Here is a 72,089-nt window from a genome sequence, read left to right as displayed (position 1 = left end):
TCTGCCAGTCTCTGATCAATTGCTCCAGAGGTGACTGCAGCTGATAGTATCCCCAGAAGTTTCTTCTTGAAGTGAATAGTCGGGTCACCGGAGAGCTTACAATAAACCGCACTATCGGCAAGTTGGCGTGCAATTTCATCTTTATACTGGATCAAGTCCTGAATAACAATAGCCCCGCCCTTATCCGCGGGGCGGATGACTATGTCATTATACTTGGATAAATCCTGTAATGCACGAAATTCCTCATTACCCAAATTGCTGTGTTGATGCCGACGACGATCTTGGGAAATGCCAGTGTCCAGCATATTACAAAAGGCTTTAAAGGATGGATTATAGGATACCGGATCAAAGGTCGAGCGAGGAATAATTTTTCTGAGTTGATGTGGGATGGAGTCAGATATCTGGGGTTGTGGGTTATTGTGAAAATATTCTTTGAGCTTTAACTGTCTTTGCAGTTTAAACTTTTCTGTTTCCCATTTAAGACTCTGCAAACCACCTGATGGTACGTACGATAAACCTCTGTTCAGGACCTTAATCTCAGCATCAGTCAAAGGATGAGAGGATAGGTTAATTATCGTGGTCGTCTGTTGCGGTTCAAGGGAGGTCGTCCCACTTTGCCGCGACCTCTGCCTCGACCTTTGGCCGCCACGGCGGGTATGCCTCCTGTGGCGTTTTCTGGCTGGGAACTGGTCACAACCCCTAAAGGGAGCTGACCTTGGGTGTTTGATGGGCCGGGGGCGGCATCAGAGTCACTGGACGTGATGGCCTTGTACGATGAGCCAACGTCCTGGGTGGGTCTCCACCTCCTTCGGTTTGATCCCTTACCACGGTTGTAAGTGGTTTCAGCCCTGCCTCCCTGCACCCACATATATACCCGATTCTGTTCATAATCATTTATGACTTTCTGTAATTTTTGTTTTTTAAACGCAATCAAGTCACGTTTATACAGAGAAATATTTTTTGTCAGTTTTTCCAGCCAGCCATTGTCAACATCTTTTTCAAATGACTCCTTGTGTAATAACTCAAAGTCATTAATCTTACTGCGCACAACACCGAGCTCACGACCTGATTCCTCAACAACCAAAAGCATCAGGTCCATGCTGCATTTGTTGAGGACCGCTATCCATCTGCGACAGAATGCCGCATTATGCCTTCCAATCGTGGGGATATTATTAATCCTATATATATAGCAGTTTAGGATATAGATCTAATGAGGGCACTCACCACATTTGCATAATGAGATAATTTTAATTAAAGTACATTACCTTTCCATAGTGTAGTCAGTCTACGTTTCGGCCACTAGATGGCTTTTCTCAAGACAGGACATCTATCAGCGTCTTCACAGCTCAAGCATCCCCCTGTTAATTGGTATGTTTAGGACCAAGTATGTAACAGAGGGCAATGAAGCTTTGCACCATCATGTAGCGCCAGAACTTTGGTTTTGAGTTTATTAATTGTGAATCTAGATATTAATTCAAATTCTGACAGTAGTTTTAAGAAACTGGGTAATGTGTCCTGTGGGTTAGTGAAATACAAGAGAAGACCATCTGCATAAGCAGAGACCTTCAAATCGGTTGAGCCAAGCCGTATGCCCTGCCATTCTGGTTGAGCGTGAAACAATCTAATGAGTGGGTCAATGGCTACGTCAAATAGTAACGGCAGAGGGCAGCCCTGTGTGGTACCACGATCTAGGTTAAAACTAGGAGTGTTTAACCCATTAATGGTTACGAAGGATGAGGGTAGGCATACAATCTACAAAAGAATGTGATCCTATTTAAGTTTTTAAGTACACCAGCATATTGCCTGTATAACTTATCTCAGTTTGGTTCTGTGAGCTGATTCTGGTTCAAGAAATCTGGAGAAAGAAAGACATGGGTTCCCCAATATTTCATTGAACCAGCACCAGGCTATTGAGGCAGACCTTGTTCTGTAAATATAGGGGGGAAATGCATAGGGGTCACCTGTATTTCCAACAACAATCACCGGGCTCTTACCAGTGGAGAGTAATGGCACAATCAGTAGTTTTCAAGATTAACCTAGGTACAACCGTACTTGGACAAATGGACTGAGTGGCACCAGGGATAAGTTAAGTATGTGTGAGGGTGTTTATTAAAAATTATACAGTGTGTACTGTCTTTATTTTTATATTTATTTTACAGTGGACTATATGTACCAGCATGCTGGTAGTTGTGATTCTCCAATTTTTCCAATTTACCAATCCCACTGTTTTAGAGCCTCTCGGTCATGTTATACCTCTAGTGCTGCACATTTTCCAGGACCACTTTTACTTCCCAATCCCCCTGAGGTCATGTATGCAAATTATCTGTAAAGCACTGCTGAATATGTACTGTATGCGCTAAATATTTACAGTACCTAACAGTTAATAAAATATAGATGTCTTATCGAACTACAGTACTGCATATATAGTTACATTTGGGTGGGGTGTGTTCAAACTGAAATATAAATTGCAGTGTAAGAATAAAGCAGCCAATATTTACTCTGCACAGAAACAAAATAACTCACCCAAATGTAACTCTCTCTGCACATGTTATATCAGCCCCACCTGCAGTGCACATGGTTTTGTCCATTAGAGAGAGAATTTGCTTTTGCGAGTGAACCAGGATCAGGCCCATAGTATTCAGGAGGTAATGATAATTTGTAGGGGGCCTCATGTGTTACTTCTTGGACCCTTTAGGCTCATGAGGCAGCTTTGTGGCGTGGGACCACGCAGAGGATCTGCACCTTTAGCAAAATCTCATATGCCTCCACTATAAATAATGTACAGTACCACTGCCGGCCTCCAGCCCTGCATGACAATTTCTATACTGTTGTGTGTGACAGAGACATAATATTCATAAAAATAGCGCTTTTCACAACTGCAATATTAGAAGGTGTCCTAGCAAAGTAGGTGTGGGCAGGGCTGGCAACAGAACTCTTGGGGCCCCATATACTTATATCTCTAGGTGCCCCCTATCTCCTCAAATGCTACAACCCCCTACGGCCTGCACTCTATCACACTGACGCCCTCCCTCACCCTGCGGCCTGCGCTCTGTTACAATGACATGCGCCTTTACCCTGTGGCCTAGACTCTACCCCACTGATGCACACCCTCACCCTGCAGTCTATCACACTGACGCTCTCCCATACCATGCGACTTGCACTATAGTAACATGATGCGGTCCCAACCCCGTGGCCTGCCCTCTATCACACTGACGCATTCCTTCATCCCACAGCCTGCGCTCTATCACACTAATGTCCTCCCTCACCCTACAACCCACAGCACTGCCCCTTACTCATAATGACCCTCACCATGACAGAGTTACCCACCTCCCAATGGTACACACTTACCCACCCTCCCCTGAGATGCAATTACCCCCTTCCTATTGTACACAGTTAAATCCCCTTCCATGTAACCCACAGATTCCTCCCTCCACAGCCATGAGACAGTTCAATTTTACACGGAGACTCACACAGTCCTGATGGCCTGAACCTCTGCTGTACATTGCTGCTCAGCACTCCAGGGGAAGTTCGGGTAGTCAGCTCAGTTTCGTCGGGGGCAGTATACATAGCATCTTCCAGCACCTTCTGTCTATGTCAGCGCCGCAGCTCCCCCTGCCTCCTCCAGCCAGCCAGTGGTCACAGCGCTGGCTCTGTGTAAGTGGCGGCAGGGAACTGCTGTCCGGTGGCTGGGAGGAGACTTTCCCCAGCCACTGTATCCCAGCATCCAGCTCCCGCTGTGGACCTCCTCTCCTCTTGGCCGCAATTGCGGAGGAACACGCACCTCCGGTACTCCAAGGCAAGCTCTGCGGCCAATCAGTAAGTGTTTACGGGGGCAGACTAAATCTGTACCTGGTCCCCGGGGGCCCCTCTGACCCTCGAGGCCCGTCACAGGTGTCCCCCTTGACCCCCCCCTGTGGCCAGGCCTGGGTGTGGGTCTGTATGGTATCTCACTAATGCTGGCCTGAGAACACCTTTACTCTTATTGATGCATTGAGGAACAGCCCCACATCCCAATGTATTTTATTTCATTAACTCAGCAAAAATAAGTATTCAATTATTATTATGATTACTATCGTAATTAGTTCTATATAAAGCCAGAACATGTTACACAATGCTATGTGCTATATGTATTAAGGGCACAGTGTTTCCAAAATACTACATACACAATATTAGTAGAAATATAAATCTATATGTATATCTATATATATATATATATATATATATATATATATATATATATAGATAGATATAGATATATATACATCTAATTACACCTTTTGTGTAAAATTCTTTATTTTATTACAGTAAATAAAAACTATTTATACATCCCCAGTGAAGGAATATCTTCCATAAGAACCTGCATTATGCTATAGCAGGGAGGATTCCTCCTGTACAGATTATATGGGAGGCTGGCAGTATAGAACGCTGGTGGGAGGATCTATTGTCACTACCATTGTACAGCAGCTGAACCTGTTTATCCATTACATCTGCTGCAGAGACTGCGGGCTGACACAATAATGTCCCTGGCAGGAGCCATAGGGGAACAAAGACAGGCCAGACACTCGTAAATATCTCCATCCTTTTGTATTCAGCACTAGGACATGGGTTGGTGGTCGCTAAGCTACAGGATCTAATGTAAGGTAAGGATACTGTACATCACTGTAGTCTGTCTTCCAGAATGGCAGGAATTGTGCTTCTCTACATAAGGGCTATTCCTGTAGTTTGCTGCATATGCTAAAAAGATTTGAAATACCCCCTTATATCCCCATAATAACCCTGGCTTTCCACTAAATGAATCAAAGCTGGTGCTGCAGAAAGATACATTTGGTGGTCATGTCTGAATACAACAAAACACCTAAATGTAGCAATAAGGTACTCTATCCTTTCCATTGGATTCTTTGTACAACTGTTTTCTAAATAAGACAATATATATTCCATATTTTTGCATTGTAATATACAATGAACAGGATCTGAGGGTCTATCCCAATCTCTCCGATATATTTTATTTATTAACCGTTTCTTATACTGTATAGCGCACACATATTCCGCAGCACTTTACAGAGAATATTTGAACATTCACATCAGCCCCTGCCCCAGTGGAGCTTACAATCTATATTCCCTACCACTGTAAATGGAAATATGAATATGCTTCCTAAATAAATGGGTTTAGTAGCCATAATAAATTAGTTGCTTCTGTACCATTATCAAAGCATAAGAAATACCTATTCCCCCCACTAGATTGCAGTCAAATATAAAGTTAAGCAATTGTGCTTTAAATTCATTGTGTTTGTTATAGCTGACAGTTTTCTTGACAATACTGCTCTATTTTGTTCTTAATATACAAAGGAATGACGGAATGCAGATATAGATGTGTGTGCGAGTGTATATACAGTATGTATGATATGTATATATCAGCATTCTCTTACTGTACACTATATACACTTATAAACGAATAAGCATCAGCTTTCAGCAGAGATTTGCTGTACGGCTGGGGAGCCCTCTGCATTAGGCCATTTATAAGCAGCGTGGTCGCAAATACATGTTGTTGTGATATACACTGTGTACGCTACAGTGACCTGGGGAGACATTTTAATCCCCAGCACAGATTCCACCAGCCTCATCCGGCAGGATGTGATGCGCACCAATTGCAGGAGCAGATGAATGATTTGTCTTTTGTCGTAAGAGGCCTTATAGTACGCATTGAAACTCTGGATACAATGGGGGCATATATAATAAACAAGCAATGTGCAGCGGTTTATTTGGCAACTACTGAAAGACATACTGTAAACTCTTTCATGAAATTATAACTACATATATTGGCTTATTCTTTCTGGCTTTTTATGTGTTTATGGCGGTGAGTTTTATTATAATTTCTACTGGATACAATACACCTCAGGGATGATATGTTCCTGGGACATTGGTGTGTGCTTTATTTAAGTTTACCTAAGGTTTAGCCTATGTGTGTATGATTGGTATAGCATGCGTTAGCATGTGATACCGTTGACATCAAAGACTACAATACAGTTTGTTACAGCATGTTCTAACAGTAGTCATAGACAAAGACAAAACATGCCCAGAACTTCAGAGACTTTTAAATCCAAATACAGATATAGCAGCTTAGTCTGAGGTGTAACTGCTCGTTACAGAGGTGGGCAGGGAGGCGTCTGCCCCACAGGTGATTCCCATATTGGGACAAGTCAATGGTCTACCTGCAGAGCTGGCCTTAGGTATAGGCAGTATAGGCAAGTAGCTAGGGGCATCTGGAAGCCTAGTGGCATCTGGACAGGCTGGACATCTCGGCTCTGCTGCGCCACGGCTACAGATTGTGCGCCACGGCTACAGATTTTAGTCCAGGCTGACAATGGCCGCCCTCTGACGGGATGTACAGGCTTTCTGACACTACTGCACTGTAGCCTGACATATTATACAGACAGCAGGGGAGCAGCAGCAGGATGCCCGTACAACTCAATGCCAATCATGCAACTCTTGTAGCTTCCTCAGTGTGATGCTGGCATGACATAAGGTCACAACAGCATAATTCACAGCAGGAGGAGCACGCCACAGAGGAGAGAAGCATAGGGAAGACAGCAAAAGTAAGTAAAGTATGAGAGCTTGTGTGCGCTATATAAGAAACTGTTAATAAATAAATAAATTATAAATAAAGAGAAAAAAATGGTACAGGTTGAGTATCCCTTATTAAAAATGCTCGGGACCAGAAGAATTTTGGATAATGGATTATTCCATATTTTGAAATCGTTTTATATTTGAATGAGATATCTTGAAGTATCTTGCGTTTGTGTTGTATAAGCACATGAAACACATGAAATACACACAAATATATTTTATTTGTGCATGAAACAAGGTTTCAAAACATGAAACAAAGTTTTTGTACAATCTCAGACACTGAATTTGAATGCCAAGCAATCTTGTCCTTGCACATATTTAGTGCCAGTTACATGTTATTTCCCCAGTAGTGCCAATTACAGATGTAGCCACTAGGTTTTTAGCAAAAAATAAAAGTACATTTTGGAGACTATTGTTTTCGGAATAATCTGGATAACGGCCATTTGGATAAGGGATACTCAACTTGTAATTGAATTTTGGCATTAATTCAAGAAGGAGAGGTTTGATTGCTGGAGACACACAAAGGGAATAGATTTGATTGTTGGAGACACACAAGGGGGAGATATTTGATTGCTAGAGATACACAAGGTGGAGATTTTTTATTTCTGGAGACACACAAGGGGAGAGATTTGATGACTTGAGACACAAGGGGGAGAGATTTGATGACTTGAGACACACAAGGGGAAGAGACTTGATGGCTGGAGACACACAATAAGGAGAGGTCTGATGGCTGGAGAGATACAAGGTGGAGAGATTTAATGGTTGGAGACAAAAGGGAGAGAGACAATTGCTGAAGACACTGAAACCCCCTGTTTCCCCAGTTACCCACTGTCATAAGGCCATGCCACCTTAGAGAGCAGGTTGGGGGCATCAACCAGAATTTTGTCTAGACTATACATTGTCCACTTGCATTCTGTTTTTCCCCCAAAAAAGTACCTTGGAAACCACTGGGCTAAGCAACAGCAACATTCCCATTCCTCGGAAGGTACACTCTGTAGGAGATGCATTAATGTGCCTGAACACCTCTCTATCTATCTATGCTTGCATCTTTCAATATCTGTATCCTCCTCCTGTGTATACTTCTAACCATTATCCCATCTTTGCCTCTCCCTTTCTGTCTTTCTGTTTCCTTTGTGTCCATGTACCTCCATACAGTGGCGCTGAGGGGGGGGAGCAGGTACTCTTTACTCAGGCCTGCTGTAGGGGGGACCCGTGAGGGTCCCAGTTGCAGACAGTGGTCAGGCAGAGAGAGAGGACTGTGTGCTGCTGCTTCAGCAGCTTCTCACCCCTAGCACAGCACACACAGCTGTGTACTGGGCTAAGGAGAGAGGCAGCAGTCCTCTTTCCTATGTGCAGTGGGGAAGTGATGGCAACTGCCATCGCCCGCCAACCATCAAAAGTAACATAGGCATCCCCCTCCCCCAATGCATAGAGCCTCACATAGGGCGGGATGTACTAAAGGGAAAATGCGGTAAAACAGGGGTTTTACCGCATTTTCCTAAATACCATTACCCGTCCGCCCCGTCTCCACCGGGCAGGGTATCGCCACCGCTGGGTGGCGATACCCTATAGAAGTCTATGGACTTCTATTGCCGCCTGCTGCCCGCCGTCTGCGTGACCGCCCCTTCCTCCATCGATCTCCTTCTCCCCCAGCAGGTGTCACAGCCGGGAGGACATCCGGCTGCAGGGGGGAGGAGGAGACGCCGGGGACACTGACAGCCGCCGGGATATGAGTGAGACCCCTGCACACCACATTACGGGTATCGCGGGGGTCTCCGTCACCACACCATGTTAGTACATATGCGGTAGCATCGCGGCGGCTGGGAGGCGATGTATATTAATACATCACGCCAATAGAGATTGCTGTTTGTGTGGAGGGGGGCCTGGTCACACCTCACTCATTGGCCACACCCCTTCCCATTACCAGGGCCCGCCAGAGCAGTCTGTGCCCCAGCTTCCTTATTGCAGATCCCATATGTAGCTACCAACATCCTAATAAAAAAAGCATTTATAATACATTTCTACTTGTACTGTAACTGGAAAAATTAACAATAAAAAATATCAATAAGCATTATGTATTACAGCAATATTGTTTTATTGCTAATCATGTTCTATATGCCAGAAATGTGTGATGGTTCTACAGGCTGACATTTACCAGTCAGTTTATACCTATTCAGCCTGTCTCAAGTTCTCCATTTTGTGACTCTTTTGTGACTCTGGGGAAGATTAATTAAGCCCAGTGAAGTGATAAATTGGCTTGCACTTTATCACTGGCCCATCAGCTCCAACTGTCAAGTTACAGTCTGGGTTTGAAAAATGACAGTTATGAGCTGATTGACTTCTGCATTTATCACTTCACCAGGCTTAATACATCTTCCCCTCTGTTCAAACAGCAATGACGACTCAGCATACTGTTTACAGATAGTAAATCCCCATTGGATTGGGTCAGCGCTGCCATCATTTTGTCCACTGCAGTTTGGGGGGTTGCCGTGTGCAAAATGAGCTGGCCAGACCCTTCCAGAGGCCAGAGCCTGGGACAGCTGTATCCACAGCACCCCCCTATTGGCTGCCCTGCATTGGGTACATGCTGACAGAGAACATCAACTAAGTCATCAGCTATCAGCAGGCAACCTGTGGAAACCTGGCTAAATTGGTAACCTGTATGGAATTATAGATAAAATAAATTATTATAATTCTCTCCTTAAATTAACCCAAATATTGAAGTCATTTTAATTATAATAAGTAAAAAAAGGGACAATGCAAAAAAGAGGCAGTAATTAAGAGCAGAATATCTGTATGACACTATGTGGAATTTTATACATAAATCCCTGCTTTTCCCATGGGTAATAGTTGACCCCTGCAGACACATGTGATTTTTTCAATATCGCAGTGCCATCAGCATGGGAATTTAACAGAAACTACTGCAGATACCATGGGGGGACATTTACCAAAATGGATTTGTAGAAAAAAGGTGTATTCGTAGGGAGAAATACACCTTTTTTTTACGAATTTGTATTTTCGGGATTTACAATCCCAAAAATACAACAATTCGTAGTCCTAAAGATGGAACATTCGTATTTGTATTTACAAATACGAATGTCTACACCATCGATAGGATACGACAGAAATCACCTTTCAAAAAAATTGGTGGTTTCTGATTTACTAAGCAGCCGTACTGATAATACGGCTGCTTAGTGGTGTAAAACACCCACGCAAATACGACAGGAAAATAGAACATAAGTCAGATCCGTGCAGGCTTCAGTGTAAAAAAATAGAAAAATTAAATAAATTTAAAAAAAAACGGCGTGGGGTCCCCCCCACAGCCGAAACCAGCACCAGGCTGACAGAGCCTGGAGCCGGTAATTAAAAATCAGGGAACCCGACAAATAGGGGTTCCCTGATTTTTAACAACCAGCCCCAGGCTCCTGCTCTGGGGCTGGTTCCCAAAATACGGGGGACAAAATGACTAGGGGTCCCCCGTATTTTAAGAACCAGCCCCAGGCAAAACCAGCCAGCAGGGTAATGCCACAGCCGGGGGGAGACTTTTTATGCAAGTCCCCCCGGCCAAAGCATTAACCCTACCGACCAGTCAGCCTGGCCAGGGGCCCTGGGGGAGTGGGGACCCCCCCAATAAAGGGGTCCCCCCCCTCCAGGACTTACCTGACCAGGCTGAAGCCTGGTGCTGTCCTCGATGCCCCTGGGCGGTGGGCATCGAGCTGATAGCGGTGTAAAAAATAGAACAAACGATTGTTTTTTACTGTGGCACTACAAGTGCCAGCAAGCCTCCCCAGCAAGCTGGGACTTGGAGAACCACAAGTCCCAGCGTGCTGGGCATTAAAGGGCCCGCTGGGTCTTGTAGTGCCACAGTAAAAAAAATAGTTAAAAAAAACACACTGACACCCATTTTAAATAAAAGTTTAATACACACATTACACACATACTGATACTTACCTATCTTGATCCCGTTGGTAGGTCGCTGGCTCCGGTGTCGGCGGCTCCGTGTCGGACCTTTCCTGATTGGCCGCTAGGCGGCTAGGCGGCTCCTGATTGGCCAGAATTCATTCTGAGCCCAGACGCCGAAGAGGAAGGTTCTCTCCGGCTCTGAAAGCCGGGGAGCGTCGCGGAAAAAGCCGACAGCTGCTGGAAGTCGTCAGCAGCTGTCAGAAGACCTGGATGTCGACAGATGAAGAAAGAAGACCATCCATGCAGGACCTGGGTGAGTAGGATTTCCTTCCACAGGTCCAACATGGATTATCCTCGGACAGGACGCCGTCCCCGGAGCCGCCGAAACGGAGCCGCCGACACGGAGCCGCCGACACCGGAGCCAGCGACCTACCAACGGGATCAAGATAGGTAAGTATCAGTATGTGTGTAATGTGTGTATTAAACTTTTATTTAAAATGGGTGTCAGTGTGTTTTATTTAACTATTTTTTTTACTGTGGCACTACAAGACCCAGCGGGCCCTTTAATGCCCAGCAGGCTGGGACTTGTGGTTCTCCAAGTCCCAGCTTGCTGGGGAGGCTTGCTGGCACTTGTAGTGCCACAGTAAAAAACAATCGTTTGTTCTATTTTTTACACCGCTATCAGCTCGATGCCCACCGCCCAGGGGCATCGAGGACAGCACCAGGCTTCAGCCTGGTCAGGTAAGTCCTGGAGGGGGGGGACCCCTTTATTGGGGGGGTCCCCACTCCCCCAGGGCCCCTGGCCAGGCTGACTGGTCGGTAGGGTTAATGCTTTGGCCGGGGGGACTTGCATAAAAAGTCTCCCCCCGGCTGTGGCATTACCCTGCTGGCTGGTTTTGCCTGGGGCTGGTTCTTAAAATACGGGGGACCCCTAGTCATTTTGTCCCCCGTATTTTGGGAACCAGCCCCAGAGCAGGAGCCTGGGGCTGGTTGTCAAAAATCAGGGAACCCCTATTTGTCGGGTTCCCTGATTTTTAATTACCGGCTCCAGGCTCTGTCAGCCTGGTGCTGGTTTCGGCTGTGGGGGGGACCCCACGCCGGTTTTTTTTTTTTATTTAATTTTTTTTTACACCTTGCAGCCTGCACGGATCTGACTGATCCGTGCAGACTGCCTACAAATAATTCGTATTAGCAGCCGTATATACGGCTGCTAATACGAATTCCTACGACATCGGAGGGTTACAAAGCAGTCGTATATGACTGCTTTGTAAATCCCCCTCCGGAACACGACTTTGCATACGACTGAAACAGTCGTATGCAGTCGTAGGGAAAATACTAATACGAAAAACTAGGTTTTTCATATTAGTAAATTTCCCCCTTATTGTCACATCAACCAATTAGAGTATATTAAAACCCCAGGCTGCAGACTGTATGCAGGATTCCTTCAGTTTTGCTAATTGGAGTGAAAAGGTACATATATAGGACCTTATTCAGGTCCATTCGCTCCCCCTTTGAATTTGCACGGGGGAGCGATGGTTTGCATCTGTGCATACGCATTTAGTTCACCATCCCACTCACACACACCAGTGCGGACGGCGGTGGATAAACGCGCCTATGGGAATTCCCAGCTTTTCATGGGTGTTCCCATAGAAATGGCGCAGCTGCCGGGGGTGGGCAGCGGACATCACTGGATGTTAGCTGACCGGACTGCCCTTACCTCGCATAATGCGCATGCATAGCTAAGACAACTGAGAGTGTCTTACTTTTGCAAGTACGCTCCACATCAGTCGATGATCTGCGACCATCGAATGAAGTGATCCTCGAGCCCCAGGCTGCGATTGGATATTTATGCAAAACATCCATTCGCAGTCGGGCAAATTAGGCGTGCGAGGGGGGGGAGGGCTGCATTGCAGGCAGCATTTAATTCACATGCAGCACTGCGTGTGAATCACAATAACCTCCAAAGCCCAGGCTGATCACCATGTGTGACTATTCGTTGGTGTGATTGGTTTGTTACGACTATGTGCACATAGTTGCAACTGCAATCCATAGGAAATAAATGATGAGATCTCAGGGGTCACTTTTAGTACCTGGACATGCATTATCAGAGTTCAGGAAGTAAGGCGTCATAAGAAACGTAGTTTTGCTTTTCCACAAAGATTGGTTTGCAGAATGTCTTTACACTGCAAAAACAGTATGATTTTGCAGTGTAAATGATTGCCGCGTTAAAAAAACTGGAGATTTCTTACCAAATCTCTCACTTTCTGTTTCTCTCAACCTATTACATTTCACCCTTAGATTCTTAAACAGTGCAATAGTTGATAGATATATAAGTTGATAGATATATACTCAGTGGCGTACCAAAAAAAAATCCCCACCGGGAAAATTCCCCCCCCCCCCCCTACCCCAGTTAAAAAACAAGACCCCCACCCCGGGGAGCTGGCAGGGGGTCCATGCGTCGCGGGGGTACCTGCGGTCATAGAGAGGTCCCTGTGGCACTGAGTATTACGTTGGTGGGGTCCCTGCAGTGACCTGGAAATAATGCGCTATCCGACGGGTGGCGGAGCGGGAAGTGCTTCTGACTTAGAAAACACTGTCCGCACGCTGATTGGCTGAGATTCAATCAGCGTGCGGCCAGTGTCTTCAAAGTCAGAAACGCTTCCCATGCCGCCGCCCGGCGGTTAGTGCATTATTTCCAGGTCACTGCTGGGACCCTACCAACGTAATAATCAGCGCCGCAGGTACCTCTCTATGACAGCAGGTACCCCCACGCTGCACGGACCCCCCTGCCCGCTCTCCGCTACACCCACAAGGAGGGGGGAACTGGGGGAGTAACAATAGCGCCCTCAGACCCCCCGGCGCTTCCCCGCCGTCACGGGGGCTGCGGCGCTATAGTTACGCCACTGTATATATTGTACTGTATGAAGTGTAAATGATTGCCGCGTTAAAAAAACCTGGAGATTTCTTACCAAATCTCTCACTTTCTGTTTATCTCAACCTATTACATTTCACCCTTAGATTCTTAAACAGTGCAATAGTTGATAGATATATAAGTTGATAGATATATACTCAGTGGCGTACCAAAAAAAAAATCCCCACCGGGAAAATCCCCCCCCCCCACCCCAGTTAAAAAACAAGACCCCCACCCCGGGGAGCTGGCAGGGGGTCCATGCGTCGCGGGGGGGTCCATGCGTCGCGGGGGTACCTGTGGTCATAGAGAGGTCCCTGTAGCACTGAGTATTACGTTGGTGGGGTCCCTGCAGTGACCTGGAAATAATGCGGTATCCGACGGGTGGCGGCGCGGGAAGTGCTTCTGACTTAGAAAACACTGGCTGCACGCTGATTGGCTGAGATTCAATCAGCATGCGGCCAGTGTTTTCAAAGTCAGAAACGCTTCCCATGCCGCCGCCCGGCGGTTAGTGCATTATTTCCAGGTCACTGCTGGGAACCTACCAACGTAATAATCAGCGCCGCAGGTACCTCTCTATGACAGCAGGTACCCCCATGCCGCACGGACCCCCCTGCCCGCTCCCCGCTACACCCACAAGGAGGGGGGAGCTGGGGGAGTAACAATAGCGCCCGCAGACCCCCCCCGGCGCTTCCCCGCCGTCACGGGGGCTGCGGCGCTATAGTTACGCCACTGTATATATTGTACTGTATGAAGATGCTAAATCAAACAAACTGCATCTTATAAAGGAAATACTGTCATTTGAAAAAATATCCATACAAAAATACATGTGAACAGATATGCCTGACCCCCCTGAATCCTGATGCTGCGGGGAAATTAATTATACAGTATGTAGCTTTAGGCTCAGTAGTTATCTTTCACTGCAGTAGAGATCGCGAGCTCGGGGTTGCCTGAGGCCATCTTTAGAATACATTTTATAATGCATTTTTTTAGCGTACTGGACGTTCAGAACATAACAAGCTCTGCAGCCATTCATAGAATTACCTTGTGCAGCAATTAGCTGTATTCTATTTGAAATACAGTATGTTTAGACAATAATAAATGTATATATTGTGCCTATCTACACTATGTGGTGTTGGTAACATACACATTATACAGATGCGTTTCCTCACACAGGGGGTAACCGACCAATGGGTTTTTTCACCAGCCACTAACTGTGTCAACTGGCATTGCTTTTTGAGGGAGCGTAGAAACTGCTAACTCTTTTGTTTGTCCCTAGCACTAGTGCTTCTGTATAGAATTTGGGGCCCTGCAGAAACATTGCTAGTGGCTGCTGTGACACATTTCTCCAAACCACTTTCTTTGGTGTAGACTGCAGTGTAGAATGCAGATCATTGTCTCAGAATAGGCATAACGCACAGCCAGTGGAAATACTGTAGTAGAGGGTAATTAATACAAATATGTAGGAATTCAAGAGGAATAGGCTTCTTTATGATGATTAGTGTTATTGCTCAAATATAGCTGATAAAAGGAGCTGTTATACACATTTAAAAGGCATTATAAATCAGCCTGGACTTTATATACTCCATTTTAAATTGTACTTAGTAGTGGTGGTAGGGTGGTGTGTCTACTGCCTACATACTGCTAGGCTAAGCTGTGTCTGATGCCGTAACAGAGGCAATGCTGAAATCACTCCACAAGTATCCTGGGTCAGGGCAGTCTTAACAGCAGTGTGGGCCCCTGGGCAAAGCAATGCACTGGGGCCCTTACCCATTCTCCCCTCCTAGGGGTGGGGGGTGCTATCAGCAGCAGCTTTGATGTCCCACGGGTGGCAGGGGGTGCTCTATCTTCCATTCAACATGTGGGACCTGGAGCAGTAACTTCTGCTAAATACTCCTTTATTGCACAGGTGCTGGAAGGGAGAACACTAACGGGTGGAAGGGGGCACTGAGCTGAATGAAGAGTCCCTTGTAAATGACTTCCAGGGAGGTAGGGGGTATTTTATACACAGAGGAGGGTTGGATAATGGAGTGGGCTTAATATTCGTAATTTTTCGGGTGGAAGGGCAGCTTCTTTGACTGCGGATATCGCCATTATCTGGAAATAGATTTCTTAGCCTTCAATAGTATAAAAACCTAGAGTCCCAACTTTCAGGAGGTGCTGGGAACAATCCATTGACAAAAATATAAAACTGTACACCAGATGTTTGGAGCTGGAGCAGAGACCAGCTGCTGGAAGGCTGATATCTCTGGTTCTGGGCATGATAGAGAGAAGTCGCTAGTGTTGTCAGACAGGGGAGAGTCCCAGCTTTTGGATTATACTCTCTCTAAGTCAGAGAGAACCTGAGAAATATGACTGGGAATTACAATTAACAGGTCAGATGTGGACTGCTGCTTTGAAGTTGGATATCTCCAGTTCCCCAGGGCCGATTTTCAAATTTCTGGTGTCCCTGGAAAAAGGGGATTCTCAGCTATCAGCATTGGGCCCTTATACACCTGGGGCCCCTGGGCAAGGGCCCATTAAGCCCATACGAAAAGACGGCATTGTCCTGGGTAGTTTAACGCGTTTCACCACCTTAATCAATCAGTGGCTTCTTCAAAGCCACTGATTGATTAAGGTGGCAAAATGCATTAAACTACCCAGAAAACATTTGTGGACTGATTTAGGCATTGCCTCTGTTACAGCAATACACCACTACAGGAAGCTGGCAAGTTCTAAACAATGAAGTACATACCATCCTCCTACAGGCTGCAAGAAAAATCAGTAGGTATTGAGACAACAGGAGTATTACATCATTGTGATGTCCTCCCATAGGACCATTAGCAGCCATGACGTAACCAATACAGTAGGTTCTGTTCTGGATTATTAAAACTAGGATTGATTATTGTCCATTGATCGTGTACGAATTCATGGCTTAATACAAATTACTGCAAGGACAATTTACTAATAAGCTATTCTACATATGGTCTGGTTACTTACTATTCATTTTCAGCTAGATAAATGCTTTATTATCAGAGATACTGCATGGTATTGTATAGTGTGATCAATATGTATAATGGTATTTATTCATTGATTTTATGGTCTTGATCTAATATTTGATTTTAATGGTATTCATCAGTTATGTGTATATTAATATATAACTGGAGTTGCAGCAGTTTCCATATTAAATTGTTGTGATCTGGAGCCTGCGCTTATTCGTTCTCTTCATTGATTTTTAAATGAAACTGTGATCCTTGTGGGTGGCTACAATAAATTTAATTTACTGATGAGAATAATTATTTCAATGGGCATATTTTTATGAACTATACAAATGTATAAAAATGTTAAGGAAATAAAGCAATATTAATGCATTATTTCCACTATGATTAAACAATTCATACGTTTTAAGGAAAACTTATGCTAAACTGGAGCATAGGAGAACTGATTTTTTCTTTTCCTTTTTTTTCTAATCAGTGTCATTTCTCCTTTTCCTCTCATTTTTCTTTAACTGTACTTGCAAAGGCGGAACCTATAATTATGATATAATATAATATTCAGAGCTCTCCAGTGGGAGATATACTATGTATGCTGAATTCAAGAGGTCTTGTCCTAATTATATCCTAGGGATTACAGACAAGCCTGTCAGTGTAATGTGCCAGATGCCGCATCCGCGTCCTCCTGCTCGTTAGTAGCAATGCACGTGGCATTTTCATCTCTGCCCAGTATTGTTTATCCTCACAAATCCCAGCCACCCGCTTTTCTTGTTTGCAGATTTAGGGTAGAATTCAATCCCAGACCCAACTATTGGGACGTTCCCGACAGTCGGACTCACTGTTATCTTCCTTTTCTCAATGACTCTGGTCAGCGCAATTGCTGATATATGCAGTACATATTTGGTTAGATAATGCTAATAGCAATTTATATAGAGAATGAAAAGATATGACACCGTGTACTGTAAGTTGTGTATATCAGGAAGAGATGAAATTAAACTATCTTGATTACTGGGGACTATGAGCGGACAAATCTTTGTTTCTGACACATAAGAAAATTAGTACGTTATACAGTAATTTCTTAGAGAAACAAAAGTTTATGTTATAATTCCATTGCACATTAATTGTATTCATTATTCTTGTAGGATATATATATATATATATATATATATATATATAATATATATAATGCTAATCGTTTCTTTTTAAATGCAGATTTCCACGGATCTAATGAAAGAAAGCATTTGCAGTGACCTGATTCCTTAGCACAGAAAATAACCATGAGTTTCTCGTCATTACTATCGAGAGGAGCAGTGGATATCTTGGAGGAGTTACAAATATTGACAGCAAAAACCATGGAGAAAGTGGAAGTTAACAAACAATATGAGGTCATTAGGGAGCTGGGAAAAGGGACATATGGGAGAGTGGATCTGGTGATCCATAAAACAAGAGGTAAGGCTAAGAAAATCTGTAGTCAGATTATCAGAGTTTATCCGGAGATAACATGCTGATCTTAGGAGAGGCAATGACGTGTCCACTCATACAGTATGTTGAGGTTAGGAAGAACAGGGCTCCACGTGACAGGGCAGCTTACTACAGTATACTGCATTTAAATACAGCTCTGCAATAACTAGACAGATTAACATTGAAATAAAACATACGATATAGGTGATATAGGGGTGAATGCAACCCTAGTCACGGCAGTAATGGTCACCACCCTTGCCTTATTTTATTATGTTAATTGATTGGCCTTATAAGCCCAATTTAATAGAATAATAACATTTAATAGAATAATAAAAATTCTACTATGTCATTTTTTATTATTTTTAAATATGTATAATTCTACATAGGACAGTTTACAGAGACAGTGAGGGGTATTCAATGCCGCAGCGAGCGGCCGGCGAGGGGGTTAAACAGCGAGGATTGCTGAAAACCAGCGATCCTCGCTGTTTAACCCCCGCGCCGGCCGCTCGCTCTATTCAACGTTGTGGGGAAATCCTCGCCGTCACAGGACGGCGAGAATTCCCCAAAACAGCGAGACCCGCGGCTGCTGCAGAAAACTCACAGTTTTTAGCCGCGGGTCTCGCTGATTCTGGAGCCGCATCCGCCAATTCCCCCTCGCTCAAAAAACGGAGCGAGGGGGAATTGGCGGATGCGGAGGCTGCGTTGAATGCTGTCAGGGTGAGTGGTGACAGCGAGTAGGAAGCCCTGCTCGCTGTCACCACTCGCAAACAGCATTGAATACCTGCCAATATGTGCATGTTCTACACTTTTACACTCTGTTCTAGATGACATATGGTACAGTACAGTGGAAATATCTTGCAGTACATTTGGTATTTACTGTACCCAAACAAGTGCCTATCGCCAGGCATCTTCCTCAATAATTTAGTCAATTATCATGAATGGTCTATATTTATCAAGAGACCCAGACCAAGCATTCTCAAATGGTTAGCTAAGCCTGTGTTGGCTGGCCACACCCCCTCCAGAGGCTGACCACACATGACATAGGCCCTTTTTGCCCCAGTTTGACACTGCTGCCCAGGCATGTTAAAGAAGCCTCTGATTCATATTTGGTCTGGGTAGCTGGTTCATTTCTGAAATTCCAATTCAATTCAATTGCGACTGGAGTGGGAGTATAATTGGTGCCTGTGTGGCCACTGTAAATAGTGTGTTATATTTCAATTCCTTCTTTTTAAATTATTTTTTCCTTTAAAAAACCTGAGCCCATTAAAAGTTATAATTTTTCATGTCTCTTAAGGTTTTTATCAGTCAATACATTTTGATTAAAGTTGTAGAAGATAAGTGGTAATATAATAATGCATATGGAATATTGGATTATTACAGATTTGGTTTGAAATAGATAATTGCCGGAATTGGTGCTGCGAGTACAATCTAATATATGTTTTTCCTTGTTTAAGGCACAAAGATGGCCCTTAAATTTTTAAAAAAGAAAACAACAAAGCAGAAGAGCTTTCTACAGGAATACTGTATTTCACGCTATCTGTCAGCCTGCCCGTATATTATTGGCATGCATGACATAGCTTTTGAAACTGAGGAATACTATGTCTTTGCACAAGAATATGCTGTGGCCGGAGATCTTTTTGATATTATTCCACCACAGGTATGTATGTAATGATAACACCTCAAATCATAATGCTGGATATTGACTTTTAATATAGTTTAAATAGTATTTAGTAAAATATTGAACAAAAAAAATATTTTCTAAAATATTGGGTCCTCAATTCCTCCATGCTTTACCAGTGTTTTTCATTTTAAATGTGGTTAGTAACAATACCTCACGCTGTTGTCCACCCCATTGTGCATTGTGTACTCTGGTCTGATGTATCGTAACATTGCATAGCCCCATAAATTGGTACCCAAATCATCCTAGTATGCTTTAAGGCCCCCATACATAGAGCCGACTTGTCCTAAGGACAAGTCGGACCCAATTCTCCTCCGAGCCGCCCGGCAGCTCCCTGGGAGGCTCACATACGATGAGGACTTTGATGTGCCATTTTTTACATCAGCGGCCGCAGAGGGAGGCCACTGATTGGCTGAAAGTGCTCTATCTCAGCCAATCATTAGCCGGGCAGTCATTTGACATGTTATTTTAAAGATGTAATAGCCGCGGCTGCCCGCCTGCTACAGCGCTGGACACGGACAGTGGAGAGTGAGACTGATGGTCACCGCCGCCCGCCCCAGCACTGATCTGGTAACGCGCTGCTGCCCAACTGCTTCCTCCCCAGCAGCCCGCCCCCACTGCTCCTCACCGCCCGACTGATCTGACATCGTATGTCGGGCCGGGTCCGATACGCACAGGACCGCGTATATTCTAGACGTGTTTGTGTGGGTTTACTCCGGGTACTCCGGTTTCCTCCCACAATCCAAAAATATACTGGTAGGTCATTTGGCTTCCAACAAAATTAACTCTAGAATATCTGTGTGTGCATGTACATGTGGTAGAGAATATAGATTGTAAGCTCCACTGGGGCAGGGACTGATGTAAATTTTCAACTATACTTGGTAAAGGGCTGTGGAATATGTGTGCGCTATATAAGAAGCTGTTAATAAATAAATAAAGCTTACCGCGGGCAGATTTACAATATTAATATCTTCCTATAAATGAATTATAAAAATAATATTTTTATAATAAATGTTAGACTAATAATAAAACAGCAAGCATGAAATCTGGAGCAGAGTACGTATAATCTAGACAGCAAAATAAAAGCAAACATGAGCAAGCCATTGCTTTTGTAGCTTCACCAGTTTAATTTGCTTTTCCTTCTTGTTTCTGTGAATTCATCACCTATATTTGTACTATTTTTTCATATAATTATAGGTTGGTCTTACTGAGCATACAACCAAACGCTGCATCTACCAAGTGGCATTAGCTTTGGATTACCTCCATAACCGAAAGCTTGTACATCGCGATATCAAACCTGAAAATATCCTCATTTTTGACAAAGAGTGCCGAAAAATTAAACTGTCTGATTTTGGCATGACCAGGATTGCCGGAACGACAGAAAAACGTGTAAGTGGTACAATCCCCTACACAGCTCCAGAACTTTGCGAGACTTCAAAGCACAGCGGATTTTTGGTTGAATACACTATTGATGTGTGGGCATTTGGAGTACTACTTTTCTGTATGATGACTGGAAATTTCCCTTGGGAAAAGGCGCTACATTTAGACTCCTTCTATTATGAATTTTTGCAATGGCAAAAATACAAGAATGCCAATGTGCCATCTCAATGGCGTAGATTCACACCACATGCCCTTAAAATGTTTAGCAAATTGCTTTCCATTGAGCCAGAGAAAAGATGTGCAATTAAGGATATTCTGTGGTATTTCGGTAAATCTTGGCTGGTCTCCAAGGATGAATCTCATACTTCTGATGCAAAAACCAGTAATGATGTCTACATCCACATTAAACAGCAAGGTCTTCCTTTTATCAATGGCAATGATTTAGATAGCAATAAAAGTGATACCAGTCCTAGTTTATCTTTTTCCTCATGCAGCAGCTACGAGGACAATCCTAAAGAAAGCAACGCAAACACAATGTTAGTGTCTACACCGATTGAAATATGTGTATGAAAATTGTATTGCAAAACTTTATTTAAACAGATTAATATATCTTCTCTTGGAGTAATGTTGTGACCCAGTACTTGTCACCAGGTGCGCCAATCATGCTTCCCATGTCTTACTGTACTCACACCCACTTACACAATTAGGGGTCAATTTACAAAAGCTTATCAAAATGAAAAGAGCTGATGTTGCCCAGAGCAACCAATCAGATCCTGCTTGTCATTTTAGAAAAATATAGACAATCTGGGTGGTTGCTAGGGGCAACATCACCTCTTTTAATATTTAGCAGTTTTATTAAATTTACCCCTAAGAGTCATTTAGAACCACAAAACAAGTGGCCCTCGCAAAGTTTCTTTTCATGCACAAACATGAGCACTTACAGTATCTACCCAAAGTACAGTATTTCACATTATTCTTGCACAAAGCTCCATAAACTCAATTGTTAGTCGGAGGATGCTGTGTAAAATTTACATGCTAAAAAGATTAAACATTTAGTCATATACCACTTTAGTAGCATACAATTATTTTCTTCATACTTCTCCAATCTTAACCACCTAAAACAAAATCCCTCAAAACTGCTAGTAGAAGGTACAAAATATAATCCATTATACAATCTAAAAATAAAATCTATAAATATAAGCATAAATTGAGGAATGAAATTTGATCTTTAGGACCTTAGTGTTTTTGGAAAATGCAAGGTCTTTTGAAACAAAACAGAATAGGCAATGTTTATTAACATGTACCCTCTCAAGTACATTTTTTATTTAAATATTTGTATTCTTTTGTGTTAGTAAGGAACACCCCCAAACTACACAACTCTTCAAGTAGACCAGTACAACCATTTTCACCTTCAACATTTCTCTTTAAAAAGAGCTACAAAGAAACAGAACCGTAGGAGCATGATGTTCTAAAACAGCATTGGCACATCTAGTTTGCATTTTTGCATGATTATGGAGGGTATTCAAGGTGCCACCCCTATTCCCGACGGGGGAAATAGCGGCGGCTTCTTTTCCAATGCTGTCTTTAGAGACAGCATTGAAGCGGGATCATGGCAAAAAGGTCCGACTTTAGAAGCTGTCGGGCCCGTTCTGCTGATAACGGCCATGGATTGTCGTGATCCTGGCCACAGATTGACAATCCACAGCAGTTTTCGTGGCCATTCCCCCTTTGCGCCGATTGGCAGACGGGACATTGAATCCTGCCTGTCGTTCAGCTGTCCACAAATGGGTCAGGGTCACGGTTGTCGGGAGGGATAGACAGCCGTGATCCTGGACTGAATACCCCCCATATCTGTAACTAGGAGGTGGGTGGAGTAAGTGTGGAGTATTTCATATTCCTTGTTTTTAGTAAGGTGCTGGGTTGCACAATTTGTCCAAACGAAGATCATTCAATCTGTACATGCCAGCATTGCAGAACTGCTTGTGTAACCATACCATAGAGGTATTACATTTTGCATCATCGCAGCCATGAGCCAAGAAAAAAATATTTAATAATGTCAAAGTAAGTGTATTGTATGTGACTAGGGAAACAAATATTGTCTTATATTTTAATTTCCGTGCTGTTGATTTATATTCATGTAAATTCTAATAATTTCCACCAGATCTTTAAAAATATGACTTAAATATATCTAGTGGCTATTTCGTTTTTCATAATCATGTGTGAGTTAAGAATTTAAAATAAAAGCATTGTTTTTTCCTCGCAAAGTGGTAAACAATTTTTTTATTTATTTTTTTAAAGGCATTATAGTGTGATGAAATGTCATATTCAGCTTTTATTTCCTTTAAAAGTATTTTGTGAGCTTGGAAATTTTCAACTGTTTACAATGATTAATAAAAATGTATAGCAGATAATCAACAAAAAGCTGAATATAAAATAAAGTATACACTTAAGCCTAAACTTGTGACCGTTTCATAAAGCAATTCAATTTGACATATGTTATGGGCTGTTTTTTCTTGGTTGAATTTCAATTTGAAAATACAGTACCCCACCCAAATCAAATCACTTTGCACCTATTGCATCTTCCCCACCTGCAGTGTAGCATGGTTTTTGCCCAGTTGTGTGATTTTTTACTTTGCTGAGAAACCTGAATCAGGCCCTGTGTTGTGTATATTTCATACACAGGATTGCCAAAAATGTCCTTGTTTCTTATTGCTTCAGAAGTCTTTCTACTTTAACCCCTGAGTGGTCCAGCAATACTCACCACTCAAGGACAGCAGCTGACTCACCCATCCTGTCTTGGCCCCCCTCCCCCCCCCCCCCATTCCTGACCTCTGCCCTCATGCGATCTTATGCCTGAGTTCCCGCCACCATTCGCACAGGTGGCAGGTCACTCTCGGGGACGTTCTGGGCGGATCTGGGGGACTCAGGAGCCTGAAGTCGCTAGGGCTCCCAAGCCACCCCTGAAGCCTGCCATCTGTTCACTGAAGCACTGCAAATGGCGGCGGGAGCAGGGGAGCTCCGGAGAGCGGAGGTCAAAGAAGCGACAGGAGGGGGGGAGCAATGGGAGGGTGCTGCAAGAGGTGGTGCACCAGTGGTGAACAGCTGGAGGCACCACTGTACAATTACCTACTGGAGGTATGCCACAAAATGTTTCTGGACAGCCTGCTGCGGGCATACCACTGATGTGGTTCATACATACTTGTAAATAATACAGAATGCATGATATATGTTTATTTCCCAACACGGTACTTGTGTAGTTGCCAGCATGGCGCCGTGCGTCTGAGTCCCCTTGCGGGGCTCACTTCGCTCACCCACGCTGCGGGCTCGGTGGCTCGCTACGTTTGCCACGCTATCTAAAATCAACTCCATGCCAACGTGGATAGTGGGGGTATGAACTATCCACTTTGGCATGGAGTTAAGTTACTTTATGTTAGATAGTTTGGCGAACGTACCCAACCCGGAAGTAGTTGCTGGCGCCGTGAAACTACATAAGAGCCCCCAACACATTTGAACCAACTAAATACAAAATGACCTTTTATCAAATGATTCATTTGGTAGAAAAATAAGGGGAGAATTCAATTAGGCTCAAACTCACCTATTTAAACTTTGCTCACACTTCATACCCGTTTGTATGGTCCAAATCCTTCCCCATGTCTGATAGCGGGGAGTTTGCACATGTGCATGTACAAATATGTGTATACGCAAACCCTTGGGTGTGAACGGCTTGGAAACATGCAGAGAGACAGAAAGGGCCAGACACGAGGTGGTATCAGGGGAATGCCCAGCATTTTATGGGCATCCGCATATAAACACTAGGCATTCCCCTGGGAACACAGGCGTGTCAATACATGCGTGGAGGGCGGCTGATGTCACATGACATCAGCGCCTGCCACCAATTCGGCAATCTGTGGGCATCTGAATAGTAATTATGGACTTACTTTTCAGAGCAAGCACTAAAGAAATAATTTGATGGTCAGCAACATCCAATGATTTCTCGTGCTTTCGGACACATGCAGGGGGATCTGTGTGCATACACACACCCTCGCATGGTGGGATTCGGGCGGCTGGGGGCTGGGCGTTCACCGGGGCGGCGCTTACCTGTTCACTAGGCTGAGAGTATATGCAGCCTAGCGAACAGATCTGAATCAGGCCTTTTGTCTTTATGAGCGGACGTCAGAGTCACACAACTCAATTAAAAATGCCTATTGTGGCCAAAATACTAGCTTGGAAAAGAGCTTAAAAAAGTGAGGAGACCCCAAAAAAGTGACAGCTTTGTAAGCAGGACCATATCAGTGGTGCAAGTGTGGCCTTACGAGGTGGTACGGCATACCGTTAAAACATATTGTGCCGCCATAACAAAAGACCCGGAGAGTATGCACAGGTTCCCGTCATGACGTTGTAATGTCATGGCATCCCAATCGTGTGGCCCGCGGCTCTTGAGAGTAAGTTAATAAGTTAGTTTAATTTATATAGCGCACTTTCTCCAACAGAACTCAAGGTGCTTGACGTCAGCCAGAAGGAGGCAGCGCTGGCGGGACACGCAGGTAACTATAGTGCTAGGCATTATACCTGGTGCTGTGTGAAGTTCTGCCGCTAACTGAGGATAAAACCTAACTGAGGATGGAACCTAAAGACCGACCTCCCATTGCTGGTGATACTGGGCGCATGCATCTCTTACTAGCATGGTTATTGTAATGAAATAGAGGGGTGGTAAGGGTTTAGGGCTATACATGGCTATATGAAGGGATGCATGTGTCCAGTATCACCAGCACAGGGAGGTCGGTCTTTAGGTTCCGTCCTCAGTTAAGCTCATTATGTTACAACCATGCATAAATGATTTTGTCTAATCTATCAATACACAAAATTCTAAATCCTTCTGTGTCTGTGTTTTTTCTTAATTCAGATGTCAATGACCATACCAATGGATGTAAATTTTCAGGGATGGTAAATCTCAAAGTAACTAGTCCAGAGTGCAAAGAAAAGGGGCTGTAAATTTGGTTATGCCCCTTTTGTCAAGTAGCCACTCCCCCTCGTGTCATATGACCACGCCCCTGACCATGCCCATTTTTTATTGCTCACCTTCGCCACGTGGCACTGTACCACTAAAACGTTTTCTCTACTTGCACCACTGGACCATATAAAAGGTTACTGTAGGCATAAGGAAAGTAACGGGTTTTTAAAAGGAAATAATATGGCTGATTTGAGTAAAAAAATGCTTATGAATTTTGTTGAATTACAAATAGTCAGTAAATAGAGATCAACAACACTACCTAGCCAGGCACTCTCTTACCTGTATCGCATGCAGAGATGCATCCTGTCAACAGCTGCTCAGTCTGTCAGTCAGTCCCGGCTCTCTCATCGCTGTGAGCCTGCTCCTCTGCACTCTCAGGGCCTGCGCTCATCTCGGCTTGTCCTTGATGTTTACTAGGTTAGAATTTCCCTCCAAGTCCATTCAGGGACACCACCATGCCAGTTCTTGTCAGCTGACCATGTGGATCCAATCGTCAGCTGGACTGCCGTCAGGTGACTGTTTCCTCAAATCAACCTCTAGCCAGGGGTAAACATCTGGAATTCCAGTACAGGCAAATTGCCAGTTCTTTGTTGTCCATCAACCTGCTATGAGAGCCTGTTCTCTCCTGTAACACAAGTGCAGTTACCATCTGCAGCTCTCCCTGGCTTCCTCAGCTATCCTGTATAGCAGCTCCCGCAATCCCTCAGCGGTTCAAGCTCAAACCGCATTGTCCTGTATATTAGGTCTGCACTTTTCAGCAGCTCTGCCTCATCAGTACAAGATCAAACCCTCGTGTCCTGTATATTTGGTCTTTACGCCAGTAGCTCTGTCTCATAGGTACAAGATCAAACCCTTGTATCCTGTATAGCTGTTCTGCTTTATCCCAGCGGCTTTGTCTCATTGGTACAAACTCAAATTCCGGTGTCTTGTATAGCTGGTCTGCAAATTCCCCAGTGGTTCTCTCTCACAGGTTTTATGTATACCTGGTGATGACATTATACCAGCTTTCTCCCTGAACTGGTACTGCTCCATCTCAGTGCTCCAGTATACTGTATTGCTGCATGCACTACCTACACTGTCATGTCTGTTTATGAGTAGACCTTATATTAAATTAGCCACATTCTGCCCCCAAGCATCAATTCACAGCTCCTCATTTCAGCCTAGTCCTGGTTCACAAACAACTACATCCATGACACATAGGAATTAAATCAGGGGTAGGCAATTATTTCAGCTGGGGGGCCACTTAAAGTACAGCGACCCAGCCAGGCTAGGGGCAACTGAGTGCATATGGCGGGTATGGTGTGTAAGTCTATCCCGGAGATAATACAACTCACAGATTAACAGTCTCCTGGCAGTAATTCCACACACCAGCTCCCCCTTAGTAATGCCACACACCAGTTCCCCCATAGTAATGCCACACATGCCCCTCACATTTCCACACACCAGCTTCCCCCTTAGTAATTCCACACACCAGCCCCCATTAGTAATTCCATACATGCCCCATATACTGTATGTCCATACATCATCTCCCCCTTAGTTATTCTACATACCTGCCCCCATTAGTAATGCCACACACCTGCCCCCATTAGTAATGCCACACACCTGCCCCCATTAGTAATGCCACACACCTGCCCCCATTAGGAATACCACACACTTGCTCTTCTTTAGATATTCCAAACAGCTGCACACCAACCTTGAAAAATGGTGCCGATTGCAGCCCCATGCAGTCACGGTGACTCACCCATCCTCGGCGGCGGCACTGTAGCTGTAGTGACATGCAGGGGGCAGGCGGCTCAGCGCTGCTGTAATGTGTGTCTAATGGCAGCTGTGTGTGCGCAGCGTAGTCCTGCAGCCTTTTGCGCATGCGTCGGGCCATGCCTGATGCCTGCTGCCCACAGGCTGAGTTTCGGCTACACAGGACTATGCCATGCGCACACAGCCAACATTGGACACACATACAGCAACACCAAGCGGCGGGCCATTCAGGAGCTGTTTGCAGGCCACATGTGGCCCGTGGGCTACCTGTTGCTCACCCCTGTATTAAATGAAAAAAAGAAAAGTTGAAAAAAGGTGATTTGGGAGTATATTTTTTATTATCTAAAAAATTCTGAAAAGCAGTTATTCTTCAATTTAAAAACTTTCATTAAATTTGGGGTGCATATCCTGAAACAAAGATGATTTTGGTGTTATTTTGAGGCCATTATTTTTTGTGACCCAATGTAACAGGTTCACCGTTCAGACCGGACACAGCAAGCAGTTTTCGGTATTTGGGCATGTATTTAATCTTATACAAGCCACAAATCCACTTTTACAGCAAAACAACTTTTCATACAAACAACAAAAGGTATTTTGTCCATGCAGAGCTCCTTGCATGCAGTGCCTCAGTGCTTCCGGGCACTGGTAGTCTAAATCCCTGGCAGTACAACACTTATGTCTACTTACTGGCCCCTATTGGACATCAGCCCATGAGCAGCACACTGCACAAGGTTTACATATCTTCTCCTTCAATCAGCCCAGTTCCCACCTGTGGTTGTGCAGGTCTGAAAACCTGGAATGGAGTCATGAGCCTGAAAGACCACTTGTTTTTCCTCCATGCACACCTAAGAGTCCCTTTCCTGGCTTTGCAGTGAACCAGGTTCTGTTACCTTGCTGCAAAGCACTCTCTCTGAAGCTCAATGGCTCCTTAACCCTTTACAGGGCAGTTGTGACCAGCATAGGCGAATCTAGAAATATGCTAATGAGTGGTCCCAGAATATAAACAATGGATTTGCGCGTTGCTTAAATGGGCGTGGCCTAATTTAAAGGGTGTGGCTTAACATAGGCAAGTCACTCCCCCATTTTTTCACTGCCGCGAGGGCATGTTAGAGTGTTGTTTTTAAATTGGAGAGAAATTCAAGTTGAGAACTAACTGGATCCAGCTATTGATGTCACCCAGAACTGATGTTTTACCTCTTATTTACTGTAAATAGACAGCCTTTACCCGGCCTATACTTCACAACACTTTTTAAAAAAAGACAACACCCTTTTTATCAAAGTAAATATTTCCAATTGGCAATTCCCACAGACAGCTTTGCTGGTAATTGCTTGACAGGGCAGCGCAGGTAGAGTCACAGGCCAGACGCCATAAGCTAGCAGGCTGTAGAAAGCATAAATACCTTCACCACCACCACAAATTGACACCCACTTCAGAAGGAGGCCTCCGTCCTCGGTCGGAGTCAGGAGACGGGACTCCCGCTGCCGCTGCGTGATCCGGTCCGGTCCCTGCTGGCTGGCTGGCTGCACATTGTCACGTGCGCTATCCGCAGCATGTGGAGGAGGGTGTGCTGCTATTGCGGCGGGGGAGTACACATGAGCAGTGCACCGCCCAGGGTGCACTGCTCACGCTCCACAAAGGACTATGGGAGGAGCTGCGTGCAATCTGGCATGCGCGCAGCCCTCCCATGGCCATGTTTTTTATGTAAAAACGGGCAGCGGCGGTGCAGCGGCACTTAATAAATATTTAAAGGAACAAACGCCGGGCAGTCTAATGGGCGGTCCGGTGCCCCCCGGACCACCCCTTAGATTCGCCTATGGTGACCAGATAAAAACACCACTCTGTGGTGCAACTAATCCTGTTTCACCACACCTAATAATGACATATAATTATTTGGCAAATTAAGCTAATTGAAAACTTACAAATGACTATAATGTGAGTTTGGAATTTAATTGCAAAGATAATTCACAATGCACATTTGCTATGAGTTTGGCTTGCAGTAACAATCTACCACGTCTTACGCACGACCTCCCATCTTCACACCATTACTGCCAGAGACAACATTAATGAGGCCAGGGAGCATTTAGAAATGAAAATAGCACTTGGTAGGGAGGTTAATTATGAAACAGTGAAACATTGTCATAAATGATGTGTTTATTTTTGGATAACATTACTGGATCTGTGTATTTGATTTGTTACTTTTATTTACTTGTACGGTATATGTACAGTATACATCAAAAAGAAAATCGAAGCCAATGGTTGATAAGGGAGCATTTGTTACTATGATTGAATGAGGTTCCCATTTGTCCCGTTTTAGTACGAATAAGCAATTTCTTTTTTCCCTGAGAAAGAAACCAACAGCATAGGATGGAATACATTCTCATAACCATGTTTTGAAACCTGAAAACAAAGTACAGCAGTGGTCGTCAACCTTAACTGGGGTGTGAGTTACTCGAGAAAAATGAAACCTCTTGAAGAACTACTAAAAATGTTTTTAGGAAAATCCGTGTACCTGTTTGGCCAACTTCCAATGGATCCCCTCTTCATCTCACTGTGACTCCCATCTGCCTTCGTACTTAACTCTATGGGGCTGTCAGCTGATTAGCTATCTCCCACCAATGGCTCCCGCTGGGGTGCATTTTCACGGGTCCCCTGAGCAGCCTCCTATCTGCTATGGGAAAATGACACTGGATCCTTCTGTAGCTGCCAGTGGCTTCCGGGTTCTCGCTTCTTGCTTTGTGGTGGCTCCAAGCGTCAGGTATTGATTAGAAGCACTTCATCAAAGGTCACTTCATTGCAACTGACTCAAGGTGTGTACGCTTAGCCTTGCTATTCCATCCCGATGTGATCAGATCGTATTGGGATCAGATCGCACGGCAAGCCACCCGACATGCATGCGATTTGGACGATATAGTGCAAATCTGCACTATATAGTCATTGCAGCCCTATCTATCTGGGTTTCGATTTGTGCTGCCATGGGAGCACGCATCAGGATCACAAGGTAAAAAACCTGTGCGATCTGCATGCGATCCCGGTGCGAGTTTGACTATATAGTCAAAATCTCATGCTGATTGTACCCGTGTACACTCCAATAGCAGTACTGCAGCAAGGCTAGCTACCTAAATTATGAGCTACTGGTAACATGCAAGCTAACAGTTGGAGACCACTGAAGTACAGTATGGAGTAAAAATCACTGGCAAAGGTGGTGGCATATTTTAATTGCACAAATATATGAAATTACTTTGTAACATGTGTGACACTAGATGGCGCTGCAGGCAAATGAAAGGAAAAATTGAGCTTACCTACGACGTACAAGAGAATACAGTTGTTGAATCAGGGAGTTACTGTTATGCAAAGTGGAGAGTTCAGGAGGCAGCTGGGAAGAAAACCCATTTGGGAAAAAGAGGGTAGTGTCTAGATACCGTTCAGTTTTGTCAATTTCCCCATCATGCACTGGGTCCACATATACCTATAAGTCTGTGGCAAGCGAAGCGAGCCACCGTGCCCAAAGTGTATGAGCGCATCAAGCCTGCGAGGGTACAATGCAGCTACAATAAAATAACCTACACCTACGTGAATTACAGATAAAATAAAAAACGTTGCGAGGGCATCTAACAACTTCCGCCCTCACTGAACGTCACATCCTGTAATCAAAATTGAAGGGGATCTAGTCTCTACCATGGGAAGAGGATTGTTTGATAAGTATTTTCTGTGTCCATAATATAAGCACAAATATCATGCCCCCAGATGCCATACTCCAGCATATCATGTGTTGACATGCCGGAAATAAAAACTCCCTGCACAATCTAAAGAGGTCTTCATAATTCACTGACTGGCTCAGGATTGTGGGGTTTATTCCGATTAACTCGGAAAGGCACAATCACTCTCTAATGGGCAAAATCATATGCACTGCAGGTGGGGCTGATGTAACATGTGCAGAGAGAGTTAGATTTGGGTGTTTTTTTGATTATGTGCAGGGTAAATACTGGCTGCCTTATTTTTACACTGCAATATAGATATCAGTTTGAAGCACCCCCCCCCCCCCCAAATCTAACTCTCTCTGCACATGTTACATCAGCCCCACCTGCAGTGCAAATGGAATTACCCTGTTTCTTTATGTTTGTGCCCAGTAAAGGCATACCTCCCAACTGGGGGGTGGAAGTTGGGAGACCCCCCAATCTAATAGAATAGACGCTGTGCGCATGCGCACAGCGTCTATTCTCGTATGAAAATGAGGTTGTGGCTAATTAGCATAAGCCGCGCCCTCATTTTCATACACCCGCCCCCTTTTCGGGCGCTCGCGTGTCCCTATTTCCCCAACACAGAAGTTGGGAGGTATGGTAAAAGGGTCTGTACGACAAGTGTTTTTACAAAAACAGATTAGGAGGCTGATTGTCAAGATGCCGGCAGTTAGAAGACCAGATACTGGCATCCTGACTGCCTACAATCCTGACAGAGGTGCTCAACTTGGTATGGGTCATAGGGTCGACAGCACTAAGGTCGACAGGTAATTGTGTATTATCACGGTGCCCCCGATTTCCATCGCAGGGCATTGTACGATGAAAAATTGCGTTGCATCGCATGCGATAGCATCGCATGTGATGCGATGCGACGCGATTTCACACGATTTTTTATTAAATGCCCCCCCCAGACCCGAATTTTAATTGTATACCCACCCTCATGGGCCATAAGTATGTGAAATGCCCCCCATTGTTAACGCTACCCCACTATGAACGCCAACCCAAAGCGTGGCGAGTGCAGCGAGCCCACGAGGGGCGGCGGTACGCGTCTTCCGACCTTTTCATACCCCCACTATCCACGTCGGTGTGGAGTTGGTTTTATAAAGTGTGGCGAGCGCAGTGAGCCACCGAGCACGAAGCGTGGCGAGGGGACGCGTATACCTGTGAAGTGACCCGATTTTAAAATTGTATACTCAGCCCGGGAAAAGGCTGAAATTGGGTCCATAGCATACTTTAATTAGTGGTATGCGATGCGATGCGATGGGCGCCGTGATAATACACAAGTACCGGTCGACATACATTGGGTCGATCACTGAAGGTCTACATGAGCCAAGGTCGACACTTGAAAAGGTAGATGTGGGCTTAGGTCGACAGGGTGATGATGTTGACACAAGCATTAGGTCGACGTGTGGAATGACCGTATTTTCCACTCAACTAAACTATCCCTTTTCCACTTGATCCCACCACCAGGGGCATAACTAGATATTCGTAGGCCCCATAGCAAAAGTTTATAAGGGCCCCTATGTACCAACTAATGGTGCAAAATCTTACACATTAAAGATGGGCCCCATAGTAGCTGCACTCCTTGTAACCTATGGTAGTTACGCCCTTTCCCAATATCCAGCATCCTAATGATAACACTCTATACCTCCCAACAGTCCTGATAATTGCGGGACCACCCCGGTTTTCGTGGATGTTTCCGTGGCCGGCAGTGTCCCGCGGCGAGGGGTGGGCTGTTGGGAGCACAGCGTCTATTCCCGCAGGCAGGGGGCATGGCTAGAGGCTCACAGAGCCTCTGGGCCATGCCCCCACAGCGGCAAAATGGGGGTGTGGCCTCACGAGTAGATGCTATTATAGGCCACACTCCCTTTCCCGATAGCCACGCCCCGTAATTTTTGGGCCTCTTCAAGATGCTGCAAAGTTGGGAGGTATGCACTCTCCTCCTGCAGCCTAACGCTTATCCTCTACCCTCCCGCACCCTGACCCTCTTCGGCATACTTACATTTGGGTTTCTGGGTGTGAATTGGCCAAGAACCACTTGACCCATCTATTCTGCCCTTTTTTTTCCTCTTCAAATTATTCAATTCTATTGTATCTGTGAAGAAAATGTAATTTTTTTTCTTTGTTCTTGGTGAAGGTATTCATACGCCTATTCAAAGCATGTATAAATCTATCTATCGATGAATCAGTTAGAAGCAGTGGCCAGCATCCAGGGTGCACTCAACGGGCATACTCGGGACTTTATATTCCAGAAAGGATGTTTGATAATGACCATTTAACCATCTGCCAACGTATCACTTTTATTTGTAAAACTTTCATCCTGAAGATTTTTTTATTTATTAATAGTGTAAAACTGTGCATAGCATCTGATGGTCACTAATGCTATCTATAGTATAAAATTTATTCCATCTTAAAAGAAAATTGTAATCAAGCTTTTTTTTAAACTGTTTCCAAAAGATTGAAAAAAATGAATCAACTCAAAGCAACAATGTTGACCTAAAGCACATTGACCCTTTTCAAGTGTCGACCTTTTGTCTGTCGACCAATAGTGGTTGACTTATTGACTGTTGACCTAAAGATCCACACACAGTAATGTACACATTAATTACTTAAATACATAAACCATAGACATCAGATTCACATTAGTCTCCAGATTTTAAGCAGGCCATACATTAGAAAGACCTGCGTACCACATGATCGTATGCAGGTCGTTAGAGCGATCGTATGTGAACAAATGTAGACCTTTTTTTGTTGTGTCCATTTAGTCTCTTAAGCTATGATTAATGTATATAATCATGCATAGTGGCAAGGGTGTAAGTACCATAGGTGCAAGGGGTGCAGCTGCTATGGGGCCCAGAGCTGAAGGGGGTCCCATCTTTACTTTCTAAGTAATATGTTTTACATTAATTTATCACCATCAGTTGCTAAATAGGGGGCCCTTAAAAACTTTTGCTATGGGGCCTATGAATCTAGTTACGCCCCTGCATAGTGGCAATGCAAATATTGGTGGTGGATGCTGAAGCATCCACAGCAATCGCAGAGCAGGCATCTATTTGTTAGGCACTGCTAGTTTGTTCCAAGACTCGATTAGATAATCAGTTATTTTGTCATAAAACAGTAAATACTATAATGTGTCTGGTGTTTCTATCACCAGTTAGAGATGTTTCCTAGGAACAGTGGCATAACTACCAGATTTGCGCCCGCCCCCCCCCCCCCCCCCCCCCCCAATGAAAATTTCGGCAGCGCCCCCCAGTAAAGTTAACAACCCCCGCCCACCCCACCCCCCCTGTGCCTTACCCACCCGTTTCTGTACCAGCGACCCGCTGATCCCTGAAGGCCACCGCCTCCTCTAGCATCCTCTAAAACTGTCTGCTGTATGGGGGCAGACATTTTGTGATGGGCCGTTTTCATAGCAGCAGAAGCCAGGAGGGGAGTCGGAACCGCAGACAAGTAAATCTGCAGGTCCCGGCCACAGCACAGATGCGGCAGAGGCGTTACAATAGCCCCGCAGACCCCCGGGACCCACACTTACACCAGGGTTACCGACTTTTAGAGTCTCCTATCCGGGAGAACCCCGGAGAGGAGACTGTCAGCATCACTTCTGGGGGCGGGGTCTGATGGAGATATCATCAGTCCCTGCCCCCAGTGATGCAAATCCCGCAATATGCCGGTCTCCGATGAGGGTGGAGCTAAATATGCCCGATTTGCATTTTTAGCCCCGCCCCTTTCCACTGAACCGCAGCGAATTGCGGCAAATTCAAGCTTCTGCCCCCAGGTAAATGAGGGGGGGGAAGGGGACCGCCGGAATCCGGGAGGGTAGCCCACCTTTCCGGGGGGCTGGGAGGGGGACCCGAATTTCGGGATCCTCCCGGCCATTCCGGGAGGGTTGGCAACCCTGACTTACACAGCGCCTCCCCGCCACCGTGAGGTCTGCAGGGCTATTGTTACGCTACTACCTAGGAAGTTTATGTCCAGTTACTGCATACACATACTGTGCAGCAGCAATGCAATGCCTTTATAGATGTATGTTTCTCAGTAACAGTAATCAAACTCGAAAATTGCTACATTCATCATCACTTCCATTGTCATCTGCCCAAATACCGACCAAATAAGAACTGAAGAAATAAAATGCATAGTTCGTTGGGTACTTGTGTATTATCACGGCGCCCACGATATTCAGTCATATGGCATTGTATTCCATTTAAAATTGTATACCATTGTATATGGCATACAATGGCTTACAATGCAATGAGATGCGATTTTAAATTGTATATACAATCTTAAATTGTATAATCACCTTAATAGGTGCTTACAATGTTGAATGCACCCCCATGCCACTGCCAATATCAATGCCAACCCGAAGCGTGGCGAGCGCAGCGAGCCTGCGAGGGGCGGCGGTACGCGTCCTCTGACCTTTTCATACCCCCACTATCCACGTTGGCGTGGAGTTGATTTTATACAGTGTGGCGAGCGCAGCGAGCCACCGAGCCCGAAGCGTGGCGAGCGCAGCGCGCCCCGCGAGAGGCCGCGCATTACTTCACATGTATTCCGCATCCCCTCGCGGGGCTCGCTGCGCTCGCCACACTATATAAAGTCAACTCCACGCCGACGTGGATAGTGGGGGGTATGAAAAGGTCGGAGGACGCGTACAGCCTCGCCACGCTTCGGGTTGGCGTTAATAGCACGGGTGGCGTGGGGGTGCTTTTAACATTGTAAGCACCTATTGCTTATACAATTATTTATCTTATAGGGGGCACATTTAACATTGAAAACACCCATTAGGGTGCTTATACAATTTAAAATCTTATGCCATTGTATATGCCATAGAATGGCATACAATTCGATGGTATACAGTTTGAAATTGTATAACATCTGCTAACATTGTATCGCATCGCATACCATCGTATGCCTTATGGTATGCGATGCGATGGGCGCCGTGATAATACACAAGTACCGTTTGTTGTTATTACTAAAAAATATTTTAAATCCCTTAAATATTTTCTGTGATATATGTGAGTACATAAGAGGTACAAAGGGAACACAGTCATGGCTGCTTAATATCATATGTCCAAAATCTCTATCCACTTTTTTATAGCCTGCAAAATAAATCTATCTAAAGAATATACAGTACTACTGATAGGGTTCTTCATTATGTTAGATATGTTAACAAACACAATTTATTTGAAACATTATACAAGGGTAATTCAAGAATGTCAAAACCATTTTCCTGCCACACACGAGTTATCTTTCGCAGTTCATGGTTGGGTAGTCTCCATAATCTTTATCATCAACTATAGCAGGTGTATTGTGATGTGAGTTAGGGTGCATACACACTGGGTGATGCGCTCCATGAGGGATATTGTCTCTGATTTCCACAGTACTCCCAGACTAACGATCAAGCACACACACACTGAATGATATTATTTAGTGAGATCATTGGATCTACACTTGTACAGATGACAGGGGGGAGGGTCTTTAATAACCTGATGGAGTGTATATTGTCCGTACCGCACTCACTGAGTAATAGTTTAAATGATATTGCCTATGGGCTATTTTCTGCATCACTGTATGAGGGATCTGACATGGATCTGTAAATTTATGTCTTTGAATATAACATTTTACTATAATAAAATGCGGATTATTTTCTTATTTCACTTAAAACTTATAAGCTTGCAGCCCATTTCAAAGAGACACAATTTATCTTCAATAACATACTGTATATACTTTAACTAACACAACATTAAATTGCAGTTAAATGCACACAAATTTTTAGTATATTATTATTATTATTATTGTTAGCGCCTATCGCAAAAATCGTTTTGGGTATATAGCTTCAACCATTTGAGTGCCAACATCTCTGTGAGAGATGTGCAAAATATCTACTAAAAATGCCAGCGTCGCTAATATTTGTTATATAAATTGAAATAATAAATTTTGTGTAAAAATAGGTTATATTTCCTATATAAGGTAACCATTACAAGTCATTATCATGAATAAAAATGTTTGCGTGACAATTTTCACACCTATTTTGACAAATTCAAATCATAGCCATATAGCTGGTACCATGTCAAATATAAGTTAAACTGAGCACTGGCATATTTATTTTCTTTTTTGCTTCAAAATTTGGCACAGTGCTATCCTAGTTTCGTCCAATCAAGGCTTGAAGTGGACCTGGAGAGGTGGTGACATATATTTCCCCGACAACCTTCATCAGGCAGAGCCAGTGCCAGGGTTTTTGACATTTCCTTCAAAACTGTAAATTTGTGCCCCACCTCCCATACTTTATAAAGAGACAGTGGTCTGTCTCACAAGGAAGGGAGCATGGCCACATAATAGTACCCCCAACTCACATAACATCACACAGCAGCACAATAATTTTCATATTACACCTGTTGTGCCCCTTATTCATATTACACCACATAGTAGTGTCCTTTATTCATGGTAAACTATTATAAACATAGGTTGAACTAGATCAGAGGTGGGCAACAGGCGGCCCACGGGCCGGATGCGGCCCGCGAGATGCCTATGTCTGCCCTGCCGCACAGACCTTTATTACTATGACAAGCGGCCCGACTAGCATTAGCGGCCGCTTGTCATTTAACCAGCAGATTTTGCTTTGCAGGGATAAAACAGACCTTTTCACCCGCCGTTGTGAATGTACTACTGCGCCTCGCACCGGCGCACGGCATTACTGTGAGCATGGGAGGGGACGTGGTGATGTGACAGCCGCCTCCCGCCATTGGTTGGTGCGGCCGCCGCGTCACAACGTACCCTCCCACAGCCCAGTAATGCTGTGCAGGGCTGGCGCTCTCCGGTGTTGGCGGGCGCAAGCAGCTAGCTACAAATATACGCAACTAGTTCTCATCTCTCCTGGCTTCCCCCTCTCTCGGGCACCACACGCCCCGGAAAATATAATAGTACTTAAAAGTAAGGAGCAATTATTTTATGTGCATTATGTGCATGTGAGATATATATAACAGTGTAACACTGTGTGTGTATGTATATATATATATATATATATATATATATATATATAAATATATATTTATAGCAAGAGTCACAAGGTGGCACACAGGTGGCACAATCTTTCAATATGCGTGGTGCAAGGTTCATAAAAAGATTATAGAAGCACTTACATCCCTTCTGATGAGGAAAGAAACGAGCCAGCACTCACAGTGGTTTAGAAGCAAGAAAAAGTGTATTTAAAGGTACATTACATCATTACATCTTATGGCATGTAAGCAAGCAGCAGCGCAACCACCCTTTCCTTCGAATACTGGAAATGTCATCCCCCTGCCTCTCTCCCCCACACAGCACAGCCAGCACCTCACACCTTCAGCAGCCGCACCTGCACTGACCATGAGGAGAAGCTGTACTTTTACCCTGTCCACAAAAATAACTTTTTTCCAATCGCACAGGTAGAAATATGGTTGTATATGTTGAATAACCCCTTGTTTCATTTTTAGAACTCACTGAGTTTTTATAGTAGGGTGTGCTGCCACTAAGACAGAAATTGGACACAATTTTTGAAGAAAGAAGAAGGCTGTCATAAGTGTGGCGCACTCTTCTTCAAGTGCGCCACACTTATGACAGCCTTCTTCTTTCTTCAAAAATCTTACCCTGTCCAGCAGAGCCGGTACCGACCTCCTCCAGCAGCCGCACCTACATGACCATGAGGGGAAACTGCACTAGGCCTGCAGTGCTGCCTCCTGCACAGGATTAGTTCACCAAGCCTCCAGCCGGGTGGCGCCGTCACCATCCTGAAGTGCAGCGGTCCACTCTGTGTCAAGCTTGAATTTCTCTTTCACCATCCTGCCCTTCACCCTGTGCCGGGATCCGCAAGCCTCATTTCTGACATTCTTCAGGCTGCAGCTCCCATCCACTATATCCTTTCTCTGTTTGTGTGACCCCCCCCCCCCCCCCATCCCTGTGTGTGACACCTTCTTCCCCTATCACCCAGTGTGTGACCCCCTGTACCCCATTCCTGTGTGTGTGAACCCCCCTGTAGCCTACTACGTGTGTGTGTGTGTGTGTGTGTGTGTGTGTGAGATCTTGTCCCCCCTATATCCTTCCCCCTCTGTTCCCCCCTTGTGTGACATTGTGAACACCCACTACCCCTGTGTTTGACCCCCCTACCCCTGTGTGAGTGTTTTTGTGACACCTTTCACCCCCACACTACCTGTGTTTTTGACACCATGGGGGTCCCCTCACTCTACATGGGGGGCCCTTTCAAAAGTTTGCTATGGGGCCCTGACAGTTCTATTTACGCCCCTGTCCTAAAATGTCACTTACAGGAGGTAGGGATGATGTATTGGGGATGAGCTACCACTAGACTAATATATTGGATAACTGAAGAAGAGAACAAGCTGTCATTTACAATTTACATGGTGCACCTAAGGACATTAAAATTTAACTTTTATTAGGTATGTTGAGACTGCGAAATATAAAGAACTTTCACTTTACTTTCACTGTTTGGTTAGTCTTTGGTTAGTATATTTCGCAGTCTTAACATACCTAATGAAAGTTACATTTTAATGTCCTTAGGTGCACCATGTAAATTTTGTTGTGGATTATATTTGAATACTTTCACAGAACAATGTGGACTGCAAAAATGTATGTGGCACTCCCCAGGAAAATTGGCAAGTATCCCTCCCCCCCCCCCCATCGTACAGTAGCCACACCCTCCACTGTGCAGTGCAGATACGAAGGGCCTGATTCAGTTTTGAGAATTCAGCTGACAATGCATGTATTATAAACACAAAGCGGCCACAACTTGACTGATAGGAAACCAGTTTTTGCCGGTTGCAGTTTTCTTGGAGTGACAGAAAAAACGCAGGTGTGTCCAAGCATCTGTGACATCAGCGCTGGCCTTGATCAGCCTGTCTCAGTCGCAGAGCAGTGAAAGGGTCAGACATACTCACATTTGCATAGATTGCTAAAACCTTTTGACTGTTTGGGAATTGCATATGGATTTGCGAGTCCATGCCGAATAGAAATCCATTCGCAATGTACTCACAAATTTACATGGGCTGGTTTTCTTATATGTTTGGGGTCATCTGCAATTTAGTTTGCAGTAGAACACAGGGTTATTCAGACTCTACATTTTCTTTTCTACATTTCATCAAGCTCCTTTCAAAGTCATGATTAACAAATGTGTTTAGAATTTAGGGGTTGGTCTTGTGGCATTTTGAATGCAGATGTGTTGTTGCAAAAGCCCATTACTTCTAAACGTCTGTTACTGTACATGTTTTTAACAGAATGAAAAAGGTTGAAAATGCCCTCTGTCTGTGTTTTATATTACATGTTGCTTTCTCCCAGGAAGATTGGATAATGGAAAAGGGGAGGCTGAAGATGAGAACTATTTATTGGTATCTAGTAAATCTTCATAAATATGGTGTAAAAATAGAGAAAATAATTCTGGTCTATGAACTTTCAATTGATTTGGTGAACAGTGCTTTGTGTCTTTTGTTTTACAGCATTAGAACATGTTGAACACATTACAGAGTAATGTGAAGACATTTTTGCCCTATATTTACAATTGTGTCAACATGATTATGATAAAATGCCATCACAATATAATCCGGTTAAAGCTAGTAACATAATTCCCTTTAATACACACCAGGCAGTTTTAGTAATTACGCTGCAGCAAGGAGATGGCAATTAGGTCTTTGTGATTTAAGTGATTTACTGGCAGACTGAATTAGTCATTAGTCATACTAATGTTGTGTACATTATAAGGTTAGTAGATCTGCGCTATTTTACAGGAAACCAATCCATTAATGTCTGTTCAAATGAGAAAAGCATGATCTGTGCAACTGATCTTAAAGAACTTCACCCATATTTAATTTTATTAGTCAAACACCCCAAACCCAACTCCATTATTTTTCTGACATGGGGTATTCTGATTCAATTAGTCCCCCACGCGTTCGCACGGGGACCGGTTGTTTGCGACTGTGCATGTGCAAAGGTTTTTATGCGCATGTGCAGCCGCTGTGCGCAAGCGCCCACAGCACTCGCACACAGAAGTCCGGGCGGGGGGGTATAGAGGGGTGGGGGCGTAAGCAATTTGCATATGGGAATTCCCAGAGTTTCATGGGTGTTCCCATGGGAATGCTGGGCATTCACTGTGAAGTCAGCTGCCTGCCCTGTTCCCATACAGGGCCCCACAGATCTAAGACACCATAGAAGTGTCTTAGATCTGTGAGTGCTGTAGAAATCATTCGATGGTCGCCGATCATCAAATGATTTGCCCTATTTGGACTCGCAAGGCATCGAAATTTGTAGCATTGCAAGTCAACCAGAATAAGGTCCATATATTCATCTGATATCTGTAACGACTGCCTTTCCCAATACGGGCCTGATATTTGGAGTTGCAATGCCCATGTTTAAGGAATTGAACAATACATTTTTCAGTATGAGATAAATATACTATAGTAATACAGTAGCGCAATGTGTGCCAGAGCAGCAACCAGATCCAAGGTGTTATCACTCCTCAAAAAGTATATTATTGTGGTACTCACAGTTCGTCTCTAAATTATTCCTCTGTACAGACACTCGGGTACATTTACTAATCCGGCCATATACGACCGATCGCTGTACGAACGGATTTGGATGTATATATGACCCGAAAAAAGGAATGGAGAATACAACGAATTTACAAAGATGTACAAAAAAATATATGCAATCGTTCAAATGTGTAGGAAAAAAAAGTATTTCAAAGGGTAATTGTGACCAGTTACTTATAATCTGAGGGATAACTAATATAATATATTAAATTTAATTGAACACAAGTAAATCAGGGCTACCTACCCTCCCGGAATGGCCGGGAGGGTCCCGGAAATCGTATCCCCCTTCCGGCTCCCCTGAAAGGGGTAAAACCCTCCTGCATAGCCCTCCATCTCCCATGAACCGGCGGGGGGGCCGTGGGTCAATTTAGCGCCCCCCCCCCCCACAGTGCAATGCCTGAAATACCAGCATTGCACGGCAGGAGCGGGGCTAAAATGACACGATTGCTCTAGGCACGTCCCCGAACAGGTCAGCCCGTCTGTGGCTCCGCCCCCGAACCGACTCTTTTTTGCTCCCTGCAATGGCCTCGTCCCCCTGCCTGAATGAGCTGGCTGCCCTCTCCAAAAGTTGTCAAGTATGAAGTATATTAAAATACATTCAGAATACCATGTGTATAAGAAAGTATTATCTGTGGCAGATGGCACTTCTTGATTGGAGGGATCTTCCAGTAACCAGGACAAATGCCATTCACCATTAAATTTGTCTATAAGGAGGCTAGATTTAAAAAAAAGCCCCTTATTCCTCTTTGATTTTACACAAGTAACCAGGTGACCTGCAGGAAATAGTACAGCAGATTATGTATACTTGCAGAAGTTAATCAAGCAGGGCTGGAGATGTGCAGATAAACTTGAAATAGCACTGGTGGAATTTTCAAGCAGAACTAAATAGGCAAAAGTCAGGATACTGTAAAAAAGTTAGAATGAGCAAAGTGAAACAACGACTGAGGCAGCACACAGTACTTTTGACCAATGTATCAGGTTCATCAAGCTAATGCTAAACACCAGGGCATGAAGCTTTAACTGACAAGGTGGCTAAACTGTGGCCAATCAATATTCCTCAACAAAGACAAGCACCTAAATAAAGAGTATGCTGTAGGTGTGGATCTACACATAGAAGAGAAGCTAGTCCAGTGGCTCCGAAACTTTTTTGAATCGCGGCGCCCTTTTTTATTGGTGTAGTTGGAAAAAATATTCTATTAGGGTCAGCTATGTGGTTGCATGCAGTTGTGCTTCAGATTGTACGCATGTTTTATGATTGTCAGCCTATTGCATTGATTTTGACCATAAATAAGTAGATTTTGGACTTGAGGACCAACTCAAGCCACCACTTCATCCCAGGTTGCCTAGGCGCACAGTTTGGGGACCACTGAGATAGTGAGTGTCTCAGCTAATTAGAACCAGGCAGGACAAAGATATTAAAGGATCCCCTCTGCTACACATAAAAGTGGTCACACTCTTGATCTTGTCTTCCAGATTGGATTAGAAGTCTCTGACCTAAAGATAAACCCAGTCACATGGTCAGACCACCACTCAATATGGTTCTCAGTGGCAACCCCTCAAAATAGATCTTTGCCCATGGAATTTACCAAATATCGCCCAAGGAGGGGTATGACTCCTCAGGCCCTGGCACCTAACTTGGACCTCTCGGCTGTAATGGGGACCTGCAAAGATCCATGTTCCCAAGTCCATTATTATAACAGGGCTGTGACAGCGGCACTGGATAGCCTCTGTGTGTATTCAACCCTGCAAACCACACCATCAAGCACCCTGGTTTGACAACAGGATTAGTGATCTCAAGAAAAGGGATTGTATGCTTGAAAGACGATGGAGGAAGACAAACCTGGCAGAGGATAAATTAAATCTAATCAAACACATTGGAATATACCAATCAACAATCATCCGCAAGAAAACAGAGTTCCTTTCAAATGAGATCATGGCAGCAAAAAAAAGGCCCGCTCAGCTTTTCCGTACAGTGGAGATGCTTTGCAAACCAGCCTTCATGCAGCCTGATGTAACCCTCTCCCAGTAAAGATACAATGAGTTTGATAAATTATTTGCAGATAAAGTATCTATCATCCGGGCTGGAATCCCCACAGTGACACCAAAGGAGTACCAACATTCCAAGCCTGCCAGTGTAAGACACCTGCATTCATGGGACATCTTTGACCAGGTGGGTGTACAATACATAGCTGGAATTTCCCAACTGTTGCGTCCCTCCTACTGTGATCTGGTCCCTGCCCCATCCTAGCTTCTTTTAGGGTGTATGGAAATAATCAGCTCTGCATTCGCAAAAATAGTTTAATGCTCTTTGCAGACAGGTGTTTTATCCGAACCACTAAAGGAAGCAATAGTCAGACCACTTCTAATCTAATTTAGACCCTGACTGCATGACCAACTACAGGCCAGTATCAAATCTTCCTTTTCTAGGAAAGATTATTGAGAAAGTGGTTGCAACTCAAATAGAGACCCACCTGTCAACCCGTAACATTTATGATCCATTCCAGTCAGGATTCAGGAGAAGACATAGCACAGAAACAGCTCTGGTAGGTGTGCTCAATGATCTTCTAAAAGTATGTGTGCTCAATGATCTTCTTATAGAGGAGACTGTTCAATCCTAAGCCTTCTGGACCTATCTGCAGCATTTGACACCATTGACCATGGGATTCTAATTGAGCGCCTGAAGAATTTCTGTGGTCTGGGTGGCACAGTCCTTAGCTGGTTCAAATCATTTCTCGCTGACAGGTCACAGATAGTTTCATCGGGAGTATACTCTTCGCCACCAGTGCCGTTGTCTTGTGGTGTCCCACAGGGTTCTATACTATCTCCAATGCTTTTTGCAGTATACATGCTTCCACTGGGTGACATAATCAGACGTCTTGGCCTGGTTTACCACTGCTATACAGATGATACCCAACTGTACCTGTCATTTGCTCCAGGCACCGATAACACAGTAACAACCTTAAATGGTTGCCTAGCTGAGCTCCAGGAGTGGATGAGTGCCAGTTGGCTTAGACTGAACCCAGATAAAACAGAAGTCCTGTTGATAAACCACAGGACAAGACGGCAGCATACCCAACTGACAGGTCTTATGCTGGGGGGCACAGCACTTAAAAACTCTGATCATGTGCGGAATCTTGGTGTTGTCCTGGATAGTAGCCTGACACTTAAACATGGTGTCAGCCACAATCAAATCCTCATTCTTTCAGCTGAGAAACATAGCCAGAATCAAGCACTTAATTCCCTCAGAAGACCTGCGTAAAGTCATACATGCATTTATATCATCACGACTAGACTACTGCAATGCTCTGTACCTGGGTCTTCCAGCAAAAGAATTGCACCGCTTGCAGCTGGTACAAAATGCTGCCGCCAGACTATTAACTAACCAGCCCCGCTCCAGCCACATAACTCCCATTCTCTACGCCCTTCACTGGCTACCTGAAAAATGGCGAATCATTTTCAAGATTGGCTTACTCACTTTCAAGGCCCTACATGACCAGGGCCCAAGGTACCTGCAGCAGCTTCTGATTCCTTACTGTCCTACTGATTACTATGATCCGCCGAAGAAGGACTACTAACAGTACCCAGAATTTTCCTGAATTCATCTGGGGGTCGAGCTTTCAACTTTGCTGCTCCAACTCTGTGGAACTCTCTTCCTCGCACAGTGCAATATGCCCCCACTGTAGATTCCTTTAAAAATAGACTAAAGACATACTTATTTACTCAAACATTTCACTGACATCCACTGTTAAGCTTGTTTTGTATTTTTAGCTGTAAAGACAATGGTAAAGCACTATTGGGAGAATAGCGCTATATAAATATCATTATTATTATTATTATTATTATTATTAACCTAGGTTGTATGTCCGACCCAGGTAGACTGCAGTGTAAATGTTGCAACCCAGTTTACTCTACTTTGGTTTAATTTAATGCCTGTATTTTTGCTAGCACTACCCAGGTCACTGCTTGGTGTAAAAGGGTCGTTCAAAAATAACCTAATTCAGGTGACCCAGGAATCCAACTCTAATAGCTAGCATGGCCGAACCCATCCATGGGTGAATTGTCGCCTACCCATATGCAGAGGTCCGCCTCAAGAGAGTGTCTGTGATACCCATTCCGGACTAGTAAAAATGTATTGGGTTATTGCATGTGAATGAGCACCAACCTGGGAATTTGTTTAGTCTGAAAGGGGACAGGAAAAATAACCCGGATTCAGCATATGAACCTGGTTAGGTACAAGGGTTGAACCCAGGTTCAGTGTAAATGGAACCAAATAATACCATACCTGGTTGATCCTGCCAGTAGCATATGCTTGTCTCAAAGATTAAGCCATGCACGTGTAAGTACACACGGCCGGTACAGTGAAACTGCAAATGGCTCATTAAATCAGTTATGGTTCCTTTGATCGCTCGACTCCGTTACTTGGATAACTGTGGTAATTCTAGAGCTAATACATGCCAACGAGCGCTGACCTCCAGGGATGTGTGCATTTATCAGTGAACAAACAGGGAGCACATTATTTGGTACTTGTGAGTTATCCGGGCTGCCGATTTTTTCATCGCGCCCGAAATCGTGGGCATCGCGTCGGTCGTGGCCGTTATAAGGAGCCGCGACGCGATGCCCGCGATTTCCCATAGACAGTAATGTTAAAAGACACGATGGACCCGATTTCCGACCCGATTTCCCATAGACAGTAATGTTAAAAGACGCGATGGACCCGATTTCCCATAGACAGCAATGTTAAAATAAAATGACAATGTGAAATTGGCCAATATGGGCATTTCACATTGGATATGTTTTAAAAAAAAATGTTTCATGGCCCCCCACCACCGTTAACGCCACCCCGCTATTGACGCCAACCCGAAGCGTGGCGAGCGCAGCGAGCCCGCGAGGGGCGGCGGTACGCGTCCTCCGACCTTTTCATACCCCTACTATCCACGTCGGCGTGGAGTTGAGAATAGAATAGTGTGGCGAGCGCAGCGAGCCACCAAGACCGAAGCGTGGCGAGCGGACGCAGACACCTGTGAAGCCCGCAAGGGCACGCGGATACCTGTGAAGGTATCCGCGTCCCCTCGCGGGGCTCGCTGCGCTCGCCACGCTTCGGGCTCGGTGGCTCGCTGCGCTCGCCACACTATTCTATTCTCAACTCCACGCCGACGTGGATAGTAGGGGTATGAAAAGGTCGGAGGACGCGTACCGCCGCCCCTCGCGGGCTCGCTGCGCTCGCCACGCTTCGGGTTGGAGTCAATAGCGGGGTGGCGTTAACGGTGGTGGGGGGCCATGAAACTTTTTTTTTAAAACATATCCAATGTGAAATGCCCATATTGGCCAATTTCACATTGTCATTTTATTTTAACATTGCTGTCTATGGGAAATCGGGTCCATCGCGTCTTTTAACATTACTGTCTATGGGAAATCGGGTCCATCGTGTCTTTTAACATTACTGTCTATGGGAAATCGCGGGCATCGCGTCGCAGCCCCTTATAACGGCCACGACCGACGCGATGCCCCCGATTTGGGGCTAAATCGCGGGCATCGCGTCGGTCGGGTGTCCTTAAATTAACTAAACTTAAGGACAAAATCGGCAGCCCGGATAATTCACAAGTACCCATTATTTTTAGTATTCTGAGCAGCACTGTTTCAATTTTGCTTTGTCAGTGTAAACAGGGCTGACCAAAGAATAATCCTGTGTTTTTACTGGAAGATGGGTATAACATGAATCGGTACATCTGTCAGAATGAACTTAGGTCTACAGTCATTAGGTCGACTGGCTGGAAGGTCGACCTGACTTAAGGTCGACATGGGCCAAGGTCGACATGACTTAAGGTCAAATTTGCATAAAGGTCGACATGAGGAAGGTCGACTGTTCATAAGGTCGACATGGGTTTTTCACAGTTTTTTTATCCGAATGTCGACATGGACACAGTTGGCAATAAAAATCGGATGCTCGTAATGCATCGGGCACGGTGGCTCGCTTCGCTCGCCACAGCTTTAATAACCTCCTCCACGCCCTAGTGGATGGTAGGGCATGAAATACCGCCTGTCGGCACACGTCGGCTCAAAAAACAGTGAAAAACCCCATGTCGACCTTATGACCAGTCGACCTTCCTCATGTCGACCTTTATGCAAATTCGACCTTAAGTCATGTCAACCTTGGCCCATGTGGACCTTAAGTCAGGTCGACCTTCCTGCCAGTCGACCTAGTGGGGTCGGCCTAATGACTGTAGACCTAAGTTCATTCTAATAGATGACCGCTTCCCCATTAACCCGGGTCGACCCTATTGACTCCAACACATGACCTGGGTTGCCCCAGTCTAGATTCAGGTCTATATCCATATCTCTGTGTGAAAGGGTCTGAAACAAATAGCAACATGGCTTGAAACTGTATTGCTACTACCAAATCATACCCCATCATACCAGGTGTGAAAGTGGTATTAGTCTTCTATATTCAAAAATGTATTTTAGAACCTGTTGATGCAGTTTCAAATGTCATATTCCTTTCCTAGAAACACAAGGTGCAAAGTTCATTCTGCTCTGTAAATTTGAAATAGTACACAAAGGAACATTGTCAATTGTCAGATTCTTTTAACTGACAGGTGTTAAATTATCCTATTTGTTTTATTATCATAAGTGTTTTTTTATCTTAATAAAAGCTTTCTTGAATTGTATCTACTGCAAACTGTGCTGAAATTAGGGCAAAGGTTGGGGATGGTTGGAGGTGTGGTTGTGCACAATGAGTCATATACTGTAGCATATTGGTGTGGCAGTAAAGTTCCCGTGGAACTCCATGGGTGACATTCTATGGAATGAGATTTTTTTTGTTTTTGCGATTTTTTTTCCGCAAAAACGGACGAAATCGCATGTTTTTCCATTTTCGCATATTTAATGAGCTGCGAAAATGTGAAAAAAGTGCGATTTTGGCCAACAAATTGGACATTCTGGAAATGCGATGGCTGTTTTTCGCAGCACATCGCATCCAGATGTTTTCACATTGAAAAGTATACAAATCGCATATTTAATGGTATGCGATTTGTATAAATGTGTCTAAAATTCGCCCAAAAATCAGACCAGGTTCTGATGGGCGAATTAGCCAGAACCCTGCACAGATCATTGAGATCTGTGCAGGGTTCTGGTGGAAAAAAAGGGTTAAACAGTTTAAAAAAAAACAAAAACTGCGCGGGGTCCCCCGCCAGAGCATAACCAGCCCCGGGCTCATTGAGCCGGTTCTGGTGACATAAAATCACGGTCCCCGACAAATAGGGGTCCCCTTGATTTAATGAAACCAGCACCAGGCTCAAGGTCCGGCGCTGGTTCCCAAAATACAGGGGACAAAATGACTAGGGGTCCCCCGCATTTCAAGAACCAGCACCAGACCCAACCAGCCAGCAGGGTAATGCCACAGCCGGGGGACACTTATTATATAAGGTCCCGCGGCCAAAGCATTATCCCCCTGGCTGGTCAGCATGGGCAGGGGTCCTGGGGAAGTGGGGACCCCCCAAAGAAGGGGTCCCCCCCTCCAGGACTTACCAGCCCATGCTGAAAGTCCGGGGCTGTCCCTGATGCCCCTGGGCGGTGGGCATCGGGCTGATGAAAAGTGTAAAAAAAGAATAAAAACTATTGTCTTATACTGTAGAACTATGAGTCCCAACAAGCCTACCCCGCATGCTGGGACTTGGAGAACCACAAGTCCCAGCATCCGGGGCATTAAAGGGCCCGCTGGCACTTGTAGTTCCACAGTACAAGAAATAGTTAAATAAAACACACACTAACACCCAGAAAAATAAACGTTTAATACATCCACAGCCCACACATACTGATACTTACCTACCTTGAGCCCGTGGGTCGGTCCCTGGATCCGGGGTCCTGGCTCCAGGGCTGAAGAGTCCGGTTCCGGGGCCTTGGTCCTGGTTCCGGGGCTGGTCCGGGGCTCCAGGGCTGAAGAGTCCGGTTTCGGGGCTTTGGTCCTGGTTCCCGGGCTGGTCCGGGGTCCGGGGCTCCTGAACTGAAGAGCCCGGTTCCGGGGCCTTGGTCCTGGTTCCGGGGCTGGTCCGGGGCTCCTGGGCTGAAGATTCCGGGGTCCTGGATCCGTAGTAATCCAAAGGGGTACCTGAGGAAGGAAATCCTACTCACCTGGTCCCCGGCGACGACCCCGTCATCTTCAGCTCCAGACGCGCTGCTCCCGGCTGGTACCCGCTCACGGACTGGAGAGACGCAGAGATTTTCATCTTCCGCGCCTCTCCTCAGACTGATTCTATTGGCCGCCATGTACAATGGCATACAATTTGAAAATTGTATGCCATCGTACACTATCGAACGATATCGCGTCGCATCGCATACCATCGTATGCGTTATGGTATGTGATGCGATGGGCGCCGCCAAAATACACAAGTACCTTACTTGCTTTAAAGAAGTTGTGGCGGACATACATCAGATTCCCCAGTTCAGAGTCAGAGTGGCAGGACCACAAGGTTGCTTTCTATAGACTCTCAGCATTCCCTCACGTGCTGGGAGCTATAGACTGCACACACATTGGGATTAGGGCACCGCACGTGCGGGGCCACGTCTATGTCAATAGGCGTGGGCGGCACTCCCTGAACGTGCAGGTTGTATGTGATGCTCATCTCAAAATCCTAAGTGTAGTTGCAGGTTTCCCTGGGAACTGCCATGACGCCTATATTCTGAGACACTCCGGCCTCTGGAACCGATTTACCCAACAACAAATGCCAGAGGGCTGGCTACTTGGTAAGTACATTTTTACATATTACCCTCTCTATTCGTATTTGTACCTGCTGAAATTTGTGTGTGTGTTTCAATTTTCACCAGCCTACTACTCTTGTCCAAGTAAATACTATTTGCCCACTGCACATACCTTACCATATAAGGCAATAACTTCCTTTCTTTGCTTTAGGTGACTCAGGATATGGGTGTCTTTCCTGGCTCATGACACCTTTGCGCACCCCCGATGGCCCTGCACAGCACCGGTATAATGAAGCCCATATTGCAACCCGCAATGTGGTGGAGCGTACGTTTGCAGTGTTGAAAAGTAGATTCCGGTGTTTGGACCGGTCATCTAGTTTGCTGCTTTACCACCCTGCAAAAGTAGTGATGATCGTCCAGGCTTGCTGCATGTTACACAACATAGCCCTATACCAACCAGCCTATGTGGAGGAGGATCATGCAGCAGTCGTGCAGGAAGCCCAACCTACCACACCTCGGGTAGTGAGGGGTACGCAGAGGGGGAATCTGATGCGTACAGACATCATCAGGCACTACTTTTCTGGTAAGCACATGTGCCCTCTATTCCTACATGTACCTTTGCTGGAAGTGAACTCACCTACATTACATTTATCACTAACATCTTTTTGCCCCCACATTTAGCCCAATAGACACAGTCCAAGGGTACAGTTGGTGGTGCAGACCTATCCCTTGCTGTAAAAAACCTTGTAAGTATATTAACAACATGTATGTGATTTTTGTGCAATCAACTATGGCTCACCTGTTGTTGTGGAACTACATGGGCCAGCATGCCCTGACACACTGTAAGCATGACAGCTCAAAACATGACTTCCACAGCTTGCTGAAATATGTAGTTCCACAACCTCGGACGGGCCAGATTTGAGACAACAGCATCTTCCACCAATACCTTGCCCATATATCATTACATTATGGAACAGATCACACAACAAATGTTTGAAGAATAACACACAGACAAAATGGTATGCATTGTGACATTTTTACTACAGTATATTATGTCATACATAACCTGCATTTAACAGTCGCAAACAATAGAAATGTGTATTAATGTAACAAAAATTCAAGCATAGAACATGCATTATCAATTTATTTTATGTTAAATAATTATTTTTTCCCTCCATCAGGCCACGCACTACCACCTCTTGAACCTGCGCACACGTCACCCCGGGTCCTAATACTCCGACGGGGTGGGGAAGTTGGTGAGCCACTTACTGGTGTGCTAGATACACTACTAATTGTAGATGTAGTTGCACCTATGACACCTGACACCTCCATTTGATGGATTTGTGCCTGCATAGCGATCAACGCATTGGTCTGCGCAGTACACGATTGACTAATTGAATGAATACTTTGTGCAAGGCTGCCAATATGGATATTCTGCTCCCTTACAGCAGAACTAAGTTCAGCAAGACGGGTGTCTATGCTATTTGCCATACGCACCTGAGTGCCTACACCAACCCGTACACTCCTAGACAATTTTCTCAACTGTAGAAAGGTGTCACGCATGTACCCCTTAATGTTGCCCATTTCCAGACTTTGGGAGGCCATAAATTCTAGTTGTTTGTCCTTGAAATGTACCAAGGAGGTATCTACTTGGGCAGCAGAAGCAGCTGTAGGGGGAGTATTTCTGGGTGAGGGGGGGGGTTTGGAGTCACCCCACTTGGTGGAAGATCACTCTGTGATGATGTGTTTATTTCCTCCTCAGCCGCAAACGTGTCCACTGGTTCCAGAATTATCTCTATGTCATCCACCGGCATATCAGAGGATTCTGTGGATTGTTGTCCTAGTTGTACAGTACCTGTGGATACAGAGGAAGAGGTAAGTACAGATGCATATATTGTCCTTTCTGTCATCAGTACTGTTTTGGAAAGGGTCTGAGATGGTAGACGCCCATACCTAGGGGTACTATGTACTTACAAATGGACCCCGATCCTGCATGAAACATTGACAATAATCTTCATTGACATGGCTAGGCCACATTACATTCATGTCCGTTGCAATGTAGCAGATGGAGATGACTGTAATGTGATTTATTATTTGATGTGACATGGGTGTGTGTACTGTATGTGTAATGGCCTGTGGTTTAATCATTTACCTGCTTCCACAGATGCGGCACCATCGGAGCTTCTTTTCTTGGATGCTTGATCACTTCGGGGCGGACAATCTGTGAAAGGAAAGATCGGCAGACTTTATGTACCGAGCAATGGAGATGCTTTTGTGCAAAATCATCAAATAAATTACAATAATGGACAAATTTACCTTTGGTTTAGGGCTATATTATTTACTATTCATATTTTTACATTGATGTTTTGCACCTGTAGTCAGCCAAAAAAATTAAAACACTGCTTGACACATTACAACTGTTGGCAAATCTGTGGTATGTAGGCGTGACTGCTAAACCGCCAGTACACCAATGTTTTTGGGCCACATACATATGAAGCTGCTAGAAAAAATGTTACAGTGTGGAACAATAGATGTGCAGTTGTGGAACTACAAGGCCCAGCATTCTGATCATTTTTAAAGTAGGTGTAAACTATTGCCATTGACAGACCTTGCTGGGCTATGTAGTTCCACAGCACCACATTAATTAGTATAACAATACAAAATAACATTGCAGTTTAAATACATTGGCATGTATGTTTCATTTTGCATGTGGTGACACTTACCAGCTCGGGGTGGGCTTGCCGGCCTATCGGTATCCGCAATGTGCATCCCAGGCAGGACCTCAGGGGAGATAATTCTTTGGAGCTTCACCTCATATGATGTGTAGGATATTGTGGTGGGGCTTCCTCCGCCAGTCTTGGTGGCCTCCTCCATCTCCATGGCCATTTTCTTTTTCAGCTGACGCTTAATGTCGTTAAACCGCTTTTTAACGTTTTTGATTAGCCTCTTGCGGTGACTGACAGCATTGACCGCCTGGGTGATGTCCTTCCACATACCACGTTTACGATTTGAGGTGGTCTTGTGCTGGTTTTTCCCCAGTAAGCGGTCATACAGGGGTATGATGGCCCGGACAAGTGCCACATTCTCCTCATAACTGAATCGGACCTTTCTCCCACTTTTGGTGCAGCCAGCTTCACCCTCCTCCTCATCAGGGCCGGTGCTAGGGTGTCCGGCGCCCTCCTGCAAACCATAAATTTTGCGCCCTTTCACATTGCCATTGCAACAAGCTGCAGCCCGATTGTGGGAGCGTATGCTACATGCAATCCTATGGAGGATCTCGGGTGCATGTACATGTATGCATACACCATCTCAGTGCTGTGTCCGCAAAATATTGCAGGCACTAAACGTGCCCATACAGACAAAAATCTACAATTATTAAAAAATTTGTTATAAACATGTATAATAAAATACTCACTGTTCTTTTGCTGTTTAACACTTGTGCAGTCCCTCCTCTTCTATCTGCGTAGGCAGGACGCTGAGGACGCCTTTACACCCCTCTCGTGACTGAGGGGGAAAGGAGGGGAGAGAAGGAGGAGATGGAAGAAGAGGGGAGGAGATAGAGGGGGCGGAGTGTTGAGGACTGGTAGTGGCACTGGCACAGCACACTGAGAAGAGGGAAGGAAGGGAAGGCTGCGCTGCTACCTGTTCGTCATTTGATTGACAGCTGACAGGCACATGGAGCAATGGGTAGGGGGCGGATCCGGACATGACATGTCATCCAGGCATCCATAGACAGTGATACATGCCTCAGCGCAAGTATCCGTGAGGAAGAGGGGACAGGTCGCAGGAGGAGAACAGTGTGTGCGCGGTGCAGGGAGCTGCTCAGCCTCTCCATACTGCCGCCCGCTGTCAGACAGGCACTGTGGTCGGCGTGCAGGCTGTGTGCACTCACGGTGCAGGGAGCAGCTCTTTATACTGCCGCCCACCTGCTGTCAGACAGGCGCTGCGGGCGGCATGCAGGAGGCAGTGACAGTGAGGGCTGAGGCAGCTTTAGCAGAGCAGGGAGGGAGACAGCGCCTTTTCAGCATGGCGCCTCCCTGCTTTGCAGGAGCTGCTGAGTGAGTAGCGCCGGCCCTGCTCCTCATCCTCTATATCTTCCACATGCATGTCAAAATCCTCCTCCATGCCAGTGTCTTCCTCCTCCTCCTCCTCCTCACCTCCATCTTCCTCAATCTCGGACATGTGGCCCTCCTGCAGCTGCTGTGGGGTATGGGCAAGGTCCTGGCTACAGGATAGGGATGCCAGCGGATCCACCACCTCCTCCTGCTGGGCCTGGTCCGCCAGGGCCTGGGGCTGCCCTTGCAGTGGCCATGGTGGCTGCCACACTGCTGCCATTCCCTGTAATGGAGGTCGACCTCACCAGTCCTCTGCTGCCTCTCCCACTGGCTCCTCTTGCCTGGCTGCTGTCACTGCTCCCTCTGCCACTGGCCCCTCTTCCTCTGGTCACACTGCCACTGCTCCCTCTACCACTGACCCCTCTGCCACTCCTCACTCTGCCACCAACACCTCTTCCTCTTCTCACACTGCCACTGCTCCTCTCCATGCTCCTTACTTCCTATCAAAGAGTGAAATGGCGCCAATGCCCCTTTATATAGGGGGTGTGATGCATAATGGAGGGGACCTAGGTGGGCCAATAGGTTAGGGGGTTATTTGTCATGTGGAGACAGTCTTGTAAATCGCACTCCGGTTGGTCTAAAATTCGCACATGACCGGCGGAAGAAATCGCACATTTTTAGTGACATAATTTCGCATCAATTCGCCGCAAATCGCACTACATCGCACTTTTTAGCCTCTAATGCGCATCCCATTAAATATTCGAATTATGACTAAAAAATGCGATTTCTGAAAGTGCGAAGAGCGGCGATGTGGAGTGCGAAAAATATATGCGCTTTTCTCTCAGCCCATAGAATGTCACCCTCTGTGTTTGAATTTAGCCACCTATGTGACTAATTAAGTATGAAAGCACCACAACAAGCCCGAGACACCCCAATTGCATGCCTATAAAATGGACGATCTCTGCGTGTCTGCTAAGCCACTTCCCTTTCACCACAAATACCCCGTTAACACATATTGTACATCAGGTATTTGCATATGAATGAACCCAGACAAAAGAAAGTTTGTTTATATGATCTGTGTAAGCATCGGTGGCTGTTACCTCTCATGTCCGGGGAATCTAAAGCTGGGTACACATATATACAATCGTCGGGCCGCTCTCCCGTTCTGGGACGGACGGCCGTCCGTCCAGATTGTATAGGTGTGTACGATTCCCTCTGTATGAGCGATAAACGTCCAAAAACGGTCTTGTCCGTCCATACTCGGTCAGTCGAAGGTTCTTTGTTGTTTAATTTTCATCCGACAGGACGGGCCCATATCGGAACAAAAGTGCAGTGTGTATGCACGTTCCATCAATCGATATGCTGGCCGTTCTTGCGACTATACTGCCAAAGCTGGCCCATGTGGGCGTTCCATAGCTGCATTATCTCTCCTACTGCACAAGAAGCATTCACCTCCCCACATGTTTATGGTACAGCACAAGAAGCACTCACCTCCCACCCCCATGTTTATGGTACAACACAAGAAGCATTCACCTACCCCCATGTTTATGGTACAGCACAAGTAGCACTCACCTCCCCCTTCCCCCATGTTTATGTGGGGAGGTTAATTTATGGGCATATGGACATATACGGCAAACTGCTATAAAGATGCGGAAAGCGACTACCCAGTCACTTTGCCGTATCTGTCCATATTCACCCTGCCGGCTGCTATAAATAATATGCGGAAAGCGACTGGACTAACCAGTCACTTTGCCATATCTGTCCCTAGTCACCATGCCGTATCTGTCCATATAGTCACCCTGCCGGCTGACGCGTACCCCTTTCTTTTAGTGGTCAGAGAGCAGTACATGGCTCCTTGTAGTTGTTTGTGCCACTGAACACATGCATGGGCGGGACATTCGAGCGCTATTAACCAATCACACAGTTTTCTCTGCTTACCATCAATAAAACCCAAGTCATGTGGGAGCAGTACTGGCTGAGCTTAAATGTGTGGCTTGTGCGCATGTTCGGTATCGCTGTCCTACACATGTGCACATATTAAAAGCTGCACTGGCTTCTAGGGTCTCATTGGCTACAGCCCTTAAGGCAGGGCTTCCCAAACTTTTTGGAATCACGGCACCCCAGAATATCAGAAAGTTTTTCACGGCACCCCTAGCCCAAAAGTTTATCATCAAGAAAGTCAGGAAAAAATATTAAGTGAATTAAATTGTGTTTATAGCACATCCTTAGGGTCAGTTATGTGTAATGGTTATGATTCACCTCTGTTTGTCCACAATTTGGCTATTACTTTGGCCATAATTAATTAAAATGTGATCATGGACCACTAATCCAGTGCACCCCTGCAAGTCCCCCAAGGCACCCCAGGGTGCCACAGCACACAGTTTGGGAACCACTGCCTTAAGGGCTATTTCACATGCTCCGAAAGAGGCCGGGTGGAGAAACTCCGCACAGCCAAAAGCCGTGCCGTACAAAGTAATTAATAATGGACAGCATTGTGTCCTTTCGCATAGGGCATACATGGCCTGGATGCCAGGTTGCAGCCGGATGTCACCACTGGAAAGAATAGCTGCCGGGCTGTGGTTGTCCCTTCCATTGTAAACTTCTGTGTGCGGCACAGTCAGAAACTCCTTAGAGACAGTAATATGGTGAGGGACAAGTTTTGATTCTGTTTGTCTACAAAGTTTATGATTGGCAGCCACCAGCTCTGGTTTAGGCCGTCACATTGGCCATAAATATTTTCAATTGGTTCTGGGCCACCAATCCATGGCACACCTGCAGTTGTCCAGAGGCACACCAGGGTGCCACGGCACACAGTTTGGGAACCGCTGCCCCACACCATCTGTCTTTGTGTGTGTATTTACTATATCCACCTTCTTAATAGGGAGTCTATAAAATTGTCCATGGCCAGAACATATGGTGGATAAGGGATAGAATATGGTAAGGGTGGTAGGAGCTCATTGAATGAATCTTTAAAACTTTTTTCATCTGGTTTGCTTAAATTAGTTAGAATATTGGTATGTTGCCATACAATGAGAGCTGGATAAAGGAAGGCGCACTGGCGCAGGCTCCAAAGGCACAGAGTAGAGCTGTGAGCCAGATTCCTGTCATGCTGATGTGGAAATACCTGGATGTTGAAAACAGTTCTATATGCACAAAATTTTAAAAAGCATATTGACAAGCAAGCACTAGGTAATGTGACAGTTTTATGTTTAAATCGAACGCCACAAACTAAGATCCTTTACTCTTGTGGACACATTTTTTTTAATCATAAAAGTACGTAAGAGCAAAATGTAAAGATTCCAAATACCAGGCTATTCATTGCCAATCTTACTTCCCACAGGCACACTCTTAAAATCCACAATGTTGATTTAAATCACTGACATAGAAAGAAGCCGTGTTCTCTGTACTATACAAAATTAAACAGAAAACCCGCCTCTGTTATTTCTACGCTGCCCTGGTACAAAATGAATATAGCATACATGACTAGCTAATGCAGAGCTGATGAAAGAGATGAAGGTCAGTCTGGTTTAAGAAACGTTTTCAAAAGAAAAAAAAATGTATCTGATTCTCAGGTCCTGAAATGTTTGATCTTTTAAGAACTGATTCAGTTTCCTATTCTTAAAAGCTTCTCTCATTACCTCTTTTCTATTAAGTTCATTAGAGAGAAAATTACATATATTAACTCCCTGTGGTTTTATTTGATTGAATTTAGAATGTGTGACATGAAAATGAGGGAGAGAAATTCCAAAACGTTAGTTAAAAAGTGCTTTCGATAAACATTACATGCCGTAAGTGTATTAGGCCTCATATTTCACGGTGTAGTGGACTGCCAGTGACATCCCACGCTAAGTACTGGAGTGTGGAGGGGAGTGGGGGGGGTGCTTGGGCCAAGTTACTGCTATGCCCCGCAAGCCAAAAACCTAGTTTCTGGCCCTGGTGCGCATCTCCCGCATCCTGCCCATTTTCTTGTGAAGTGGCCTGAATGGGAAAATAATACCTGGATTGAGGGAGCTAGATCATATGAAACTGCATAATTTAGCTCTATCCCTTCCATGCAGATCTGCTAATTGCAGAAGTATACTATTATGGGGGTGGTGCCTAATGATCTGAAAGCCTGCCCCCACCCTACGATTGGCCAGAAGCATCTCCTCTCAAGGCTTCTAATCAGACAATACAAACATCTCTAACAAACATTATAAACCACCATCAGGGGTATCCCCATGGATCAGCTTGCTGACACTCCTATTCTGCATAAGGGCAAAGCCAAATGGTTGGTCAGTGGCAGGCAGAGAGGTCCCAAACATTGCCCAGGGTGTACCTGTGATCTTCCGTTCCTCAGGGTCATTCCCTGTGTCGCCCTGTGGGTATGGATCACTTGGACGACCAAAATAAGGTCAACATACATTGGGTCGACCACTAAAAGTCAACAGGCCTTAGGTCGACACAGACAAAAGGTCAACATGGCTAAGGTCAACTGGATCAAATGTCAACACAAGCATTAGGTCGACATTGGGAAGGTTGACAGTCAGAAGGTTGACGTGGGTTTTGAAATTTCTTGTCACGGATGTCAACATAGTCCACATGGATGTTGGCAGAGTATATAGCGGGGCTTGTGGTGTTAGATGACACACTTTTTGAAGCTTAAACAGGAATGTGGTTTATTTCAGTGAGCACAGAACTAACAGTAGTCACGGGTTAATGCAGGTATGCAATATAGTAGTATAACAGGCAGGTGTACACAGTGTATGGTGCAGGTACTTATCATTCTGCAGCTTGAGCTGGAGAGTAATGGAGGTCTGTAGTGGAAGTCTGCCAGACAGGGCAACCTGCTGAGGTGAAAGTTGATCACTAATCCCTTTACAGGAATGGCGCTGCTGACGATATTAAGAACATATACAACAGCAGGTCCAATTTAGGTGGCATTATAGTGATAAATGCAAGATTAATTGATAAATAACCTGCAAATGTGCGCTATCTGGCTTCTCTGCCTTTCTTAGCGCATTACTACAGTGGTGGAACTCCCAAAGGCAGGCAATAGAGTCATCTACCGCCGGGCACCAGCTTTAAAGGGGCACTGGCTCCACTGCCTCCTGATGTTCAGTTTTCTTGTTCCTTATTGTATGAAGCAGCAGCTAAAAGGACCCAGGTGTTGGGCAAAAGCTTGTCCACCCAGCAGCATCTCTTTGTCACCACCCTCCCCAAACCTGAGTGGTAGCAGGCGGCGGCTCCCTCTGCTGGCTGTCACATAAAGCAGGATCTTCTCCCCGCAGGAGAGACGGATGAAGCGGCAGTAGCGGTGCAGCACTTGCAGCAGTAACAGGGTATGGGGGAATCCTGTGACACTCACTGGCTGCCCGCTCCCCATGTGCATCTCCTCAGCTGGTACTTGTTTCCTATCTGGGCGCCCAGGTTTTCTACGTACGGCACCGTAGAGAAATCGGATCGCATCGCATCGTACACATACACGATATTGAACGATGCGATGCGATGCGATCCGATTCGATTTCCCATAGGAAACAATGTTAAATGGCTCAATTTAGCCAAATTATCATAGGAACAATAGTAAATGAGCCAAAAACACCCCTGAACATTGAAATGTCCCCCCAAAAGTAGTTGATGCCACCCCGCCATCAACGTGAACCCGAAGCGTGGCGAGCGCAGCGAGCCCGCGAGGGGCGGCGGTACGCGTCCTCCGACCTTTTCATGCCCTACTATCCACTAGGGCGTGGAGTGAGAATAGAATAGTGTGGCGAGCGCAGCGAGCCCCGCGAGGGGACGCGGATACCTTCACAGTTATACGCGTCCCCTCGCGGGCTTCCCAGGTGTCCATGGCGACGCGGACACCTGGGAAGCCCGCAAAGGGACGCGTTTACCTGTGAAGGTATCCGCGTCCCCTCGCGGGGCTCGCTGCGCTCGCCACGCTTCGGGCTCGGTGGCTCGCTGCGCTCGCCACACTATTCTATTCTCACTCCACGCCCTAGTGGATAGTAGGGCATGAAAAGGTCGGAGGACGCGTACCGCCGCCCCTCGCGGGCTCGCTGCGCTCGCCACGCTTCGGGTTCACGTTGATGGCGGGGTGGCGTCAACTACTTTTGGGGGGACATTTCAATGTTCAGGGGTGTTTTTGGCCCATTTACTATTGTTCCTATGATAATTTGGCTAAATTGAGCCATTTAACATTGTTTCCTATGGGAAATCGAATCGGATCGCATCGCATCGCATCGTTCAATATCGTGTATGTGTACGATGCGATGCGATCCGATTTCTCTACGGAGAATAGCATGGTGCGCAATTAACTTAGCGGGCGCCCAGATAGGAAACAAGTACCCCTCAGCTCACCCAGCAGCTTCTGTGATCCAGCCGCTGCCTCCCTAAAGGTGCTCTGGGGAAGGTGCATGAGCCCCGGCACTGCCCTGCAACAGATGGATCCAGGAGTCAGACCTGCTGATACCAGTCCCCGCCATATAAAAGCGCCAACACAGCTGACAGATGGATCGTCTACAGAACTGCTAGTGAGTACATTCAAGAACAAAATTCCTGTTACAACAAGCATGCCCCCATGGTCTTGTCTGTGCCCCATGCATTGTCCCTGTCACTCCTGCCTACGTTCTGACCCCACTGATCTTTCATGTCCCCTTGGCTTAGTCCTACCACCCCTGTCCCTGTTCTCTTTGTTCTGTCATCACCTCCATCTTGAAACTCTGCCCTAAACAAAAAAAGGGAAAAAATGTCCCAAGGTGCAATAAGAGTCCGTGCAGCCTCACAGTTGATAGAGGATCACTGGAAATGACTCCTTTGTAAGATACTGTATTCGAGAGAACAACAGTGATGGCGCTTGACTCCAAATCACATGTGAAGATCAATCAATCAATTTGGTATTCATGTGTCATAAAATTAAATTGAAACAATGTGTCAGATACTTATTGGTGAATAAATAATTTAAAGTAAAAAGAGTGGTAACTGAAGGCATACCGAACTCACAAGGAATTTTGTGAGAACCAGTGCGTAAAGGTTTCTTTAGGAAATCACCCAATGTGTAGGGTATAGGAATTGGAGAGTGGGAACTGCGTAGCGTACTCACTAGAAAGAAAGCTTTATACGCTTATAACGGTTTCTTTAGATCCCGTCACATCAAGTTTCCATATACACTCGTGGATATGAACCGTATAGGATGCAAACAAAAAAGGGATAAAATTGTGTTGTGATATAGATTGTTTACACTTCTATATTTAGGGTACAGTGGGAACCTCTAGGGGCGTACCGAAACTCACAGGAGAGATAGTATCACCGTGCTCATAAAGGTTTCTTTAGGGCAGTGGTGGGGAACCTCAGGCCCGGGGGCCGTATGCGGCCCCCGTAGCCAGTCTGAGTGGCCCTCCTACCCACCTGGCAGCTTTGCCGGGAGTCAAGTACGGGGACTTTTTGCGAGAGGTCGGTAGTTCTTGCGAGATTCCTCTTAATTAACAGCAACCAGAGACTGTCAGTCCTATTCAGCGGCAACTGCCGGAGCATGGGAAGGCTGCAGAAGGACAATTTGTAAGAGAAATGTTTACATATGACCTCCGAAGGATTTTTCCACCATACAATTGGCCCTTGGCACAAAAAGGTTCCCCACCCCGGCTTTAGGGGATGACACCATTTATGTGGAGTCCCTTCTTCACAATATTGTGTACCGTACTTACAGCCCATATAGGTGTTGCAAGCGTATCAAGGTACCTTTTGTGGGTGATCACCAATTTTTGATCCAAAACACCACTCACGAAATGGTGGGTGGTGTTTTTTTTGCGGTAAATAAGGTGAAAAAAACATTTTAGGGTCACACAATAACATTTAATTTAAAACAATTAATTTTAAAAACAAGTACAAGATTAAATACATGAGTGGTGGCTGGGAGTGGGAAATGCCACAACCCAGGTTGAAATAAGAACAGTCACTCCTCTGTTCCTGTCACTCCTCTCTTCTGTCCCCTCTGTCCTTTCTCTGATCCATATTTCCTGGTCTTGACACCTCTGTACTAGCCCTGTCCCTTGTTACAGGATACATGCCCTATATCCGTATCCATGCCGTATCCCCTACCCGCCTTACAATAACTGTCACTCGCAGCCCTGGCATTCGAGGTACACATTTTTAATTTGATAAATCATTTATTTTGCTTAGGATTCAGGATTAACTGATAATAGAACAGTATTCGTATAGGAGTACTACAAAGAGGCTACATTATAAGAGATGGTTGGGAGATTTATTTGAACACTTCTGGGATGAACTTACGCCACTGCATTACCACATAATGGAGGTTATTCTGATCGTAGCGGCCAAACGTGTGTACGTTCCATATTAACGTACGCTATCCGTACGCGGCCGTTGGGGTTAAGTCCACCCACAAAACAGCCGCATACGTACGGCCAGAAACAACGTCAAAGGGGAGTGGCGTACAATTGAGCGTACGCCAACGTACACGGACGGACCAGCCCTTACACTCCGACAACTGGCGTACAACAGAGCGTACGCCACCATTTACGGACGTCTCTCGTCCGTCTTCCCACCGACTTCTTGCGGAGATCTGAGCGTACGCCAGCTTGCACGGACGGGTCCCTATTGTTTTCAATGGAAAACTCAGCTTATGTCACCGCTCGTGAGAGTGAGCGTACGTCCGTGCACGCTGGCATACCCTTCACATATATGGACCTGCAAATCTTGCCTTTCAACTACAAATCAGACAATTAATTAATTATTCTAATTGTTATTCAATTATTGTTTTCTATTAACTCAATTGTCTACCTTAATAAAGACCCTAATAAAACAACCTTTTAACCCTCATTACATGTATATTTGTTATGTTCTAATGTGGCATTTTAATCACTATCTATGTGTCCCCATATTGCTGTTACTTTTAAATCAAGTTATGTTGGTGTTTCTGTATATGTACTAAATTATGTCCATAATTAGTTTGTCCAAAATGTGTAACATGTATACCTACCCTGATGTTATGTGTGATGTTTTAATCGAACAACATTAAACATTCATGCATTTTCACTATGTGTTATTTTACTCAAAAACACACACATTCACACATCAATCATTACCCCTCACCTCAAATTACAAATATAACTTACATTACACATCTGTATGTACCTACCCTTACAAGCCCTCTAACATATTTATTATTAAAAACACAGGCAATTTATAACAGAATATAAACTTTTATTTTTAACAAACATAATAAGGGGGGGGGGGGATAAAAATAAATTAAATGCGGGCCTCCAGTTGGGCAAAAAGGATGTGCAAATACAGGAGGGTCAGGAAGATCTCCCGAATTATGGCTACCACCTCCTCCTGGTGCTGTTCAGTGTCTGTAGTGAAGGGATAAAAAAAAAATTAATATATAACATACACAAATGTTTGTTGTATTTGTACATAATAAAAAGTTGTGAGTTATGTGTGAAGGCCACATACATTTTTAAACTACATTGAAGATGGGTCTGCTGTAAACACAGTACTAAAAAATAATATGTTAACACACACATACTGTACATAGTAAATAACATTAATTAAATTACTCCTTCTTGGATGAATGTATGCTGTATCCCAATTGGTAGTTTGGTTTTGGGGGACTCTCATCTAACCTCACAATTAGGCTGTGCTATTTAAGGGTTATGACATTGTTGCGGCTTAAGCACTCCTTACTATTTTAAATTTAGGACATTGCTGTACAAATTATAGGCCTAAAGCTATGTTTGTAAAGCATGCATCCGCATGGCCTCACACACTATTAACAAAACAATCTCTAAATTTATGTTGCACATCATGCTGGGAACTGGAGTTACCCAACACCTGGACCCACATAACTACAACACCACTAATGTCGGATATCTCATTGGATGTACTGTTATGTCAATTATTCAAGGGGTGAGGCATGGCCACACTCCAAAAAACCACCAAGGGGACCCTTGTTCCTGGAGAAGGACAGGCCACACCTCATGGTCGCCCTGCAGTGATATGTTGCAACTAATGTTGATGTTGGATACACATATGTGGTTGTTGTGATTGTTTATGTGTAGAAATGTGTAGGTAAACATTAGACACATTATTTACTTACGGCTAGTTGAGCCATCCTGGTCGCCGCTGGTTGGGTGTGCGGTGGTTGGGGGGGTCAGGAGCAAGGGGGATGGGATAGGACTTTGGATACTGGTAGTGGGTGTGAGTGGGGATTGGAGAGGTTTGGGGGTGGGTGGTGGAGAGGTGTAGGGGGGTTGGAAATGGGGTGGGGAGGGGGTGGGGGTAGGGGAGGGGGTAGGGGTGTGGGTTGGGGAGGGGGTGGGGGTGGGGGAGGGGGTGGGGGTTGGGGAGGGGGTGGGGGTGGGGGAGGGGGTGGGGGTTGGGGAGGGGGTGGGGGTAGGGGTGTGGGTGGGGGTTGGGGAGGGGGTGGGGGAAGGCGATGGGGAAATTTGGTGGGCCCCAGCTTGACCCATTGTCTCCTCGTCTTCCTCCTCCTCTTCCTCCTCCTCTTCCTCCTCCTCTTCCTCCTCCTCTTCCGGCTGCTCCTGGGCTGCCTGCTCCTGGGCTGCCTGGTCCCGGGCTGCCTGCTCCCGGGCTTCTATGCGGGCTCTTGCCCGTGGTGAAATGTTCATGTTGATGGCATAGAAATCGAAGATTGGGTTTCATAAAAAAGGGGGAAAGAAAAATTCACATTAGTCATGCTCATAACCTTCCAAATTATCATTGCTGTTATATTTCAGACATTTATCATGCAAACTAATTGATATGCTACACCCAAAAACTGAGCAACTACTTAAACCCCCCCTATACACCCCATATACACCCCCTATACACCCCATATACACCCCCTATACACCCCCTATACACCCATATACACCCCCTATACACCCCCTATACACCCCCTATACACCCCATATACACCCCCTATACACCCCCTATACACCCCATATACACCCATATACACCCCCTATACACCCCATATACACCCACATACTCAGGAACATATTTATAAAAAGTACAGAAAACATTGCAAAAAAACGCAGTCATACTAGTAAATAAAAACTTACATCGGGCAATATGGCGGCGAAGTGAAGATAGCAACACTGGCTGCTGCCGGCGCAGGTCAGACCAGCGCCGCTCATCTTGACCCAGGCTTCTGTCAACGCCGGTCCGGGCGAAGATTAGCCGGCGGGCAGCATTATATGCCCGCCGCTTGTCAATGTTCGACACATATGGGCCCCTGGGCCCCAGGCGCCGGTCCATGACCTCAACCAAGGCCAACAGCTCCTGGGTAGAAAACGCCCTAGCCCTGGTTGAAGTCATAGTGGCAATGGCGCAGTTATTAATTGCAGGTACATATATCACTTTTGGTGCTTGCTGATTGGTGTAAAAAATTGTTTGTTTAGTATTAACTTTATTAATCCTTCTTACATTAACAAACTGGATGCGAATAGAAACTTACGCGGACCGTTCCGATATACACACACCATAACCAACAGCATGCATTCAATGTATAGAGAGGAACTGTATATACAGTGTGCGTAAAAGAATACACGCAACAGTCTACTAATAAATACGCTGCTAAAAGGGGCACAATGCAACATGTTGGTGTATGACAATTTCAGACTCATGACATATGTAAGGAAAGCATTATAACGTGATGTTTTGAAATGTGACTCACAAAGCATACACGAACTCCAACAGATACCAGCTGACAACACTCATCATTGGAATGACAGGTGCACACATTTCACGATGTAGCACACAATGCTCCACAACCTGTGTATGTGCATATACAGGTGATTGATCAGGTGCGTTGAGACCTGCGTAATTTAAGCGGCAATTATCGGCGGGAAATATCGGCGTAAATTAGCAACTACATTGCGGGGAAAAATATACGCCCCCTTGTTCGTGGCGGGAGATTAACATATAAATATTCAGTCAGATGCAGGCCAGAAATGCTGCAAATATGTCTAACTCAGACGATTCCGCAGCTGAGGACGCTCTACAGAGAGCTACAGCAGAATCCCTGCTTGAAGCCTTGCAGAAGAGGGAACAGGAGCGGAGAAGGAGGGCTCAAGAGAGAAGTAGCCTGCAAGACCAAGCGGGCCCCTCACTCACAGGCCCTGTTCAACCTCCACCAGCTCCACAAGGGCCAAGCAACCAGCCAGAACAAGAGGTTGCATCTCTCCAAACAGGTGTGACCCAGCAGGTGCATGGTGAGAGAACTGGGGCCACCAGAAAACGAGCTGCAACATCTAGGGTGAGGACTGAGCAGGATACCACCACCAAAAAGAGAAACCCTGCATTTGTAGAGGCAGAATTAAGAATTTTAGTGCCCAGAGCACGCGAATGGATCGAATTGCCAACCAGGAAGCCGGGTGCCAGTGCAAGGAGAAACCTTTGGGACAAGATCACAGAGGAAGTGAACCAGGTGTCACCAGTGTTCAGAGATTGGCTAGCGGTGAAGAAAAGGCAAGTGTGTTTGTCCCCCTGATAATGTCATATGTGTGTACATATGTTACATGTATGTTTTGAGAATAATAGAAAGGTGTGTTTGTAGATAGTGCTACACTTCAATGTCACATGTGAACACAACCATGTCTAATAACCCACATTTATATATGAAACATGCACCATTGGTGTGATGTGAGGTTATGGGCACAGTTCTGCTCATGTGAAGTATGTGAAGTATGTGATGGGACAAGAGAAAGTGTGTTTTGGAAAGAGTTGTTGTAACATGTTCCATATGATGCAACTGAAACAAGAATGAGCAAACTGTGCACATGTAGCTGGTGAGAAACTACACATCCCAGTATGCCATCCCATAGTTAAATGACTCCATAATAACCACACTGTCAAGCTATGGTGGAATGTGTAGTTTCACAACAGGTGGAGGTGCCTAATTTGGCCATGGATGATGTCATTTCTGCATAGTGATCTATGTATGTGCATTTAGTGGCCTAATGAATGAGATGAGACACTGAAATGCCTCCTAATGGAGACATTAATGTGTGTGTGGGACACATATGGCTAAAAAACATAAGATCACCCACACTAGGAAATGTAACGTAGTCATGATGTTCACTAGCACAGTGGTGCACATATCTCATGGTGATATTTGTATTTTTAAACTTGTAGGTGGACAGACTTCAAAACGACACTGAAGAGGAAGATGACTGACCGGTACAACCACAGCATGTCCACCGGGAGAGGTCCTATGCCCGATAATTTGGAGTATACCCCCCTGGAGCAGAACGCCTTGGACGTCATTGATGTGGCCGAGGTCAGGGGGATCTCCAATATGGACAGTGAGCTCCCGGCGGAGGTCTTTGCTGCTGCTTTTGATGGTAAGTCACAGTAATGCATTGTATTTTGAAAGATATTTTTTAGTGCGTATGTGATGGTGACATTGTTTTCAATTATTATCCTAGCAGAAGCAGAAACCCAGGATGAACCGGCAGCATCTTCCTCTGCAGAGCCACAGGTGGAGCAAGTGGTCCAGCCTCCACCAAGACGACACCCCCAGCCCCAGCCACAGGAGACATGGGATGAGAGCGTGATGGTGATGCTGGAGAGGATCGAGCAGCAAGGGGTGGATGCTGCGCTCCGTCAGCAGCAGATTGGGGAATTTTTGGAGGATTGGAAGGCCACAAACAGGCAGCAGTGTGAGGCCTTCAACCGCATGAATGACACTCTGGCGGCTGGCATGCAAAGCATTGGCCAACACCTCAGCCGCCAGAATGACATTCTTGCGGAGCTGCTGACCACCGCCAGGTCCCTAAGGGACAATCCCCCATCTGCTGGCCCACCCCAAGCTGCTCCCCAACCTTCCACCTCTGCTGACCCTCCTGTGTCCACTAGGGGAAGACGCCGCAAGCCATCTGACCCAAAGGCCCCTGTCCCCAAGGCCCCATCTAAAAGGGGGAAAAAAGGGCCCAAATAATGAGACCTGGTTCACTTCCTCTGTGGTTGGACCCCAAATGTTTAAATTGCACTGGACATCCACTTCCTGAGTTGGCCATCGATCCATTTTCGTGCCATGGGCATTAAAGTTCTTATTTTGACCTCTACAAATGCAGGATAATTTTTTGGTGGTGTGTATCTTGCTTAGTATTCACCCTGGTTGTTGCAGTACGTATTCTGGTGTCCCCATTTCTTTCACCATTGCATTTGCAGGGTAACACATGTTTGGAGATATGCAACCTCTTGTTCTGGCTGTTTTTTTATTTTTGTGTCTATTTTATTTGTTTATTTGATTTATGACATTAAAGTGTCAAGCTGTGATGCTGAACAGCAAATAAATGTATTTGACCAATTAAAACAAAATTGTTGTATGTGTAATTTCTTGTGTGAAACAAATACTAGATTTATGTGTACTTACTGACCAGGGTATTTTTGAACATTTGTTGAAGTGTGGTAGAAGTTTCCCATGTGTAACCCTCTCCCTGGCCATTCCCATGTTCCTATCCAACTTTTCCCTGCTAATTAGTTTGTGTCAGCACATGTGCAGAGCAACTTAATAGGTGAGAAAGCAGTTTGTGTGCAGGTGAGGTAGCTCCTACAGTAGTAGGTAAAAGCAGGTCCAGAACAATGCTTTCCTCATGGAGTGGGTGAGGCAGACAAACAAGGGTCAAAAGGTACATTTGTGTAGGAATGCATATGTGTCCTCCCTAAAAAAAGATGTGTGAATCGGCCAAACATGAGAAAATTGCTTGTGAACAAACATGTATAACTTTTAAAATATATATGATTTTACAGTGTCATAAGCAGATGTAGGAATCCTTTGTTAGAGAGATGTGAGTGCAATAATGTGATTGGTGGCATCTTACATCCAGAGTGTAGTCAAATCCAATTCATAGCAGATCAGATAGTGGTACAGTTCTGTATTTTGGGTACTATACAAAGATTGTGTGCAAAATAGTGGGCATGGGCTTAAAACATTGCTGAAACATCCTTTGTAGGTGTTAGATGTGGTTTATGTTATTGTATCATAAATACAAAACCTATGTTTGTATTAGAGTGAACACGTTGACACATGTCGACTTGTGTAGATTGAGTGTGCTACTGTGTAAAGTGTATGAAAGCACGTAGTGAATGTGTCTAACTGTTTAACAAATACCTACCTTAGCATATATAAGCAGGTCTTAAAAAGATTCTTACCTTAAATTAAACAAACCTATAAATGTCGAGAAGTATAGAAAGATAAGCTTCCAATGTGTTTGAGTGCTGTGTGTGGCTTGCAGGCAGTGAAATCATGGTTTGGACTTAATAGACTGCAGCATTGCTTATTACATTCAGGTGTATGTGTTTGAGTAGTAATCAGCGTTAATTAGCAAACCCAGGCGCATGCTGGCATGCGGTATCTGTAGGGGTGATCTGAGCTGGCGGTTGGCGGCCGCCTGTTTTGTGTCCGAAATGAACGGTGCTTAGGCGATCGTGCGGTAGTAGCACCGTTCATTTTTGGTGCACACCCCCGTGTACGCCCATATTTACGCCCATTTTCCCTCATTATTTCGGCCGCTCCCCTCATCACGCCCCTATGCCGCCCCCAATGCCCGTACACTCGCGTACAGGTTTTTTCGCACGTAGAGACCCGTCCGTAAGCGTTGTGGAGTGTTCGCGGCTGCGCATTGGAGATGGTACGCATGCGCAGATCATGAAAAACCCCTGAACGTACGCGTACGGCCCGGCCGCACCAACCAGAATAAGGCCCAATGTGTTGTTGTCACGCTTTTGCCTAGGAGAGGGGGTGGTGTCTGGATACTTCGTCTCCTCATCGTTGAAGACGCGGAAAGACGTTGTCATGGTGATCCCGCATTACGTCACTTCCTGGATACTCAGTTTCTATGAGCCTGCAGTTACCTTTGAGACATGGCAGCATGTTCTTTTTGGTCCATCTCTTGCCCCGTTTGTCACACACAGGTGAGTTGGTTTATTGCCAACTAGGGTTAATCACGACTGCTACTTAGACCTGCTCTATCTGCCCATCATCTATGCTCCTGGCGACGGTGACATACACTCAAACAGCTGTAGAGCATGGCAGACTTGCAGTGGATGCTGTTTAATCCTGTTTTTGCCCGATAAGTATGGTATATCTTGCTGACCTGAACTACTATGATGCATGTTTCCACTGCTTGGATTTTTATATTTTTTTCTACATAAAGCTTTCTTTGCAATTTAGCTCTTTGGTGTGCCAGCCTCTAATTACTACATTGGATTACCATTGAAATGGATTTGAGCTCCCCCCCCCCCCCCCACCCCCCTCCATGCTGAAATTAGACAAGTGTGCATTCTGTTAGTTTTTTGTTTTTATATATATATATATATATATATATATATATATATATATATATATATAAATATTTATTTATTTATTTTTAAAATGTTGGTGTCATACAGTATCTTTCAGTTTTATTTCCACAGTTATGGTTTGAAGTTCTCACAATATGTTACTCATCTGCCTAACCACATTTAGAAAGTGCAATGCAAGCAGTTCCCTGTCTTATACATAATGCTATGTGCACTGTTAGAGAAAATTGCAAGAGAGTACCATGAAAGTACACTGTGCTACTTACATACCTGTCCGAGGATGGGACAGATCTCAGCAACTGTGCAATGGATCTGGCACTGGTGCAGAAGCCATTGTGCGACTCCAAATTTACATATCCCCTGCTTCTATGCACTGCTACCACTGCAGCCCATAGAAATCGGACTGGGCTGCACGATAAGGCAGGGAGTGGCTTGCTACAAGAAGCCAGCTCTCTGTTTTTTTGCAGCCCTGACTGGCAGTCCTGGAGGGAGGGAACACCTCCCAATGGGACTATCTTCCAATAGGAAGTCACAGTGAAGTCAGGCTCATGGACTGACACTGAGGGGTGGCAGATTTTACCTGGGGGGCTGCAGTCCTACAGCCCATAGGTACTGCTCTGAACCCATGTCTGCCCTGTTGAATAACCCTGTAATATCCCTGGACATGATGCAGGTAGTAGTAGACCCAAGCCACACAAACCAGGTCAAACTTTTTAGCTGAGACAGCACCCGGGCCACCTGGCTTGCCCCAGCAATAGCCAGAGGCAGAGGCTTAGGGGCAAATTTACTAAAACTTCTTAAAATCAAATAGGTGATGTTGTCCAAAACAACCAATCAGATTATATCAATCATTTTCTAGGATGCAATACAGAAATGATAGCTTGAATCTAATTGGTTGCTACAGTATGGGCAGCATCACTTCTTTCCATTTTTAGAAGCTTTAGTAAATCCATCCCTTATTTATTCCTTAGGGCCAGATATATTAAGCTTCAAAAACTGATAAAGTGGAGAGTGATAAACAACCAGCCAATCAGCTC

The 72,089-nt window shown here is 45.2% G+C and overlaps 1 protein-coding gene and 1 long non-coding RNA gene across 2 annotated transcripts; both read left to right on the top strand.

Annotated features, from left to right (window-relative positions):
- The first annotated feature begins 4,433 nt into the window (after positions 1-4,433).
- Positions 4,434-23,371, top strand: LOC146008642 (serine/threonine-protein kinase SBK1-like). Its single transcript, XM_083148144.1, has 4 exons — positions 4,434-4,640; positions 17,620-17,856; positions 19,323-19,525; positions 20,744-23,371. Exons 2-4 carry the CDS (start codon positions 17,685-17,687, stop codon positions 21,494-21,496), a joined length of 1,128 nt encoding a protein of 375 aa, XP_083004270.1. The 5' UTR covers positions 4,434-4,640; positions 17,620-17,684; the 3' UTR covers positions 21,497-23,371.
- Positions 23,372-51,262: 27,891 nt separating this feature from the next.
- On the top strand, positions 51,263-53,106 carry LOC146007148 (uncharacterized). The gene is made up of 3 exons (XR_014444255.1): positions 51,263-51,435; positions 52,452-52,564; positions 52,854-53,106. It is a non-coding gene; the product is annotated as an uncharacterized LOC146007148 (long non-coding RNA).
- Positions 53,107-72,089: the final 18,983 nt, after the last annotated feature.

Source organism: Crinia signifera, chromosome 6 (genome assembly GCF_055691185.1).
Source record: "Crinia signifera chromosome 6, ASM5569118v1, whole genome shotgun sequence".
Classification (NCBI taxonomy): Eukaryota; Metazoa; Chordata; class Amphibia; order Anura; family Myobatrachidae; genus Crinia; species Crinia signifera.
Note: the sequence above shows the minus strand (reverse complement) of the source record. Positions and strands in the feature narration are given on the sequence as shown.

Bases quoted from the DNA above. Each gene is read 5' to 3' on its own strand.
- LOC146008642 (XM_083148144.1), top strand. From the start codon at position 17,685: ATGAGTTTCTCGTCATTACTATCGAGAGGAGCAGTGGATATCTTGGAG. The intron at 17,857-19,322 runs GTAAGGCTAAGA...TCCTTGTTTAAG, and splicing joins GGTGATCCATAAAACAAGAG to GCACAAAGATGGCCCTTAAA. The intron at 19,526-20,743 runs GTATGTATGTAA...ATATAATTATAG, and splicing joins TTGATATTATTCCACCACAG to GTTGGTCTTACTGAGCATAC.